The 71,916-nt window shown below is 42.9% G+C and overlaps 1 protein-coding gene across 1 annotated transcript; it reads left to right on the forward strand.

Moving 5' to 3' along the window:
• The first annotated feature begins 21,543 nt into the window (after window positions 1–21,543).
• On the forward strand, window positions 21,544–48,014 carry LOC120058432 (motile sperm domain-containing protein 2-like). The gene is made up of 15 exons (XM_039007085.1): window positions 21,544–21,850; window positions 21,953–22,016; window positions 23,743–23,895; window positions 24,642–24,728; window positions 25,358–25,512; window positions 27,857–27,917; window positions 28,697–28,735; window positions 28,956–29,080; window positions 29,822–29,992; window positions 35,710–35,831; window positions 43,751–43,844; window positions 43,964–44,060; window positions 44,851–44,980; window positions 47,156–47,258; window positions 47,486–48,014. Exons 1-15 carry the CDS (start codon window positions 21,818–21,820, stop codon window positions 47,627–47,629), a joined length of 1,578 nt encoding a protein of 525 aa, XP_038863013.1. The 5' UTR covers window positions 21,544–21,817; the 3' UTR covers window positions 47,630–48,014.
• The last annotated feature ends 23,902 nt before the right edge of the window (window positions 48,015–71,916 follow it).

The raw sequence follows: 71,916 nt of genomic DNA on the forward strand, positions 1-71,916 counted from the left end.
AAACAGCTTGGAAATTCCAGAAAATGATGTCATGGCTTTGGAAGCTTCTTGTTAGGATAACTGACATCATTTGAGTCAATTGGAGGAGTACCTGTGGATGTATTTCAAGGCCTACCTTCAAACTCAGTGGCTCTTTGCTTGACATCATGGGAAATCCAAAGAAATCAGCCAAGACCTCATAATTTTTTTGTAGACCTCCACAAGTCTGGTTCATCCTTGGGAGCAATTTCCAAATGCCTGAAGGTACCACGTTCATCTGTACAAACAATAGTACGCAAGTATAAACACCATGGGACCACGCAGCCGTCATACCGCTCAGGAAGGAGACGCGTTCTGTCTCCTAGAGATGAATGTACTTTGGTGCGAAAAGTGCAAATCAATTCCAGAACAACAGCAAAGGACCTTGTGAAGATGCTGGAAGAAACAGGTACAAAAGTATCTATATCCACAGTAAAACGAGTCTTATATCGACATAACCTGAAAGGCCGCTCAGCAAGGAAGAAGCCACTGATCCAAAACCGCCATAAAAAAGCCAGACTACGGTTTGCAACTGCACATGGAGAAATGTCCTTTGGTCTGATGAAACAAAAATAGAACTGTTTGGCCATAATGACCATCGTTATGTTTGGAGGAAAAAGGGGGAGGCTTGCAAGCCGAAGAACACCATCCCAACCGTGAAGCACGGGGGTGGCAGCATCATGTTGTGGGGGTACTTTGCTGCAGAAGGGACTGGTGCACTTCACACAATAGATGGCATCATGAGGGAGGAAAATTATGTGGATATATTGAAGCAACATCTCAAGACATCAGTCAGAAAGTTAAAGCTTGGTCGCAAATGGGTCTTCCAAATGGACAATGACCCCAAGCATACTTCCAAAGTTTTGGCAAAATGACAACAAAGTCAAGGTATTGGAGTGGCTATCACAAAGCCCTGACCTCAATCCCATAGAATATTTGTGGTCAGAACTGAAAAAGCGTGTGCGAGTAAGGAGGCCTACAAACCAGACTCAGTTACACCAGTTCTGTCAGGAGGAATGGGCCAAAATTCACCCAACTTATTGTGGGAAGCTTGTGGAAGGCTACCCAAAACGTTTGACCCAAGTTAAACAATGTAAAGGCAATGCAACCAAATACTAATTGAGTGTATGTAAACTTCTGACCCACGTGATGAAAGAAGTTAAAGCTGAAATAAATCATTCTCTCTACTATTATTCTGACATTTCACATTCGTAAAATAAAGTGGTGATCCTAAGTGCCCAAAGACAGGGAATTTTTACCAGAATGAAATGTCAGGAATTGTGAAAGACTGAGTCTAAATGTATTTGGCTAAGGTGTATGTAAACTTCTGACTTCAACTGTATATATATTTGGCAGCAGTTGCAACAATTTAGCAGCGGTGGGACACTGCTGCTAAATCAATATAGGGGAAACGCTGCATAGTCCTGCAGTGAGAGTAACCTGTGACCTTAGTCAATACATTTCCTTGCAAAAGTATTCATCCCCCTTGGCGTTTTTCCTATTTTGTTGCTTTACAACCTGTAATTTAAATTGATTATTTGGATTACATGTAATGGACATACACAAAATAGTCCAAATTGGTGAAGTGAAATGAAAAAAATTACTTGTTTAAAAAAATAATAAAATAAAACGGAAAAGTGGTGCGTTCATATGTATTCACCCCCTTTGCTATGAAGCCCCTAAATATGATCTGGTGCATCCACTTACCTTCAGAAGTCACACAATTAGTTAAATGAAGTCCACTTGTGTGCAATCTAAGTGTCACATGATCTCAGTATATATACACCTGTTATGAACGGCCCCAGAGTCTGCAACACCACTAAGCAAGGGGCACCACCAAGCGAGCGGCACCATGAAAAGCTGTGGAGAAGTACAGATGAGGGTTGGGTTATAAAAAATAATCAGAAACTTTGAACATCCCACGGAGCACCATTAAATACGTTATTAAACAATGGAAAGAATATGGCACTACAACAAACCTGCCAAGAGAGGGCCTCCCACCAAAACTCTCGGACCAGGCAAGGAGGGCATTAATCAGAGTGGCAACAAAGAGATCAAAGATAACCCTGAAGGAGCTGCAAAGTTCCACAGCGGAGATTGGATTTTCTGTCCATTGGACCACTTTAAGCCATACACTCCACAGAGCTGGGCTTTACGGAAGAGTGGTCAGAAAAAAGCCATTGCTTAAAGAAAAAAATAAGCAAACACGTTTGGTGTTCGCAAAAAGGCATGTGGGAGACTCCCCTAACATATGGAAGAAGGTACACTGGTCAGATGAGACTAAAATGTAGCTTTTCGGCCATCAAGGAAAACGCTATGTCTGGCGCAAACCCAACACCTCTCATATCACCCCGAGGACACCATCCCCACAGTGAAGCATGGTGGTGGCAGCATCATGCTGTGGGAATGTTTTTCATCGGTAGGGACTGGGAAACTGGTCAGAATTGAAGGAATGATGGATGGCAGGGAAATTATTAAGGGCAAAATGTTTCAATCTTCCAGAGATTTGAGACTGGGATGGAGGTTCACCTTCCAGCAGGACAATGACCCTCAGCATACTGTTTAAGCAACACTCGAGTGGTTTAAGAGGAAACATTTAAATGTCTTGGGATGGCCTAGTCAAAGCCCAGACCTCAATCCAATTGAGAATCTGTGGTATGACTTAAATGTTGCTGTACACCAGCAGAACCCATCCAACTTGAAGGAGCTGGAGCAGTTTTGCTCCAGCTCCTTAAAAACAATCCCGGTGGCTAGATGTGCCAAGCTTAGAGAGACATACCCCAAGAGACTTGCCGCTGTAATTGCTGCAAAAGGTGGCTCTACAAAGTATTGACTTTGGGGGGGTGAATAGTTATGCACACTCGTTCTGTTTTTTTGTCTTATTTCTTGTTCGTTTCACAATAAAATATATTTTGCATCTTCAAAGTGGTAGGCATGTTGTGTAAATCAAATGATACAACCCTCCACAAAAATCCATTTAATTCCAGAATGTAAGGCAACAAAATAGGAAAAATGCCAAGGGGGTGAATACTTTCGCAAGCCACTCTAGCTATAGCAAGCAGACCAGGGGCAGAGCGATCAAGGTTGACATGGAAGACCCCCTGTCACTCAGCATCAACATAAACAATGACTCCACTCCTCTCCACCAACATCACTCATCATTGTTAGTGTCAACATTACAGCAATGATGCCTTTGGAAACAGTCAATCAAGTATCTGGGGCTTGTTTGTCCCTTAAAGACATGCTCCGGAACTTTGGCGACTAATTAGTATTTTTTTACTTCCCGCGTTGGGCTGGATGTGTCAATGTGTAGTTCATACATGCATAATCTAAGACAGAATTACAGTCTTGCCTCAATTAGCCGTGAAATCCCTAGTTTGAATGTACGTTTTTTTTGGAAGCTGTGCTGCGCAATTTTTCCCTACGTGTTCCCCCATGTGGGCCAGCACCCTAGTAAGTTGAGTTCAAGCAATGAGCTTCAGCTCCTCGCCATATGAGTGACAGCTAGCAAAATGCACCCACAGCAGAGCGAGAGCAATGATGTGGTATACGTGATGTATTACACAATTTCAGAGACCACTTTTGGCTGGTGAGCGCTACTGGCTAAAAAGTATACAAAAGTACAGAATAATCCCTTTAATAGACTATTAAATTATTAATGTAACAGTAACATAAGGATTCCAATAAATTGTACAAGATGGAAACTAGACTACAGTGTACATGACTTTGTCTTGTCAACAGATTTAAATCTGTAATGACTGGTCAATTGCCTTCATGTCTTAATAACAACCTACATAAACTATTTTGGCTGTGGAGAAGAAAGATGCAATCCTGCAAGCTTCATGTCTGGTCCTCTTCTACAATGGTGCCTGATGACATCCTCTGTCAGAAACCACATTCTTCATTGTGATGGAAGCACTTCTGCAGATGGAAGGCAGCAGGAGCCCTGCAGTCATCCTTCTCAAACTTAATGAAAGTTAGCATGCAATAATGGGATGACAAAACAAATCCCTATACATTCTCCTCAGCCTGCCAGGCAGTGAGGTTTGAAGAGGGCTCCGGGCAGAAAACCATCCCCAGCTGATACCATAACAAATCGAGCAGGTGCCTCAGTGCAGGCTCTGTATACCTGCCCACAGAGGTAAACCTGAAACCTCTGTCTGTGTGTGTGTGTGATATATATATACAGTGCTCAAAAAAATAAAGGGAACACTTAAACAACACAATGTAACTCCAAGTCAATCACACTTCTGTGAAATCAAACTGTCCACTTAGGAAGCAACACTGATTGACAATACATTTCACATGCTGTTGTGCAAATGGAATAGACAACAGGTTGAAATTATAGGCAATTAGCAAGACACCCCCAATAAAGGAGTGGTTCTGCAGGTGGTGACCACAGACCACTTCTCAGTTCCTATGCTTCCTGGCTGATGTTTTGGTCACTTTTGAATGCTGGCGGTGCTTTCACTCTAGTGGTAGCATGAGACGGAGTCTACAACCCACACAAGTGGCTCAGGTAGTGCAGCTCATCCAGGATGGCACATCAATGCGAGCTGTGGCAAGAAGGTTTGCTGTGTCTGTCAGCGTAGTGTCCAGAGCATGGAGGCGCTACCAGGAGACAGGCCAGTACATCAGGAGACGTGGAGGAGGCCGTAGGAGGGCAACAACCCAACAGCAGGACCGCTACCTCCGCCTTTGTGCAAGGAGGAGCACTGCCAGAGCCCTGCAAAATGACCTCCAGCAGGCCACAAATGTGCATGTGTCAGCATATGGTCTCACAAGGGGTCTGAGGATCTCATCTCGGTACCTAATGGCAGTCAGGCTACCTCTGGCGAGCACATGGAGGGCTGTGCGGCCCCACAAAGAAATGCCACCCACACCATGACTGACCCACCGCCAAACCGGTCATGCTGGAGGATGTTGCAGGCAGCAGAACGTTCTCCACGGCGTCTCCAGACTCTGTCACGTGCTCAGTGTGAACCTGCTTTCATCTGTGAAGAGCACAGGGCGCCAGTGGCGAATTTGCCACTCTTGGTGTTCTCTGGCAAATGCCAAACGTCCTGCACGGTGTTGGGCTGTAAGCACAACCCCCACCTGTGGACGTCGGGACCTCATACCACCCTCATGGAGTCTGTTTCTGACCGTTTGAGCAGACACATGCACATTTGTGGCCTGCTGGAGGTCATTTTGCAGGGCTCTGGCAGTGCTCCTCCTGCTCCTCCTTGCACAAAGGCGGAGGTAGCGGTTCTGCTGCTGGGTTGTTGCCCTCCTACGGCCTCCTCCACGTCTCCTGATGTACTGGCCTGTCTCCTGGTAGCGCCTCCATGCTCTGGACACTACGCTGACAGACACAGCAAACCTTCTTGCCACAGCTCGCATTGATGTGCCATCCTGGATGAGCTGCACTACCTGAGCCACTTGTGTGGGTTGTAGACTCCGTCTCATGCTACCACTAGAGTGAAAGCACCGCCAGCATTCAGAAGTGACCAAAACATCAGCCAGGAAGCATAGGAACTGAGAAGTGGTCTGTGGTCACCACCTGCAGAACCACTCCTTTATTGGGGGTGTCTTGCTAATTGCCTATAATTTCCACCTGTTGTCTATTCCATTTGCACAACAGCATGTGACATTTATTGTCAATCAGTGTTGCTTCCTAAGTGGACAGTTTGATTTCACAGAAGTGTGATTGACTTGGAGTTACATTGTGTTGTTTAAGTGTTCCCTTTATTTTTTTGAGCAGTGTATATGAGAGAGAGAGAAAAAGAGAGGCCAGAGGTGAAGGTGCTAAGCTAGAGTGGAAGTGAGAGTAAAATAGTGTGAGTGTTGTGAAAATGACAGAGAGGAGCAAAATGCAATGGCAGGTATCACCATAGGACACAATTCTCAGAAAACAGGTTTAAAGCTGAATCGTTTTTATTTAAGTATTTTGTAAATAACAGACACCTTTAGTCAGAAATAACTGATCTAACAGCTTGGGATGATGACTCATAAGAGGGCTGCTGTTGATTCCCTTGGAGGAAGGACACAATAGTTACTGTACTACATGTGGTCATTATGAGACAGCATCCAAGATGGGTTTATTTTATAGCATGTCACAGAGAACATAACTGAACCATGAAGGGCAGAATTGCTACGAAAAGGTTTTGCAGCCAAATCCAGCTACCAACCAGGGAGGGAGATTTAGACCTTCCAGTTACCTCCTTTATGCCATCCAGTTACCTCCTAACATTTCATTCTGAACACACACAGCGTTTCCCACTTCAGAACAGAGTAAGAAGCCAGCCTCTCCCAGTGTGCAATGCACAGCAGCACACATTAAAGAATGTTTCACAGCCTGCCGGTCTGAGGGGAGAAGAGTGGGAGAGAGAAGTAGCGATCACACAGAGATGAGGTGTGAAGAGCAGGAGGTGGTCCAAGGGAGACACGCATTCGCACACACTATTGGTAGACAGGTTTACAGTAACAGATATGTAAACCTACCAACTACAGTAGCCTACACGGTGAACCATATCGATCTCTGGTTTGAAACTTCTCATTACCAATGCATTGGGTAGCACTCAGTTCAAAATGAGATAAGAGCGACATCATCTGGACTGAAACTCAACATTTCATTGAATAATGGGCACTTACAGAATATTAGAAAGCAAACGAACGTAACCATACAATCCATTGGTACTCATGAAAGCATATAAATAAAAGGAACTACTATACATGTCAATGCAGTGCAGAGCTGAATGAGAGACTGAGGGCGGCTATATCTCCCTCCAACTGTACCTGGGCCAGGATCTGGGTCAGCCTGCGATAGCGTTCCACGTCCACCAGGGGGCTAAACCTCCTGCTCCTCTCCCTGTCCCTCTGCCACGCCTCCCTGCACCTCTTGAGTCGCTCTGCAGAGCCTGGATCAGGGGGCTCCATCTTTCTCATTCCGCTGCCCTTCCTCCCCTACTTCTCAGTCTCCCCCTTCTCCTCGCCAAGGAGCAGAGACGATCTTTGTACTGGGCGACTTCAACTAGGACGGTCGGGGAGCCAGAAGATCCCTGTCTGTGGACGTAATGGAGCATGACAGCACATTTGACACTGCCAGAGGTCAGCAGTGGGGTCAGGTCAGTCACAGCGGTCACTGCCAGTCTGTGTGTGTCTGTGTCACAGGCTCCACTGGCACCATCTCGCCTGCTTATCTTAGCCGCAGGCTCTGGGTGAGAGCAGGGAGATGGGGTCTTTGTGTGGGGGGGGGCTGGGTTGTGGGGAACCAGGACACTTGGCTGTGGGTCTGAATGACCGCAAGCGCCTGGCACTGGCCTGCCTCTGTCAGGATGGATAAAGTCACACTCTCCGCTAAGTTGGAACAAAAATATATAACACGTCAGGAACAATCACTTGGACACGGTAGGTTGCCGCACAGGGAATCAATTACATTTTGCATTCATGAAGTGAGTGAGCTAGTGAGTGCCAGCCGCATACCACCGTGCATCCCACTGCTGGCTTGCCTCTGAAACTCAGCAGGGTAGGTCCTGGTCAGTCCCTGGACGGGAGACCAGAAGCTGCTGGAAGTGGTGTTGGAGGACCAGTAGGAGGCACTCTTTCCTCTGGTCTAAAAATATATATATATGCCCTGTGTAGGGTGCCGTCTTTTGGATGGGATGTTAAACGGGTGTCCTGACATTGTGGTCACTAGTGATCCCATGGGGTGCTAAATTCCCAATCTGGCCCCCATACTATTATGACCACCTAATCATCCCCAGCTTCCAATCTGGCCCTCATACCATTATGACCACCCTATCATCCCCAGCTTCCAATCTGGCCCTCATACCATTATGACCACCTAATCTTCCCCAGCTTCCAATCTGGCCCTCATACCATTATGACCACCTAATCATCCCCAGCTTTCAATTGTCTCATTCATCCCCTGTAACTATTTTTCAGGTTGTTGCTGTAAATGAGAATGTCTTCTCAGTCAACTTACCTGGTAAAATAAGGGATATGAGTAAAGTAAAGAAGTCTAAAAGTGCCTGGAGAGCCCATGTGCTACTTGAGCTGTACCAGCAATTCCATCATAAGGATGATGCTCTCCAGACAACTGGAGAAACTTGGACTTTTGATTGGTCTGCGCTTCCACAGAAACAGCTCCAGGGCTATTGGAGAGCATGTTGCCATGGTGACCAGACAGGCATGTGGCTGCTGTGGAGTATTTTCTCAGAAAGCCTGTAGTTATCGCCTGAGAGAGACTGGCGCTTAACAGTAGCTCTTCTACACTTTAGGCTGTGGAAGGTGAGATGTTATTGACGTCTTGCTTTGAGAGCACTTCACAGGGATAAACAGAGTTTGATGTTAGGTTTGTTTGCTATATATCCTCATCAATGCAATGATCAAAGTCGTGACGTCGAGACAAATGTCCGGAGGGGAAACATTCTCTATCAGGTGTGATTTAAGTGAATGGTTTTGAAGATTAGTATTCAGGCTTTTGGTTTGGGGAATTGCTCTCGTTTGTAGATAAAGAAATCTGGTCAGACACCAGTTGTGGGATCTAACAGCTGGTAAGTGGCGCTCACCAGGCAGGAACCATGGTTGACTGAACCCCATTAACACATACAATCATTATATTAACACTGCCACTATCATTCCCATAGACATGCCCTCAGCTCCATAACATTAACAAGATATCATGAAGATTTGAAGCGTTACATTTACATTTAAGTCATTTAGCAGACGCTCTTATCCAGACAATTCACTACTATTCGCTACTGGGGGCGGCAGGTAGCCTAGTGGTTAGAGTGTTGAGCCAGTAACCGAAAGGTTGGCAGATCGAATCCCCTGGCTGAAAAAGTACAAATCTGTCATTCTGCCCCTGAGTATGGCAGTTAACCCACTGTTTCTAGGCAATAATTGTAATTAAGAGTTTCTGACTTGTTGTCCTTTCTGACTTAACTGACTTGCCTTGATAAATAAAGGATAAATAAAAATGAAGTGTTACTGAGGAAAAAAAGATATCTCCTGGCTTCCACACATAGCCTACAAACTGATGCAGACCTTTGTAACATCTACATTTTAAAAAGTCTAATAAATACACGTAATATAGCCTACACCTTCACAATAAATCCATTATTTATTTTAGACAGGTCTAAAGAAACGTGATATAAAGAAAATGCAGTCTATTTCAGAAGAATAGCATACTCTGAGTTGTCCTTATGTTAGGTCCTGATGTGGGCTACACTAGTTCATTTAGCAGACAACATTTGCTTAGAATTCCGTGGCATTATTTTATATTATTTTAGAGTATGAAGAATACAATTAAACAAAGCTGAAAAATATGTGCGCACATGCGGCTATTCTGTGTTGAACGGTTAACAAAGAAATAGGTACTCCTTTTTGCTTAATTTAGAGTTATTCATGTAACTTTAGTTGTTCTACAAACATTGGGCTATATGTTTTGATTTTTAATACATTTTATGGCTACATGATGAGACTAAAGATGATTTGAAAAAAGTTGCTTGAAAGGCATGAGCTGGAATTAGTTTGTTTCGCAGGCTGTACACACTTCAATTGCCTCATTCACAATTTGACAAGCACTTGATAATGCCTCAAATTTCATGGCGGCATTCCCTTTGTGGCCGTAATGCACCCTAAAAAAATCCATGCCTTTTGCGGCCCAGAGTGCTGCGTTGTGCCCTTCTCCCTGAGAGCTTCGCAATCCGAAGCGCCTCTCACTCATATGTCTCTCCATCACGCGATAGGGTCTTTCTCAAAGGCTACAAGTGAAGACAGACACATCGGGGACGCAACAGCGCGCGTCCTTATCCAATTTCGAGGTGCATATTGAAGATATTGGAAGAACTGTCCACATTTACTTTTGTCAGCCAACAAGAAGAGTAGGCCTAACGAACATCATTTGAGTCAATTGGAGGTGTACCTGTGTATGTATTTCAAGGCCTACCTTCAAACTCAGTGCCTCTTTGCTTGACGTCATGAGGAAATCAAAAGAAATCAGCCAAGACCTCAGAAAAAAATGTAGACCTCCACAAGTCTGGTTCATCCTTGGAAGCAATTTCCAAATGCATGAATGTACCACGTCCATCTGTACAAACAATAGAACGCAAGTATAAACACCATGGGACCACGCAGCCGTCATACCGCTCAGGAAGGAGACGTGTTCTGTCTCCTAGAGATGAACGTACTTTGGTGCGAAAAGTGCAAATCAATCCTAGAACAACGGCAAAGGACCTTGTGAAGATGCTGGAGGAAACAGGTACAAAGTATCTATATCCACAGTATAATTAGTCCTATATCGACATAACTTGAAAGGCCGCTCAGCAAGGAAGAAGCCACTGCTCCAAAACCGCCATAAAAAAAGCCAGACTATGGTTTGCAACTGCACATGGGGACAAAGATCGTACTTTTTGGAGAAATGTCCTTTGGTCTGATGAAACAAAAATAGAACTGTTTGGCCATAATGACCATCGTTATGTTTGGAGGAAAAAGGGGGAGGCTTGCAAGCCGAAGAACACCATCCCAACCGTGACGCACGTGGGTGACAGCATCATGTTGTGGGGCTGCTTTGCTGCAGGGGGGACAGGTTCACTTCACAAAATAGATGGCATCATGAGGGGGGAAATTATGTGGATATATTGAAGCAACATCTCAAGACATCAGTCAGAAAGTTAAAGCTTGGTCGCAAATGGGTCTTCCAAATGGACAATGACCCCAAGCATACTTCCAAAGTTTTGGAAAAATGGCTTAAGGACAACAAAGTCAAGGTATTGGAGTGGTCATCACAAAGCCCTGACCTCAATCCTATGGAAAATGTGTGGCCAGAACTGAAAAAGTGTGTGCGAGCAAAGAGGCCTACAAACCTGACTCAGTTACACCAGCTCTGTCAGGAGGAATGGGCCAAAATTCACCCAACTTATTGTGGGAAGCTTGTGGAAGGCTACCCGAAACGTTTGACCCAAGTTAAACAATATAATGGCAACGCTACCAAATACTAATTGAGTGTATGTAAACTTCTGACCCACTGGGAATGTGATGAAATAAATAAAAGCTGAAATAAATCATTCTCTCTACTATTATTCTGACATTTCACATTCTTAAAATTAAGTGTTGATCCTAACTGACCTAAGACAGGGAATTGTCACTAGGATTAAATGTTAGGAATTGTGAAAAACTGAGTTAAATGTATTTGGCTAAGGTGTATGTAAAATTCCGACTTCAACTGTAAGTAACTGTTATCATATTGGTGTTGATGGTAGTCTCTGATCCTCTCTAGTAGGAAGGACTTGTTTCTCTATGGGATGAGGATGATAAGTCAGAGGATGAGGCAACAGATGAGAAGATGCAGGTTATACCTTCAATTAGGGCTATTGCGGTGACCGTATTACCGCCACACCCGTGGTCACAAGTCATGAAGTCAGTCAAATTCCAGGTGACTGTTTAGTAATGGGAATTAGGCTTTTCCAATCTCTGATGCTGCTGCTGGTCATTATTAGCCTACCAAACTTGCTAACTGCCTGGTATTCAGCACTCTATTGTCCCTCTAATCACTCTGACATTAATGCGAATGTAATCGAAAATCTAATCAAACACTTCATGAGCTCATATTGTGCAACATTTCTATAGGCAATGCATTTGCGCGAGAAAACGGGGTGATGGCCTCTACTAAAACGAGGAGGATCCCATCAGCTTTCTATAGACTAAACCTACTATATTTATTTCGCAACTTTCCTAATATTAAGCACATTGTTTATCTTTACAACAAGAGTATAGCTTACCTGGCTTGTTTGAAAATGAACCACAGGAAAAGCATCCTCCATTCGCTATTTAAGTGCATAGATGACATGTATTTTTTCCCACTGCCCCTGTTTCGAGACAGGTGCATGAAAATGGTCCATTCTAAAGCAAAACAAATTTCACACATATTATTTAGCTTATGTAAAGACAAGATTAAATCAAGAATAGTCTGATGGGTGACAATATTAGCCTATCACTTGTGAATTATATATTATCACTTGTGAGTTATTATTTTATTTTTTTTCACCTTTATTTAACCAGGTAGGCTAGTTGAGAACAAGTTCTCATTTACTACTGCGACCTGACCAAGATTAAGCAAAGCAGTGCGACACAAACAACAACACAGAGTTATACATGGAATTAACGGAACATACAGTCAATAACACAATAGGGTAAAAAAGGATACATACAGTGTATGCAAATGAGGAAAGATAGGGGAGGTAAGGCAATAAATAGGTCATAGTGGCGAAAATAATTACAATTTAGCAATTAAACGCTGAAGTGATAGAGACTGGAGTGATAGATATGCAGAAGATGAATGTGCAAGTAGAGATACTGGGGTGCAAAGGAGCAAAAATAAATAAATAACACTATGGGGATGAGGTAGTTGGATGGGCTATTTACTGATGGGCTATGTACAGGTGCAGTGATCTGTGAGCTGCTCTGACAGTTGGTGCTTATAGCTAGTTCCAGTCATTGGCAGCAGAGAACTGGAAGGAAAGGCGGCCAAAGTAGGAATTGGCTTTGGGGGTGACCAGTGAAATATACCTGCTGGAGCGCGTGCTACGGGTGGGTGCTACTATGGTGACCAGTGAGCTGAGATAAGGCGGGGCTTTCCCTAGCAAAGACTTATAGATGACCTGGAGCCAGTGGGCTTGGCGACGAATATGAAGCGAGGGCCAGCCAACGAGAGCATACAGATCGCAGTGATGGGTAGTATATGGGGCTTGGGTGACAAAACGGATAGCACTGTGATAGACTGCATCCAATTTGCTGAGTAGAGTGTTGGAGGCTATTTTGTAATTGATATCGCCGAAGTCAAGGATTGGTAGGATAGTCAGTTTTACGAGGGTATGTTTGGCAGCATGAGTGAAGGATGCTTTGTTGTGAAATAGGAAGCCGATTCTAGATTTTATTTTGGATTGGAGATGCTTAATGTGAGTCTGGAAGGAGAGTTTACAGTCTAACCAGACACCTAGGTATTTGTAGATGTCCACATATTCTAAGTCAGAATCGTCCAGAGTAGTGATGCTGGACAGCTGGGCAGGTGCTGGTAGCGATCAGATGAAGAGCATGCATTTACACTGCTCAAAAAAATAAAGGGAACACTTAAACAACACAATGTAACTCCAAGTCAATCACACTTCTGTGAAATCAAACTGTCCACTTAGGAAGCAACACTGATTGACAATAAATTTCACATGCTGTTGTGCAAATGGAATAGACAAAAGGTGGAAATTATAGGCAATTAGTAAGACACCCCCAAAAAAGGAATGGTTCTGCAGGTGGTGACCACAGACCACTTCTCAGTTCCTATGCTTCCTGGCTGATGTTTTGGTCACTTTTGAATGCTGGCGGTGCTTTCACTCTAGTGGTAGCATGAGACGGAGTCTACAACCCACACAAGTGGCTCAGGTAGTGCAGTTCATCCAGGATGGCACATCAATGCGAGCTGTGGCAAAAAGGTTTGCTGTGTCTGTCAGCGTAGTGTCCAGAGCATGGAGGCGCTACCAGGAGACAGGCCAGTACATCAGGAGACGTGGAGGAGGCCGTAGGAGGGCAACAACCCAGCAGCAGGACCGCTACCTCCGCCTTTGTGCAAGGAGGAGCACTGCCAGAGCACTGCAAAATGACCTCCAGCAGGCCACAAATGTGCATGTGTCTGCTCAAACGGTCAGAAACAGACTCCATGAGGGTGGTATGAGGGCCCGACGTCCACAGGTGGGGGTTGTGCTTACAGCCCAACACCGTGCAGGACGTTTGGCATTTGCCAGAGAACACCAAGATTGGCAAATCCGCTACTGGCGCCCTGTGCTCTTCACAGATGAAAGCAGGTTCACACTGAGCACATGAGCACATGTGACAGACGTGACAGAGTCTGGAGACGCCGTGGAGAACGTTCTGCTGCCTGCAACATCCTCCAGCATGACCGGTTTGGCGGTGGGTCAGTCATGGTGTGGGGTGGCATGTCTTTGTGGGGCCGCACAGCCCTCCATGTGCTCGCCAGAGGTAGCCTGACTGCCATTAGGTACCGAGATGAGATCCTCAGACCCCTTGTGAGACCATATGCTGACACATGCACATTTGTGGCCTGCTGGAGGTCATTTTGCAGGGCTCTGGCAGTGCACCTCCTTGCACAAAGGCGGAGGTAGCGGTCCTGCTGCTGGGTTGTTGCCCTCCTACGGCCTCCTCCACGTCTCCTGATGTACTGGCCTGTCTCCTGGTAGCGCCTCCATGCTCTGGACACTACGCTGACAGACACAGCAAACCTTTTTGCCACAGCTCGCATTGATGTGCCATCCTGGATGAACTGCACTACCTGAGCCACTTGTGTGGGTTGTAGACTCCGTCTCATGCTACCACTAGAGTGAAAGCACCGCCAGCATTCAAAAGTGACCAAAACATCAGCCAGGAAGCATAGGAACTGAGAAGTGGTCTGTGGTCACCACCTGCAGAACCATTCCTTTTTTGGGGGTGTCTTACTAATTGCCTATAATTTCCACCTTTTGTCTATTCCATTTGCACAACAGCATGTGAAATTTATTGTCAATCAGTGTTGCTTCCTAAGTGGACAGTTTGATTTCACAGAAGTGTGATTGACTTGGAGTTACATTGTGTTGTTTAAGTGTTCCCTTTATTTTTTTGAGCAGTGTAGTTTTACTTGCATTTAAGAGCAGTTGGAGGCCACAGAAGGAGAGTTGTATGGCAATGAAGCTCGTCTGGAGGTTTGTTAACGGTTTCCAAAGAAGGGCCAGAAGTATACAGAATGGTGTCGTCTGTGTAGAGGTAGATCAGAGAATCACCAGCAGCAAGAGCGACATCATTGATGTATACAGAGAAGAGAGTCGGCCCGAGAACTGAACCCTGTGGCACCCCCATAGAGACTGCCAGAGGTGCAGACAACAGGCCCTCCGATTTGACACACTGAACTCTATCAGAGAAGTAGTTGGTGAACCAGGCGAGGCAGTCATTTGAGAAGCCAAGGCTGTTGAGTCTGCTGATAAGAATGTGGTGATTGACAGAGTCGAAAGCCTTGGCCAGGTCTATGAATACAGCTGCACAGTATTGGAGGTTATGATATCGTTTAGGACCTTGAGCGTGGCTGAGGTGCACCCATGACCAGCTCGGAAACCAGATTGCATAGCGGAAAAGGTATTGTGGGATTCGAAATGGCTGGTGAAGGCTTTAGAAGAAGACCTTAGAAAGGCAGGGTAGGATAGATATAGGTCTGTAGCAGTTTGGGTCTAGAGTGTCTCCCCCTTTTGAAGCGGGGGATGACTGCGGCAGCTTTCCAGTCTTTGGGGATCTCAGACGATACAAAAGACAGGTTGAACAGGCTAGTAATAGGAGTTGCAACAATTTCGTCTGATAATTTTAGAAAGAGAGGGTCCAGATTGTCTAGTCCTGCTGATTTGTAGGGGTCCAGATTTTGCAGCTCTTTCAGAACATCAGCAATCTGGATTTGGGTGAAGGAGAAATCGGGGAGGCTTGGGCAAGTTGCTGTGGGGGGTGCAGGGCTGTAGGGATGGCCAGGTGGAAAGCATGGCCAGCTGTAGAAAAATGCTTATTGAAATTCTCAATTATCGTGGATTTATCGGTGGTGACAGTGTTTCCTAGCCTCAGTGCAGTGGGCAGCTGGGAGGAGGTGCTCTTATTCTCCATGGACTTCAGTGTCCCAGAACTTTTTGGAATTTGTGCTGCAGGCACAATGATGAATGATGCCCAGCATAAGAAACTGCTTTTTTTTTGCGACATTTTCTAATCATAGTCACACACCTCATGTAGCCTAGACCATAGGCCTATATGTTTTGGTAAGGTTTGTATCACAACTAAAGTGGCCAAATAACTTATTAAAATTAAGCACATTAATCCGCTTTACAAGGGTTTTAGATCCTAACTGGCATACAAAAGCCGCGCGTGAGTTTCAAGTTTGGGGAAGATCATTTTCACCATAAAAATGCACCTTTATAATAAAAGCATAATCACATTTGTGGTCACTTTTGATAATGGTGTTTTCCCGCTAATGGAACATGCACGCTTATAGCCTACTGCCATGTGCACATTGCTGCTTGAAGAAATAGCCTAATAGTTTATCAACATTTTAAGCTAAACTTTCTGATCTGCATGATGATCTCACAAAATAGCATTCTAATACCTGAAAAGTATCTTTCCACATTGGGTAAAAACGTTTTTTTTTTATGCTAGTGTTTGTATTAATTTGGGATCTATTGCACCCCACAAGTGTCCCAGACTATGTTTGGAATATTTATTTATTGCACAGAATAGATCGACTTTTGTACTATGGGGGATGGTAGACTGACATAGCCTAATTGACAGCAAAAGCCCTAGCCTATCAGAAGCTTCCAAAGCCATGACATAATTTTCTGGACTTTTCCAAGCTGTTTAAAGGCACAGTCAACTTAGTGGTATCTAAACTTCTGACCCACTGGGATTGTGATACAGTGAATTATCAGTGAAATAATCTGTCTGTAAACAATTGTTGGAAAAATGACTTGTGTCATGCACAAAGTAGATGTCCTAACCGACTTGCCAAAGCTATAGGTTGTTAACAAGAAATTTGTGGAGTGGTTGAAAAACGAGTCTTCAACTGTACATCTAAATGGCATGTATTGAATGGTAAGAAAGATCATGATAATGTAAGAAAGATAAGCGTGACTCTGCGATTGACAATCACCTGCTCTGTCTGGGTGAGAATGTGTTCTCTTCCTGAGACCTCTTCTGTAAGGGCTTGGACTGACTGGCGTAGAACTCTCTCCTTCACCCGTACATCTCTCTGAAGAACCTGGAGCAAGGTCAGGACACTCTATAGAAACACATCGGGGGGGGGGTATCAACAACAACATGTTGGATAAACTGGAATATTGTTGCATCTGGACAATAGACTCCAAACATTACAACCGTTTAATAATTGGCACGTCCTCATTAGTACCCAAATACCAATAACAGCTTTGATGCTGCTCTCTTTAATGTAACAATATACCTGTAGTCTGGCCTGTAGAGTTTTGACAGTTAGGAGGTAGTTCTCCTGAGCTGTGTCAGATGTGTTCCGTCCTTCACTGCTCTCCTGTCCATGCTGAAACATACAACAATCTTCACACATCAGAACTGGGTTATAAGTAGGGTGTTATAAGACTGGTAAAGAACAGCAAAATAGTACAGCGTCTCTCAGAATAGGTTGTCCCACAGAGATCTGTGATGAGGTATTGATCCACTGGGCCCACAGGAGTGCTCTGGCTTCCAAAGACCAGCTGTATCTGATCTGTTCCACAGCCCACAACGTCATCCACATGGAGGGAGCTCACACCTGACCAACATGAGGGAGACAGAGCAGGGCCATGAGAATTATACAGTTTTACACAGTAAGCAATGAGCATGATGATCTCACAAAATAGCATTCTAATACCTGAAAAGTATCTTTCCATACCGCACAGACATGTCCATGGTTGAAAGAGATGGCAAACATTTTATTTATCTGTTATTTTACCAGGTAAGTTGACTGAGAACACGTTCTCATTTGCAGCAACGACCTGGGGAATAGTTACAGGGGAGAGGAGGGGGATGAATGAGCCAATTGTAAACTGGGGATTATTAGGTGACCATGATGGTTTGAGGGCCAGATTGGGAATTTAGCCAGGACACCGGGGTTAACACCCCTACTCTTACGATAAGTGCCATGGGATCTTTAATGACCTCAGAGAGTCAGGACACCCGTGTAACGTCCCATCCGAAAGATGGCACCCTACACAGGGCAGTGTCCTGGGGCATTGGGATATTATTTATTTTTTTAGACCAGAGGAAAGAGTGCCTCCTACTGGCCCTCCAACACCACTTCCAGCAGCATCTGATCTCCCATCCAGGGACTGACCAGGACCAACCCTGCTTAGCTTCAGAAGCAAGCCAGCAGTGGTATGCAGGGTGGTATGCTGCTGGTCACATACCAGCAGCATACCAACATTCATCCATTCCGTCCAGTGTTGACCATCTGAATGTGGTGAGGTTCTTCAAAGGAAACCTGGCATACCTTTCAAATACATCAACTGCTTTTTACTGGTCGCTGCCACCACAGTTGATTTCGACACACTGTTCACCTCTCAGCTGAGATCACAAATATACACGGTGTGATGGAAAAATAGGCATTAGGTAAGATCAGAGCACCGTTAAATACTTGTCCTTCCTCTACAAAATACCCCAGGGTTTTGCTCCTCCCTGGAGAGTCCAACTGATCATTCAGGCATTCTTTGGATAGTGTTTGGGAATCTAGTATGAATATTTTCCTTTTGTTGAGGGGATCCTCACCAATAAAGTTCAGAGACAGCTTGATAGGCATTTGTCTAACTTCACCTGCTTGTAGAGCAATGTAAAAGACAACACCTTCATGGCTCCAAATTACAGTAGGGCCCTGCAAGACAACATTAACATTATCTTTCATCCGGTATGGTAGTTTAAACTCCATATGTGGCTCTTATCTATTTGACCTGCTCAAAGTGAGAAGCCTGTACTTGAAGACATCCCCCTACCTATCAGTAAAATGCATGGTGAAGTCACTGTTTCCCACATGTAGGGCAAAGATGAATGCCACCATATCAACATCTGATTAACTCTTTCTGTTGATAACAGCCAAATTACCAACATTCCCATTTGAGTAAGTGCAGTCATCCGTTGAAATGCCAGTTCTGATCCTCTTCGACTTTCGCCATCTCTGGGAATTTAGCGTTAGTATTGAAATGTGAGAATATCACCGCGGAAGGAAAGTAGTTTCATGTGTTGGCTGGGACAGTCTTGTGTCATTGTGGTATTATTGCCACGTTCAAGTGATAGTCAGAACAAGAAAACTCGGAAATGTTCGACTTGTAAAAGTTGTACCGTCGTGGCCAAAAGTTTTGAGAATGACACAAAAATAGATTTTCACAAAGTTTGCTGCTTCAGTGTCTTTAGATATTTTTGTCAGATGTTACTATGGAATACTGAAGTATAATTACAAGCATTTCATAAGTGTCAAAGGCTTTTATTGACAATTACATGAAGTTGATGCAAAGAGTCAATATTTGCAGTGTTGACCCTTCTTTTCAATAACTCTGCAATCCGCCCTGGCATGCTGTCAATTAACTTCTGGGCCACATCCTGACTAATGGCAGCCCATTCTTGCATAATCAATGCTTGGAGTTTGTCAGAATGTGTGGGTTTTTGTTTGTCCACCCGCCTCTTGAGGATTGACCACAAGTTCTCAATGTGATTAAGGTCTGGGGAGTTTCCTGGCCATGGACCCAAAATATCGATGTTTTGTTCCCCGAGCCACTTAGTTATCACTTTTGCCTTATGGAAAGGTGCTCCATCATGCTGGAAAAGGCCTTGTTCGTCACCAAACTGTTCCTGGATGGTTGGGAGAAGTTGCTCTCGGAGGATGTGTTGGTACCATTCTTTATTCATGGCTGTGTTCTTAGGCAAAATTGTGAATGAGCCCACTCCCTTGGCTGAGAAGCAACCCCACACATGAATGGTCTCAGGATGCTTTACTGTTGGCATGACACAGGACTGATGGTAGTGCTCACCTTGTCTTCTCCGGACAAGCTTTTTTCCCGGATGCCCCAAACAATCGAAAAGGGGATTCATCAGAGAAAATGACTTTACCCCAGTCTTCAGCAGTCCAATCCCTATACCTTTTGCAGAATATCAGTCTGTCCCTGATGTTTTTCCTGGAGAGAAGTGGCTTCTTTGCTGCCCTTCGACACCAGGCCATCCTCCAAAAGTCTTCACCTCACTGTGCATGCAGATAAACTCACACCTGCCTGCTGCCATTCCTGAGCAAGCTCTGTACTGGTGGTGCCCCGATCCCGCAGCTGAATCAACTTTAGGAGACGGTCCTGGAGCGTGCTTGTTACGAATCCCTTTGGCCCGACAGTCTAGGGGGGATGGTAATGGGACCCGTAACACAACTCATGCAAATTATAGTAGTGAAAACGTAACAGTGAGAACAAATAACACAGACAACTTAATTACCGTCAAACACTAAATGTTTATTTATAAACACACGGTAAATGGGGGGGGGGAAGCAGGAAAAGGGGCTGAGCGGGACCCAAGGAATGAAAGAATAATAATTCAAAAACACCCCTAAGCTAGACTAGCCTACTTCACAAACAGCTAACTAACCAAAAATACAGGGGGTGGTCCACCCAGTTCTAACTAGTGTTTTTAACAATGTTTAACTACGGGTAGTGTAGCCCAAGGGCGACTTGTCTGGTTACCCCCTTTTCCCACCATCAAACAAACACTCAAACACCATAACCAAAACAATACTAACAGGTGGGGACAAAGTGACATGTAGCTGCAAAACACACAAGCGATCTACAGACAGAAAGCATGTTACAAAGAGATTGAGCTGGGGAGACAACAACTGACAGGGGTTTTAAACCAAGGGAAAGGGACTGTGATTGGGTAAGGGAAAAGGAGCAGGTGTCTTCCGATTAGCGACTGATTGATGACTGATTGGGGAATGATTATTGTCACCTGTGAGTAGGGGAGCAGGAGAGAAAAGAAATACACAGGATACACACAGAACACTTGTATCCGTAACAGTGCTGGACTTTCTTCTTCTTCTTCACAACCATTGAACCGCTTTCCTTGAAGTTCTTGATGATCCGATAAATGGTTGATTTAGGTGCATTCTTACTGGCAGCAATATCCTTGCCTGTGAAGCCCTTTTTGTGCAAAGCAATGAAGACGGCACGTGTTTCCTTGCAGGTAACCAGGATTGACAGAGGAAGAACAATGATTCCAAGCACCACCCTCCTTTTGAAGCTTCCAGTCTGTTATTCGAACTAGGTCAGCATGACAGAGTGACCCCTAGCCTTGTCCTCGTCAACAGTCACACCTGTGTTGACGAGAGAATCACTGACATGATGTCAGCTGGTCCCTTTGTGGCAGGGCTGAAATGCAGTGGAAATGTTTTTGGGGGATTCAGTGGAAATGTTTTTGGGGGATTCAGTTCAAGCATTTAGCAAGTCGAACATTTCCGAGTTTCCTAGTACAGAGTAGCACGTGAACCCAGGCTGAATTTCGCAGCTGCTGACGTTAACTAACGTTACATGCATACATGATTTAGTTATACAAATTATAACAGATGATGCTTACCTACACAGAGTTATTGGTCAATAGTTTGCCGAATACTTATCTATCAGAGTTATTGGGCAACAGTTTCTCGAATACGTATCTATCAAACATCACTGCTCAAAAGTCAAAACATCGCGCCAGCAAACTGGGTGCGCTCGATTCATGTCGCTCGCGTGGAAGACGTTGAGTTATTTTGATGGGCTACATCCAAAATGGTTCATATACGTTTAAATTGATATGAAGGTATAAATATGATATTATAAAAGTTATACGCTCATATAAGTATCATACAAAGCTTTAAATCCGATATGCAACTACTTTTGCTCAGTATTGGCCGCTCATCCGTGTATCCGGGGCAGCACATAACGCAAATGAAGTAAGAAACTTTGCATTGTGGGTTAGCCAGTATTGTCTCCGGCAACAGACTCTTGTACAATACATTTTGTTGTCATCAATGCTTACGTTGATAAATATTTAAATAGTCTATGCAATGTTCTTTACATTTGATTGAATGGACCTGAGATGTCTTATTTTTTTAGGTATCACTTTGATGATCTAGCCTAGAGCTAAAATGGCAATACAAGGACAACCGTTTCATACGCTAGAACTGATTTATTCCTCAACTTCAATGTACCCACAATAGCCAGAACAGCAGAGTCACTTGAATATGGCGGAAGTTGGGAAGTTCGAACCAGAGCAGGTAGCTTACCAGCGATTTTTTTTTGCAATAATACGTACATTTTGCTAGGCAATTTGTATTGCATTCATTACACATGGCTAACTAATCTCTCTTATACAACAGGACATTGAGAAGAAAATTGAGGAGACGAGACAGAAGTTCAATAATGAGTACGTCCAAGGACAAGGTAAGTTAATGCTAACATGCTAACGTTAGTTAGGTAGCAAAATATCATTTTACAACAACACCCCAATAAACTAAAGGAGTGTAAATTAAAGGAGTGTGTTTTGAATTATTTTTGTTGTATTAATGCTAATTAATCTCTCCTCAGACTAATATTATTCTGTTTGTCCTGTGGGTACCTTTGCCACTGTTCCACCCCTTGTGAGTTGCGCTGTCATGGTGTATTTTATAAAAGCCAGATATCATGGGTTGTTCGATTTCATTCCATCCATCTAGCTATTTTACTTAGCTAGCGCAACAAATTATCGTCATAGCTACTTTACCAGTCAGTTGTCTGACAGATTGTTCTGATATATTAATTAATGGATGAGTAACGTTAATAATTATTAGTTTGGCTACTGGCAGTGACATGACATATGTCTGTATTAACACCATAATTATGATCTAAACTTGTTTTTGTAATAGAAAATACAGTTATATTGACTAGCCTACCTGAGGTGTAGATTTTAAAGCCATACTATATCAAATCAAATTTTATTTGTCACATGTCACAGTGAAATGCTTACTTACAAGCCCATAACCAACAATGCAGTTTTAAGAAAATACCCCCACCCACCCCCTCCCAAAAGTATGAGATAAGAATAACAAATCATTAAAGAGCAGCAGTAAATAACAATAGCAGGGCTATATACAGGGGGTACCGGTACAGAGTCAATGTTAATGTGCTGGGGCACTAAAGTGACTATGCATAGATAATACCAGAGAGTAGCAGCAGTGTTCCAGAGGGGGGGCCATGTAAGTAGTCTGGGTAGCCATTTGATTAGCTGTTCAGGAATCTTATGGCTTCGGGGTAGAAGCTATTTAGGAGCCTCTTGGACCTAAACGTGGTGCTCCGGTACCGCTTGCCATACGGTAGCAGAGAGAACAGTCTATGACTAGGGTGGCTGGAGTTTTTGACAATTTTTAGGGCCTTCCTCTGACACCGCCAGGTATAGAGGTCCTGGATGGCACTGGGCCGTACTCCCTACCCTCTGTAGTGCCTTGCGGTCGGAGGCCGAGCAGTTGCCATACCAGGCAGTGATGCAACCCGTCAGGATGCTCTCGATGGTGCAGCTGTAAGACCTTTTGAGAATCTGAGGACCCGTGCCAAATCTTTTCAGTCTCCTGAGGAGGAATAGGTTTTTGTCGTGCCCTCTTCACGACTGTCTTGGTGTGCTTGGACCATGTTAGTTTGTTGGTGATGTGGACGTCAGGGAACTTGAAGCTCTCAACCTGCTCCACTACAGCCCCGTCGATGAGAAGGGGGGCGTGCTCGGTCCTCCTTTTCCTGTAGTCTACAATCATCTCCTTTGTCTTGATCACGTTGAGGGAGAGGTTGTTGTCCTTGCACCACACGGTCAGGTCTCTGACCTCCTCCCTATCGGCTGTCTCATCGTTGTCGGTATGCCTTTCAGTTCCCTGTTAAGCATTGTTGAGAGACCAATCCATCTTTCAAAGAACACTTGTTTCCTAAACAATCTTTATATTGGTAGATACATGTCAGCATTTTAGTAAATGAGGTAACTGAAGGCAGCCTTGTTTTGTATAGAAGGCTAAGTGCTGTCTTGTTATAAAAGGTTATAAGCAACAAACTCATAGGTGCTGTAGGTGTTATGGTTGTAGGTCAGACGTTGGAGTAGGAATTCAGTTTCATGTCAGTGATGTAAGTTTTTTACTTTACTCCCTCTCAGAATCTGACAAATATGACTCCAGAGATGTGGACAGGCTACAAAAGGATGATGCTCTGGTGGAGGCATACCTGACATGGCGACTATACTCTGTGGACGATGCCCTGAAGATGATTGACGACAGTTTCTTGTGGAGGAAAGAATTTGGTTTGAATGGTGAGCGGTCTGGGCACATATTTAACCTCTTGTAAAACTGCACTGCAGGTGCACTTGTTTTCAGAGAATGAAGAAGGTGTCAGTGTTGGTCATCAATTAATCACTCTTGAAGTGATTCATGACGATCTGAGAAGCCTGTGGCTGTATTTGTACCCTACAACATGTGACTTTGGCCTTGTTTAGGGTTGAGTGTAGAAAACAGGAACAGCACACATTCTCATTCCCTGCTAAACTAGTATATAAGTTATACAGTGCAGTTTTATTTGGGCCTATCAGTATCACCACACTGTGGGATGATTCATCAGTAGCTGTCTTTGTGTGTCAATGTGTTATAGATTCTTGACCTTCTCTCAGATAAAGGCTTATTGTGTGCTGTGTGGTAATATTTCCATCTGTTCCGCATGGAGACAATCCTCTCTATTTTTCTTACGTTTCACTTTTAAATTGCTACATTTTACTCATACAAATACAGGGTTTTCGAGCCAGACAACATTCAGTTTGTTAAATCGGTGTCATGCAGAAATTAGATTTACAAACGTTATCTCTTCCAATTGCCTAACTTCTGATATTGACAATGCCTTATTGTCACTTGTTGACAAGATTTGTCTGTCTTGTATGGTGGCGAGGAGTAAGGAATACTTTGGTTTTTATGATAATTATTTTGGCCAATAAATGTTCTTGTTATAAAACATTCTTATTGAATGCTGTTTTATATTGTTGGCTGATAATGTTTTGTCTTGTTTCAGACCTCACTGAGAGCAGCATTCCAAAGTGGATGTTTGAGACGGGGGCTGTCTTCCTCCACGGCTACGACAAGGAAGGCAACAAGCTCTGTATGTTGATTAATGATGCTCATACTGCACCATATGTATAATTTATTTATCTCTAAAAATTACTCACAGACACCATTACCCCTTACAAAAGGTTACCAAAAATTGTAAGCTATTGTTTTGTAATATGTTTAACACATAAAGTACCAGTCAAAAGTTTGGACACACCTACTCATTCCAGGTTTTATTTTTTATTTTTTGCTATTTCCTACATTGTAGAATAATAGTGAATACATCACAACTATGAATTAACAGATACAGAATCATGTAGTAATGAAAAAAGTGTTAAACAAATTAAAATATATTTTAGTTTCTTCAAAGTAGCCACCCTTTGCCTTGACAGCTTTGCACACTCTTGGCATTCTCTCAACCAGCTTCACTTGGAATGCTTTTCCAACAGTCTTGAAGGAGATCCCACATATGCTGAGCACTTGTTGGCTGCTTTTCCTTCACTGTTCGGTCCAACTCATCCCAGACCATCTCAATTGGGCTGAGGTCGGGTGATTGTGTAAGCCAGGTCATCTGATGTAGAACAATTTATTTTTTATTTTTTTTAACCTTGAATGAGTAGGTGTGTCCAAACTTTTGACTGGTACTGTATGTTGAGGTTATTGAATGCAATGTGTTTTCAGTCTGGTTCAAAGCCAAGCTACATACCAAGGATGCAAAGACCAGCATGGACAAGAAGAAGTATGTTGCCTTCTGGCTGGAGCGCTATGCTAAGAGAGAGCCAGGGATGCCACTGACTGTTGTGTTCGACATGGCCGATTCAGGGATTAGCAATATCGTAAGTGAACACGTACCTTTTTGATTAACATTGTAGTCTTTTCTTGTATTTGTAAATTTAACCTTTATTTGGCTAGGCAAGTCAGTTAAGAACAAATTCTTATTTACAATGACGGCCTACTGGGGGGAAGGGGGTTAACTGCCTTGTTCAGGGGCAGAACGACAGATTTTTACTTTGTCAGCTCGGGGATTCGATCCAGCAACCTTTCAGTTACTGGCCCAACGCTCTAACCACTAGGCTATTTGATAGTGTTTGAAGAATCAAACCAGGGCTACAGTATGTCAATAGCTCTGATTTCTACCAATGTCACTGTTGATCCACTCTACATAGATTTAAGGAGGGCTTTATTGGTCAATTTCTGTCCTCATAATTAAACATGTTTTCCCCATTTTCAAAAAGAAGTAGCCTACGTCTGTCTGTGTGTGGTTATGAGTGTCATTGAAGTCCTGTTGAGCTTTCTAATTTTGTTTACTGTTTGAGCCTAGGACTTGGAGGGATTGATGCTCTTCAATGGTTTAACACATTGAAAGTGACCTTTAAATTAGTTTGGTCATTCCAAGTCGACTGACTTGGAACTGCCTAATTCATAGACTGACTTTGTCTCCATCGGAGCTTCCCAGCAGGCACTCTCCTTTCTGTCAGCCAGCTCGCTTCACAGGCCAAACTCTCTCCTGGAGAAATGTCCTAATTATATACACACGAGCCAGAGAGAGAATAAATAACTTCACGAAACCCTAATATGAAATTAGTGTATTAGTAGATCAGTTTGGGGAGCAGTCTTAATGAAGTTTGCTGAAATAGGCACTGTGTGGGCTGGAACAGGCCTGGCTAGTGTTATCTCTATCTTTCTTAGTGAGTCTAGTGCAGTGGTTCCCAACAAGGGATACTAGGACCCCTGTCAGTACTTGGCCTATCCACAGGGAGTACTTGAGAAATCTCATGAGACCATAGGGCTACTGGTAAAATGCACATGAGAGGGTAAATCAGGGGTACTCTGAGCAGACCAACATTCAGTAGGTGGGACAGTAAACGAAAAAGGTTGGGAACCATTGATCTAGTGCAGTGTTTCTCAACCCTGGTCCTCAAGTGCCCCCAACAGTACACATTTTTATTGTAACCCTGGACAAGCACACCTGTGTACTGTTTGGGGTACTCGAGGACCGAGTTGGGAAACATTGGTCTAGTGCATGGCAATGAGTCTCTGTAGGGCATAGGATGTAGCCAGGCTGATAGGCTCTTCTTCCTAAGGAAGAATATTGAAAGTGTGTGACCATTATACTTGAAAGTGCGCCTAAATATGTTGTGCGACCTGGAATTTTAATTTAGGACCACCAATGCACATAGAAAAATTAAGGATTCTAGCTTTAATATCTCAAACATTTTTTGTTGTGCTCCTACATTTCTTTGTGTGCGTCTGCGTTTTTCTACTTAGGCGCACACATGCTCCTTGTGAAAAAGGTCAGCGTAGAGCCCTGCTGAGTAAATTCTCATGAAGGAGGCATTTCATGGTTAGCTGTAATCCATTAAACTGGCTGTGAAATGTTTTAGATACTGTTAGTCTTGTGGGATTGTATAAAAACCCACCTCTGTCTTTGTTTGAGGTTTCCAACACTCTGTCCTGCCCTCCGGAGCATGTTTAATTTTTTTTACCCTAGCACTACACATCTGATTCAAATAATCAAAGCTTGATGATGAGTTGGTTATTTGAATCACCTGTGTAATGCTCGGGCAAAAACCAAAACTTGCACCCAGAGGGGGACCCAGGACCGAGTTTGGGAAACCCTGGTTTAGAGAACACTTTTGCACAGACAAAAAGGAAACATTTGAGTTTCAAAGCTGTCTGTAGTTATCTCAGCAAAGGCTTGATACTGTATGTAGAGCAAGTTTATTCAACCTTCTATGAAGATCAAGGTTACGCAATCATAAAGTAAACAACCAGACTGTGCAACGTTTCAGCAAATACTGTGAATGGATTACAGTTAATAATCCAATTTGAGCAACGTAAGAGTAAAGTAGTTGTGGTGTTGCATGGGGTGTAGTGGGCACTGCACACACACTACTTTTGTATCACACGTTTTTCCCAGAAATATATTTAATATGATTGAGTTGAGGGAAGGTGTTTGAAAGTATTGACTACAGCTTTGTTCATTTTTGTGACAAAGTTTAAATGGTTATGAGTTGGGTCATTGCACAGCTAGATTGAGGCAGTAAATGTCTCCGGCTGAGCGAACAGGTTCCCTATTGAAAGGCCATAAAACGTCTTTGCTAGTCAAAGCCTGCTTTGAGGCTGTATATAGTACTGTACTTTCTGAGTTCTAATTATACTCCCTTTCATTTTTTTCAGGACATGGATTTTGTGAAGTATGTAATTAATTGCTTCAAAGTGTATTATCCAAAGTTTCTATGTAAGTATATAAAATTTGAAACAATATGGAGTTCATTCACAGGTTGATTGATAAACGTTGTATGACACATATATGTAATTGTTCCTATTATTGACCCACATCCTGTTTTAAAATGAGTTTTATTAAATGTATTATAAGAAACAAAAGTACATGAAATGCCGTCATATGATTCTGTGTTAGGGCCAATGCTACATTAGTACACCGAGCTTTGGGAACACCATCCTAATATTGAGTTGCAACAGCTCCCCTTTTACCCTCAGAACAGCCTGAATTTGTCCGGGCATGGACTCTACAAGGTGTCGAAAGCATTCTACAGGGATGCTGGCCCATGTTGACTCCAATGCTTCCTACAGTTGTGTGAAGTTTGCTGGATGTTCTTTGGGTGGACCATTCTTGATACACTCGGGGAAACTGTTGAGTGTGGAGAAACCCAGCATATCCCGTTCAAAGGCACTTAAATATTTAGTTCACCCTCTGAATGGCACACATACATACACAAGAGTGGCTTACCAAGAAAAACTTCAGAAAGGACTAATTCGAAGTAAAAAGGAGTTGGCACACATACACAATCCATATCTCAATTGTCTCAAGGCGTAAAAGTGCTTCTTTAACCTGTCTCCTCTCCTTCATCTACATTGATTGAAGAGGATTTAACAAGTGACCTCAATATGGGATAATAGCTTTCACCTGGTCAGTCTATGTCATGGAAAGAGCAGGTGTTTTTAATGTTTTGTACACTCAGTGTATTTCACCCCTCAGTCATGGTCTTATCATTTCAGCCAAAATGATCATTGTCGACATGCCATGGATCTTGAATGGTGAGTCATGTAGTTATTAAAACGATTTGCAATAGAAACGTAATCTAATCATCGTAGTTTGAACATCGTAGTTCAAATCAAAGTTTATTCATCACGTACACAGATTTGCAGGTGCAGCGACATGCTTACGTTTCTACGTCCAACAGTGCAGTAATATCTAGCAATACAATAACCAAAAACAACAAATTACAAGTTCGGACATGTGTTTTTGTTTTTTTAGCTGCATGGAAGATTGTGAGGACATGGTTGGGTCCAGAAGCCATCAGCAAGCTCAAGTTTGCATCTAAAAATGAGATCCAAACATTTATTGGCCATGAATACCTGCCTCCTCACATGGGTGGAACGGTATGTACCCGCAGTATTCAACTCACTGAAGATGGCAATGATGCCATCTATCTACCTGGCTACATACATTTTCATCTTACTATCATCTGATAAATTCCCTTTTCAAATGTCAACATTTGACAGGTTGTTGCCTCTATTTCTTCCTTCACTTGTCATGAGAAAATGTGACTAACCTGTGATTAGTCAATATTTTTATTTATTGTTGACTTAACACAATGAGTCCCACTTAACGCCGGTGCGTTTTGGACTTCTAACCCCTTTTAAACATTGTGTTGGATTCATCTATTTCTTTTGCAGACTAATGGTTGGTACCTATGGCTGTGTGATTAACGGGCTGAGCTAGAGCGGTTTTTGTGAGAAGGACGGATCCCGAAAGGGGATTTTTTTATCTTTAGAGTCCAATTCGTCAGTGACAACTCCACACAGTTGTCACTGACGAATTGGATATTCATTTCCAAGTGAGCAAACAAAATCTGTACTTAAAGCATTCATATAAATATTTTTTTTATGAGGTTTTTGTTTCGGCGGACCTTATTTATTTAATTGACGTTCATGAATGCAACTGTTTATGTCAACTTGTTTTGTGTTCTACTTGTAGCCATGGTTCTCCTGAAAAGAAAATGGTAAAACACTTCATTGTGAGACCGAATATAAGGGCTGGACTTGCAGATAAGTGAAAAGCTGATTTTTGCTGGGGTCTCGGCACTGATAGTATTAACCCTATCGCTGACTTCATTCCAGGATCCCTTCAGATACAGCTATCCTCCCCTTCCTGACGATGACTTCCAAACGCCAGTATGTGAGAACGGACCAATCGTCAGCGAGGACGACAACGAGAGCAAGGACTTCGAATCAGACAGCAAGGAGTTAGAGTCGAGCTTCAGCTCTGAGGTCGCCATCAAGCCCAAAAAGGTACAAAACCTCCCCTTTTTGTTTATTTACCAAACTCCTCCCTCTGAATGTAGGTACAGTAACGCATAGAAACGCATGAAATATTCACGCTGGGGCTGCATATAAACTCATACTCCGCCTTGAATAGCCTACTACTTATCCACTTGATTTTCAGAAGTAGTACATGAGTCTTTTGTCATGTTTCTAATGTAACCTATTGTTAAATCTGATGATGGCTGCTGCTATTACTCATTAAAAGTAGAGTCAATACAGTTAGTATCTGCAGTGAGCTGATTACTGACGATTTAACCCTGCATTGGGCTCTCTTAGAAACAGCAGAGACCTTTTCTCTTCGTCATTAGCCTTAATTAACATTAAACACACCCCATTCACACTTGTCAGTCAAATAAGACATTAGAGGTTCAGTCAAGTCCCTCCTCACTTTGATGTGCCGTTTTCCTCCCAGATCCTTTCATTTCCCAGCGTTTATTGTGAGATTACAGCATGTAATCGGGCTCCTCTGTGGAGAGAGCTGTGAATTGTAGAGGCGGTAATGTCCTAATTTGGCAGCTGTTACGCTCCTCCTCATTGTCTCAGTCAAGGTGACTCCACATGTCTCCAGCTGCAGCTTAATCCTTCCTGTCCACTGACTGTACCCACATAACACATCACAGTCCCTTCTTCAGTCTCCCTCACTCACCCCACGGCTCCTCTCATCTCCTGAGCACTTCTCTGGTTACTGAGAATGTGTCAAGTCTTACTGCCGTCACAGAAGCTCTTCCTAGCTGTGCTAGAGACTGCTTTTCCCCCCGCATGCTTCGTTCAGCATACCTAACTTCACAGGAGTTTTTAAAGCACTTCCCAGAATATTTAATTTATTTTGTGTTGCCACTAATGATTTTGGCTCAACCTTGTTGTAGGCTGGGTGATGAGAGTGAGACAGACTTTGGGGTGATGTGGTTTGTCAGAGGCTGTTATTTGTGTGTGTGATGGTCTCAGCTGGTTAGTTGGCAGGCCCACCGGCCCGGACGGCCCCCGTGCAGCCAGGCACCATCACAGAGACCCTGCAGCTCTTGGCTTTAACACACCTCCTCACAGACACCATCTAGCATTCTCTGCTGTCGTCAGGCTGCTGCACCCTAGCAACGGTCAGGGCTTCATTGTCAGCATATGCAGCACAAATTTATGTATCTGTCTCTGTCTTTCTCTTACTGTAGCTAAGGGGCTTCATTTATTTATCCACAGTTGATATTTGGCCTCTTTGTGACACAGAAAACAAACACATTGTAGTGAGTAGCTAATAGATCAATATCAGCCTGGGATGTAGGGTACACCCTATATATACATTTCTGTCATGAAGACTAGCCTGTATGAGTAGGTCTACCTGTTTCAGTAAATATTATTCAGTGTAATGTGAAGTGATTGTGTTAATGTGGCCTCTGGGTGTCGCTGCGCTGGGTGTTGCTGGGTGTCGGTGTCACTGCTCTGGGTGTGTTGTCTCTACCGTGACAGACTCGAAGGAGGGGTGTGTGTGACTGCGCTGTGTCGAAGCAAACTCATCCTGCTCCCTTAAGCCTTCTGGGTAACCTGCACCACTGTCATAGCTCACAGGGGACTCTGTATACACACACACACACACACACACACACACACAAACGAGCTTGCGCTCCAGAGTTGCCCTGTCAGCTACACATCACAAAGCTGCTCACATGAGCCTCTTAAGCCTCTTCATTGTCAATGATGATAAATCAGTTTGGCAAACCAGAATCTAAGCCTGATCAAGTTTGTGTGTGTGGTTTTGTGTGGGTGACCTATGTGCAATTTAGTGGATGAATGTATGTCATCAATACACGTGAGCAATGTTCCCTCTAACTTTTTTTCAGCACTATGCAAATTTCAGGTCTGCTGAGCGAAAACCTTAACATTGTGAAAATTCTGTGCAACTTCCAGCACATGATTACTGTGAACACTGAGGCTGTACCCACTTACAGTTTCAGACAGTGGTCAAGTAGCCTACTTTGGCTGTTTGATCTTATTGTAGGCCTATCAGTGGCCTACCATCAAAAACAATGGAGAAAAATGCATCCCATAAAATGTTTACGTGGAATTAGCTGTTATATCATTCAACCTACAGTACAGCCAATGTGTGGTGTTCAATGTAGGCCAACATTAATGAGACTTTTGGGGAAAAAAACATCTAGGTCTTGACATTAAACCGTTTATCCACTTGTCCTTCAGATGAGGAGATGACTGAAAATGTGTTGTTTGATGCAAGAAGCCACTTTACAAAATACAATATCTGTATATTCCCATACCATTATTCCAGAGAATCAGACAACTTATACTACGCACTGCCTGTGGGCTACTTAAGACAGTCTCAAAACACAACACTGCCCCTTTAAGACAAAAAAAAAGCTTAAACTAACAAAGAATATGAACAAATGTGCACACGTGGCTACAGGCAGCTCTCTTTTATTTAAATTAAAGAGAGGCAAGTCAGTTAACACATTCTTATTTACAATGACAGCCTCGCTTTGATTTTTTTTTTTTTTTTTTTTTAAATGCATCTACTCAAGATCGCTCATACCGTAGCCTATACACAGTCCAGTTCAAAGTGAATTGCACAGATCCATATATGGCAATGGATATTTGCATATAGGCCTACTGCAGCTCTGATTGCTTATGGCACACCGGTCTGTGTAGAGTACGGGCCTGAGTCATGCCTGTCAATGCAATATAATCCTACTCCAATGCTTTCTGCCTACAAGAAATTCTTTCACACTTAATTTTGCGTACTAAGTCTCTTGCATAGTTTGTTTTGTTTTATTACATTGATTTGAAAGTGGCTAATATTGCGGTGACTCAATCACGTTTCTCACAGTAGAGCGAAACGTGATAGTGTTAACTAAAGGGGAAAACTCAAGGAAGGTGAGTGAAGTTCAATCTCATGCTTCTCTGCGTGGGGGAATATTTATTCTGCTTGGCAGTCTGAGGGGAGCTACGCGCCCGCGTGCAGCTTTAAGGGAACGTTGCCTGTGAGCAGAATGTAGTCTTTGGTGCCTCTGATTTAACCAGTCCCTAATGATCTACCTAGGCTATAGGCTAGTCTCTTGGCTTGCTGGCTTTAAAGACATACTTCGGGAATTTGACAATGAGGACCTTTATCTACTTCCCCGGAGTCAGATGAAGTTGTGAATACCATTTTTATGTCTCTGTGTCCAGTATGAAAGAAGTTGGAGGTAGTTTCTCAAGTTAGCATTGGCTCACAACACTACCTCTAAATTCCTTCATATTGGACACAGAGACATAAAAATGTTATCCACAAGTTCATCTGACTCTGGTGAAGTCCCAAAGTATCCCGTTAAGGTCCTAACACCAATCATGATACCCATTGGTTACAGCATGTCTGTCTGCACACATTCTACTGTCATGATCATGTTCTGCTGCTCCTCTCTCTACATAAAGCAAGTCTCAGTACTGAATGAATACCTGTGGCTCTCAACAGTGTGTTGATACAGTAGCTTCCCAGATCAGCTAATTTCCTTTCTCTCTGTTTTGACCCAAGGGCTGGTTTTGGTAAGGCATTGTATGATCTCTGCCTCACCAGCAACACTGATTCCTGGAGAGTTCTGCATTCTGAAAGGGCAGTCTGAGGGTTTTACTCATGTACCAGCCCCGCCATCTAATCACCATCATGGACACGTTCAGCCTTTCATTGAATCCAAAATGGACCTGGACCAAACATTTAAAATATGACCCCCACAATGTGTTGCACTTATCACAATGTGATGATTTTGAAGAGATTCATAGCCAGTCAAGTAGGCTATCAGATACATAACTCACAATAGTCTATCAGAAAAGGAATGTTTGCCCCCTTGATTCCTGTTCCTGTGACCAGCATTATAACATGGTGATATTTTATCCAACTTCAGTATTTTACCTTACTTAATATAACGTTATGGAAATAATGTTTTTGTAGAGAAAGTAAAGCATGTGTGCCAAGTGTATACGTAACATGCCTTATCGAATTGTACTGATCTTTTAACCCAAAAGTATACTTTATTTTATCATTACTGTTGTATTAATATCAACTGTACTGGAATGATGTACTAATGTTTATAATACTAAGAAAAGGTATTCCACTACCACCAGCATGAAATCCTTTATATTTACCACACTCAATGTTAGCACATTTGCACTGACACTGAAGTAATACAATGTATACTCAACTACCTTATGCCATATTATAACTGTAATTGAAAGCACTTCCTCTGTGTATCGATGCCTTTTCACATAACGAGAGAGTACTTATTTAAAAAGAATCTGTGTTGTGCCTTATTGTCAATACTCTCCAGATGATCAGACTGTCACTCCATGGTCTGTTGGGGAAGCTGCCTACAAGTCATATTATCAAAACAAGTATTTCATACAGTCTACATTTCTTAGACACAATTTAGAAATCCATAGATATCTCCTGCTTAGATCAGCCTTATTCATTCCAGTTTGTGTATTTGTTATTGTTGTGATTTTCCCATTTTAGCTAGTAGGATTGGACTGTTTTAGTGTGTTGATATTACATGTTAAGACCTTTTCATTAATGTTAGTTCATGCATGGATTGTAGTTCTAGTGCCAAAGATTATTCTCTATCTCAATACTGAGTATTTTGATCCTGGTTTTGACTAACCAGAATGATAAACTGAAAGTGTTTTACTAATGTTTAATTAAAAATACATTTTGTAATGAGTTTTACTTTTATGTAGTTATTTTATACAGTATATAATCAATAGAAATGCTGTATTTTGTATTTATTTAATCAACCAAACAGTCTATTCAAGTCAATTATGGTCATGTATCTTTCAACAGCAGCTAATGAATCCCCATTCTCCCCATATCTTACTCAGTACTGTATTGCACTTGATTTGAACACTGAATAAAAATAAACATTTCAGAAGCAGCTCAAAGTCTCTTGATGTCTTTATTGTGTCATCTGTGTGTGGTGTGTGTCGCAGCAGCCTGCTGAAGGGGGAGGTGTGTGTGTGTGTGTGCATGTTGCTTATCACAGCAGAAGACACACTCCATCTGACTCATTAGTGCTTGTACGTACATCACAGGCAGACCCCAGTCACCTCTATCAGCTCTCCCATCTTCTCACATCCTCTCTTGCTGTACTCCCCATCTCCCATCTGCCTCACACAAGCTGTGGGACTGGCCTTGGTCAATATGGTATGGAAACCAAATGACGCTCGTCCCACCACAACTTCATCTGTCCTTCCCCAAATTTCTGCTAACATTGCACAAACCATGTGTTTATCAGCTGTTCTGTAGTCTTGTGACATTGTGTAAATGGGTGTATGAGGAAGTCTGTTGGATTTGGGGAAAGTTTACAGTTGAAGTGAAAGAGCTTACTTTTATGTTCTCTGTTCTCACAGGATGTGTTTGTAGTGTTCCTGTTGTCTCACTGTACTGTGAACAAGGATCAGGGATTGTTATGGGGATTGATGTATTGATTGTGAAATTAAGTGAACTGTCATACAAAAGCTCCCTATTTTTAAAATGTTTCATCCCATCATTTGAAATGGGCTATAGTTAGGCGTTTAATAGTTTTATTTCGAAATTAATAAAGATAAGTTGATCATTTGTATCTTTAGAACACCTCTCCAAACAAAGCACCGTAGAATCATTTGATCAGTGTGTTGATGAACATTGTATCACGAAGCCACTGTTGTCCTTGTTTCAGGTGTATTTCTCAGAGGAGAGCCTGAGCAGTCTGAAGCTGGACGACAACGACAAAGGAGACAGCCGGTCGAAGGGAGCCAGGAAGCCACTGACCACATTCAAGGCCACTCTGCTACACGTCAGGTATTCAAGCCAACCTTCTCAGAACTCCCTCTCTTAGCCATCTCTTCCTGAATATCAAATCAATCCCTAGCCCCTACTCGGTAGATACACATGTATCTCTGAAAGGATCAAATAGGGGTAGTTCTTTCACCTTGCCTTCTGGGTGGAATTTTCAACGTATTATTTATCCAGTAGTTGCAGATGTACAAGAGTTTCTAGGAAGTCGGAAGAGACTAGGGTCTGATTTGGAATTCAGCATATCTCTCAGCTGCACTCGGCGCTTAAAGAATAGTCGACTGGTAGCACAGTGACTAGGCTATAGCCAATCCATGTCCACATGCTGGATTTGAAGGTGTTGTAGAGCTTAGAGTGAATGTATTGTTGACACTCAAGCCCAGAGCCAGATATCGATACGTTTGTATCTGGATGGGATCGATTAATCTTGTAGTATCTAAACAGAAATAAAGGATGTCTGCGATTGAGTGGAAATCAGTTGGTGCAGTTAATTTGCAGTAATAATCAATGGAATTAATTGATCACACCGATGAAAACTGCCCATATTAACCATGGAACAGCCTGTAGTCCCATCATTCAAATTGGATGGCCTAATGAATGTTGCAGTAGTAATCAAGCAACACTTTTGTGCAAAACATAGTTCAAGGTCACTCTGTTACCTAATTGTACTCTTTTGTGATGAAGCTGATGTATCCATTTACCCTGATGTTGGTTATAGACAGCATTCTTTCCCCTGATGTTGGTTATAGACCGGCATTCTTCACCCTGATGTTGATTATAGACCGGCATTCTTTCCCCTGATGTTGATTATAGACCGGCATTCTTCACCCTGATGTTGATTATAGACCGGCATTCTTTCCCCTGATGTTGATTATAGACCGGCATTCTTTCCCCTGATGTTGATTATAGACCGGCATTCTTCACCCTGATGTTGATTATAGACCGGCATTCTTTCCCCTGATGTTGATTATAGACCGGCATTCTTCACCCTGATGTTGATTATAGACCGGCAATCTTTCCCCTGATGTTGATTATAGACCGGCATTCTTTCCCCTGATGTTGATTATAGACCGGCATTCTTTCCCCTGATGTTGATTATAGACCGGCATTCTTCACCCTGATGTTGATTATAGACCGGCAATCTTTCCCCTGATGTTGATTATAGACCGGCATTCTTTCCCCTGATGTTGATTATAGACCGGCATTCTTCACCCTGATGTTGATTATAGACCGGCATTCTTTCCCCTGATGTTGATTATAGACCGGCATTCTTCACCCTGATGTTGATTATAGACCGGCAATCTTTCCCCTGATGTTGATTATAGACCGGCATTCTTCACCCTGATGTTGATTATAGACCGGCATTCTTCACCCTGATGTTGATTATAGACCGGCAATCTTTCCCCTGATGTTGATTATAGACCGGCATTCTTCACCCTGATGTTGATTATAGACCGGCAATCTTCACCCTGATGTTGATTATAGACCGGCATTCTTCACCCTGAGGTTGATTATAGACCGGCATTCTTCACCCTGAGGTTGATTATAGACCGGCATTCTTCACCCTGAGGTTGATTTATAGACCGGCAATCTTCACCCTGAGGTTGATTTATAGACCGGCAATCTTCACCCTGAGGTTGATTATAGACCTTCATTCTTCACCCTGAGGTTGATTATAGGCCGGCATTCTTCACCCTGAGGTTGATTATAGACCGGCATTCTTCACCCTGAGGTTGATTATAGACCTTCATTCTTCACCCTGAGGTTGATTATAGGCCGGCAATCTTCACCCTGATGTTGATTATAGACCGGCAATCTTCACCCTGATGTTGATTATAGACCGGCATTCTTCACCCTGATGTTGATTATAGACCGGCAATCTTCACCCTGATGTTGATTATAGACCGGCAATCTTCACCCTGATGTTGATTATAGACCGGCATTCTTCACCCTGAGGTTGATTATAGACCGGCATTCTTCACCCTGAGGTTGATTATAGACCGGCATTCTTCACCCTGATGTTGATTATAGACCGGCATTCTTCACCCTGAGGTTGATTATAGACCGGCATTCTTCACCCTGATGTTGATTATAGACCGGCATTCTTCACCCTGAGGTTGATTATAGACCGGCATTCTTCACCCTGAGGTTGATTTATAGACCGGCAATCTTCACCCTGAGGTTGATTATAGACCGGGAATCTTCACCCTGAGGTTGATTATAGACCGGCATTCTTCACCCTGATGTTGATTATAGACCGGCATTCTTCACCCTGATGTTGATTATAGACCGGCATTCTTCACCCTGATGTTGATTATAGACCGGCATTCTTCACCCTGATGTTGATTATAGACCGGCATTCTTCACCCTGATGTTGATTATAGACCGGCATTCTTCACCCTGAGGTTGATTATAGACCGGCATTCTTCACCCTGAGGTTGATTATAGACCGGCATTCTTCACCCTGAGGTTGATTATAGACCGGCATTCTTCACCCTGATGTTGATTATAGACCGGCAATCTTCACCCTGAGGTTGATTATAGACCGGCATTCTTCACCCTGAGGTTGATTATAGACCGGCATTCTTCACCCTGAGGTTGATTATAGACCGGCATTCTTCACCCTGATGTTGATTATAGACCGGCATTCTTCACCCTGAGGTTGATTATAGACCGGCATTCTTCAGGCCTCTATTTACATTTGAAGAACTTTCTCAATATTAATCATCTTCTAAAAAGAAGAAGCCTGTTGTCAGACATGCTGTAGTTAAGTTGAGTTTGATTTCAGGTTCGTTTCAGATGAGTTGGGTCTGGGAGCCACTTTAAAACACCATAGTTGGGCTGAGTTAGTTGCTGTATTGGTTAATGCATCAGATGAAAGGATAGATGTTGGGGTAATTGTACTCTGGACAACATTCTGGAGGCATCGATGTGAAAGCATATACAGTGCTGAGTTACCTCAAAAGTAGCGTTGATTAGGGCTACGCACTTGCCTATCAGGTGACGTGCCTATCAGGTGGTAATGGAGGAGATGGGAACAAAGTGAAAATGACATGGCTTGGGAACATAGCAGTATTAACAATGTGGTAAGCTATGCATCATTATATATGCATGACAACCCAAAGTTTGATAACATGACAATTCCCTCTTAGCCTGACTATGCCTCCAGGATACTTCTCTGCAGAGTTTGGCAAAAATGTAAGCCCTAAAATGCCTCCTCATGCTTTCGCCCAGTCTTCCCCGTCAGACCACAGGTTTCAAGAGGTGTTCCCAAGCCATGTCATTTTCACATTGTTCCCCCATCTCCTCCACTGCCACCTGATAGGCACGTCACCTGATAGGCAAGTGCGTAGCCCTAATCAACGGCACTCTTGAGTCTATCACTTGAGTTTGAGCTTCTCAACCTAGCACACATCATCACGGCTAGAATGTACATTTATTAACAGAACCTTTTATTTCCGGTAATAACTCTTTTCATTACAATCCCCTTTGTCCCTGTTTTCCTGTCGTGAGTGGCATGGTAATGAAAGATCGGTATCTCAAGGATTTCTTAGTCTAAATTGTTCGCAGTGTGTAAACCTTCCTCAATACCCGGCACTTCCTCCTTCCCAATGACACATATGTAACTCTTGCCTGTCACATTTGATGGCCCTTGGTAATGTCCTGATTTCAATATAAAGTCATCAGCTTTTCCCACGTACACAAGTCTCTCACCTGAGCCGCTACCACCATTCTGTCTGGTCCATTTCTCCCACCAGTACACCAGCAGCATGAGAGAAGTTTAAATGTTATCTCTATCCATGCTCACTCTACATGCACGGTCTCAGAACTCATGGTGGTCTCCTACCGCCCGTACCCAGGTTTGGCTCGGACTCAGATTGGAGTGTTAAAGTCACTGTCACATTGAACGCCTTTATTGCTAATTTCTTCAGCCGGTTAAAGAGGGTTTTGAGGTTCACACACACTGTTCGTGGTCAGATTATTCCTACCGTGCATTTAAGACAACATCTGATGTCACCTTCCATGAGGTGGCAGGTAGCCTAGTGGTTAGAGCATTGGGCCAGTAACTGAAAGGTTGTTAGATCGAATCCCAGAGCTGACAAGTAAAAAATCTGTTATTCTGCCCCTGAACAAGGCAGTTAACCCACTGTTCCTAGGACATCATTCTGAATAGGAATTTGTCCTTAACTGACTTGCCTAGTTAACCTCTCTAGGGTATGTGGGACGGTAGCGTCTCACCTCGTCAACAGCCAGTGAAACTGCAGGGCGCCAAATTCAAAACAACAGAAATCCCATAATTAAAATTACATGTATTTTACACCATTTTAAAGATACACTTGTTGTAAATCCAGCCACAGTGTCCGATTTCAAAAAGGCTTTACGACGAAAGCAAACCAAATGATTATGTTAGGTCAGAGCCAAGTTACAGAAAAACACAGCCATTTTTCCAGCCAAAGAGAGGAGTCACAAAAAGCAGAAATAGAGATAAAATTAATCACTAACCTTTGATGATCTTCATCAGATGACACTCATAGGACTTCATGTTACACAATACATGTAGGTTTTGTTCGGTAAAGTTCATATTTATATCCAAAAATCTGAGTTTGCATTGGCGCGTTATGTTCAGTAGTTCCAAAATATCCGGTGATTTTGCAGAGAGCCACATCAATTTACAGAAATAGACATCATTAATGTTGATGAAAATACAAGTGTTATACATGGAATTTTAGATCCACTTCTCCTTAACCTCTTATGGCTGCAGGTGCAGTATTGAGTAGCTTGGATGAAAGGTGCACAGAGGTGCCCAGAGTAAACTGCCTGCTCCTCAGTCATAGTTGCTAGTATATGCATATTATTATTACTATTGGATATAAAACACTCTGAAGTTTCTAAAACTGTTTGAATTATGTCTGTGAGTATAACAGAACTCATATGGCAGGCAAAAACCTGAGAAAAAATCCAAACAGGAAGTGAGAATTCTGAGACTGGTCAATGTTCAACTCATCGCCTATTCAATTCCCTGTAAGATATGGATCTGTTTGCACTTCCTACGCCTTCCACTAGATGTCAACAGTCTGTAGAACGTGGAATGAAGCCTCTAGTGTGATGTGGGGCCGGATGGGAGGTGTTTCAGTCATTGGTCTGGCAGAATGCCAGTTCCTGGTCACGCGTGTTCCGGTTTGAACGTTATTGGATAGTTATGGTAACAACATCCTGAAGATTGATTCTCTACTTAGTTTGACCAGTTTATTCGACCTGTTGTATAACTTTTTGAAGTTTTCGTCCGAGTTCGCCTGCATCTGCGCGAGCGTTTGAACATGTGCACTAAACATGCTAGCAAAAGTAGCTACTTAGACATAAGTAATGGACATTATCGAACAAAACAACGATTTATTGTGGAACTAGGATTCCTGGGAGTGCATTCTGATGAAGATCATCAAAGGTAAGGGAATATTTATGATGTAATTTCGTATTTCTGTTGACTCCAACATGGCGGAGAAATGTTGTTATTTTTGAGCGCCGTCTCAGATTATTGCATGGTGTGCTTTTTACGTAAGGTTTTTTTGAAATCTGACACAGCGCTTGCATTAAGAACAAGTGTATCTTTAATTCTATGTAAAACATGTATCTTTCATCAAAGTTTATGATGAGTATTCCTGTTATTTGACGTGGCTCTCTGCAATTTCTCCGGATATTTTGGAGACATTTCTGAACATGGCGCCAATGTAAACCGAGATTTGTGGATATAAATATGAACATTATCGAACAAAACATAAATGTATTGTGTAACATGATGTCCTATGAGTGTCATCTGATGAAGATCATCAAAGGTTAGTGATTCATTTTATCTCTATTTCTGCTTTTTGTGACTCCTATCTTTTGCTGGGAAAATGGCTGTGTTTTTCTGTGGCTATGTACTGAGCTAACATAATCGTTTGGTGTGCTTTCGCCGTAAATCCTCTTTGAAATCAGACATGTTGGCTGGATTCACAACACGTGTAGCTTTAATTTGGTGTCTTTCATGTGTGATTTCATGAAAGATAGATTTTATATTTGAATTTGGCGCGCTACATTTTTTCTGGCTTTTGGCCAAGTGGGACGCTACCGTCCCACATATCCCAGAGAAGTTAAACGGTTCCTCTTCCCTTGACGTGACCTGACCTGATCTCGACCCCCTTCATCACTAGTCCACGGCTCTCTCCCCTTATCAATGCTGCCACATGATCGTTTTCCCTACACTCAGTACATTCCAAGCTTAATTGCACACCCCATATACCTTCCTCCTACATATAACCATTAACTTCTGGTGTAGACCCTCTAAACATAAGCACTCAATATTTCAATAGGATACCTGATAATTAACCCTATCCCAAGTTAAGGAGTCAGAACCCAGAATCCATCAAGGTACAGTACTTGAGAGCTGCCTCCATTGATGGGTATTCCTGTGTTAAATTAGATCATTCCTATGTTCCTGAGTCATTTCCGTCCAGTTCAGTTTTTTGGAGAGCAGACTCTTTGATGTGAGATTTTTCAGAGCTACGGGCTACGTATTAGTGATAAAAAGATTTATATGAGCCTTAAATGCAATTATGTCTTTGAGCTGTGTTAGCCCTGATTCCAGTGAGTCCACGAGGAAGGCAGAACCAGAGCTGGAAGGGCAGAAAAGGGGATGCTTTGATCTTCAGAATGTGTTTGTCAAAATGTTTCCTGGAGTCTAGAGAGTCATTCCGGGCTCAGGGGAGCGCTGGGCTCCTCACAATGCTTTACTGGGGCAAAGAACAAAACAATCTGTTGTTTAGAGCTCTGTAGCCTACGGAATGTACAGCTAGACTTTTTATATACGCTACACAGGAATTTTTAGAATGTTGGCCATTTCACTGAGTTTTCAGTAGATACTGAAGCATGCCAGCAGCAGTCCACAGCACAGTGTGAAGAAGTGTTCACTGAGGCTGAATTATCAAATTACAGAATTATCCCTTAAACATGAGCCTGTTGAGGCAGTCGGGGGGGGGTCTGTTAGGGGCTGGGGTCTGTTAGGGGCTGGGATTGGGTGCGCTGAGTGTTGGAGAGCGAATTAGAGCGTCTCGTGGCTACTTTCTCAGGCCATGGATTTTTCCTCTGCTCCTCCAGATTTCACAGCTTTGATGCAAGATCACAGATGTTTTCACCATAGACTTGGGTAATAATGTGGTTTAATTCTCCATTTTCCCCACAAATGGGTTCAGCTACGCCTGCTAGGCTTGAGCCTGCCTTCTACCCAGGGGCCTGACAGACAGCTCCATATAGGTCAGGAGGAGCACAGCACATCAGAGACTGAGGGTTTGGCCCCGGGGAACATAGAGTTAGTCGGGGGCTATTTCTCTGGAATGAACCTCATTGAAAAATATTCTGAAGAACAAATAAAGAACATATTGACATCAATTGAGTCGGATAAATGGCAAATACACATTGTATCGATGTAGTGTACAAGGCTTTTTGTTTATTTAAAGCAGAAAAAAACATGCAAGCACAGGTGGACATAATCTGCCATGTGTTAGCTAGAATATTGAGCTAGATGGTGATCCAGCAGCTGTTTAGTAAATGTGTAATAATGGAAGCTAACAGAATCTACAAGTCCCTGGGTAATCATACTGCAATCACTCTCAGGAAGCAACATCTAAGCTCACAAAGCTTTGCCAAACAGATCGATTAAGCTAAGATATCACGAAGAGGAACAACAAAGCACGTTGTAAAGCAAGACTTCTAACAGATGTATTGGCTTGTTTTGAACACCAGATAGCCATTGTGGCCGATGCCTTCGTAAAGAAAAATACATTCGTTTGTTAAGTTAGTCACAAATTCAATCTTAGCCTCTCCGCCTTGTCTTCATGCCGCCTGTGCTGTTTCTCCTCTAAAATGTAACGTCTTTTCTCTCTTACTTCCAGTCCAGCAGAGGAGCTGAGCTTTGGGTCCAAAGAGTCAGACAGGAAGTGTCTTATCATCCTCGGTAATGTGTCAAAGAATCAAGTGGCCTTCAAGGTATATGCATGCCGCTGTGTGTGCAAGCATGCCACTCTGTTCTTGTGTGTGCCCCTGTGTGTGTATGTGTGTGAAAATTAACAATCTCCAAGCTGACTTGATGGTGTCTCCCTCCACAGGTACGAACCACAGCACCTGAGAAGTACAGAGTGAAGCCCAGCAACAGCTGCTGTGAACCGGGCGCTTCTGTGGATATAGTGGTGTCCTTACATGGAGGTAGAGTACTGCACTTATCTCTCGCTCTCTCTCTCTCTTTCTCCCCACCCACTCCTCTTATCTACTTCCTTCGGATGTTTCCAGATGCACCAGAAGAAACTTCAGAATAATCAAAAGGTCCAGTCTCAGTCTAATAACTTTGGAAAGTGCTGACAGAGTACAGCTTTCTTTTGCCTGACATACATATTTTAAGAGTGATAAAATAATAATCTCTTATCTTCCCCTAAACTGAGCCTTTCAGAAATCTAACGGCGGGTAAATAAACTTTATTGAGCCAGTCTCAGTACTCTGTGGAAGGCTGAAACCCCTAAGGTCAATGTTTTCCTCTTGATCACTTGAGACCAACATTGAGTAGGGATGCAGGGACTTGGCTGATAAGACGTTCAGAGGCCTTCAAGCATGGAAATGTCAGTCATGGCTTCTGATGTGCTAGATATGGGTTTTTTGAAGAATCAAATTCTGGCATTATTCCAAAGTTTGAGGGTTTCCTTCTCTCTCTGGGTTTAAGTTAATTTAGTTTTCGGGAGCCACCGTCTATCACCTATATCTTGTTCATTTGTTCGAGTTTAGTGGATAAGAACCTTCACTTTTTCTGTTCACAGCTGTGACAGAGTTAGTTCTTTCAGATCTATCTTCTGATTATTGGATTCTGACAGCAGTGGGGTTTAAACTGTATACTTTGTACAGATGATCCCATTCAAATGTAGGAATCTAGATGCATAAACTGAACAATATACTGAGATAAAAAAATAATTCAGAGTTCAATGAGTTCATGGATGTGTTTGTGCAGGCTACCAGGCATCTCTGCAGGACCGCTTCCTAGTCATGGCTGCAGAGATGGAGCAGAACGCTGGTGCTGGATCACAAGAGCTCGCTCACTTCTGGAAGGACGTGCCCAAAACCAAGATCATGGAGCACAGGTACATCATCATCAATGCCTCCTCATGGATGGGAATATACTCTGAGTGTACAAAACATTAAGAACACCTGCACTTTCCATGACATAGACTGACCAGATGAATCCAGGTGAAAGCTATGGCCCCTTATTGATGTCCCCAGTTAAATCTACTTCAATCAGTTTAGATGAAGGGGAGGAGACAGGTTAAATAAGGATTTTTAAGCCTTGAGACAATTGAGACATGGATTGTGTACGTGTGCCATTCAGAGGGTGAATGGGCAAGACAACATTTTTAAGTGCCTTTGATATGATAGTAGGTGCCAGGTGCACTGGTTTGTGTCAAAAACTCCAACACTGCTGGGGTTTTAAAGCTCAACTTTTTCCCGTCTGTATGAGGTATTGTCCACCACCTAAAGGACATCCAGCCAACTTGACACAACTGTGGGATGCTTTGGAGTTAACGTGTACAATCCATTCCCCAACGAATTGAGGCTGTTCTGAGGGCAAAAGGGGGTGGTGCAACTCAATATTAGGAAGGTGTTCCTAATGTTTGGTATACTGAGTGTATGTAAATGAGTAAAACAATTTATTTTGAGCCAAATGGCAAGCAGTCATTAATATGCCACCATCAACATCTATAATGACCTCAAGATAACTTTGATTCACTAAACCCATCGTGGTCTTGCAGTGTACAGCACAGATTGCCTCAGCATGGCTGGGGTATGTCAGTGACCTAGCAGGCTGATTATCCCCTCTCCTCAGTCTTCCCTGATGTGACCAATGACGTATAGAAACCCTGGATTGCTGACGCTATGTATTGGCCATTGAGAGGCTTTGAAGCCAGCGGTCGACCATATGGGCAATCCCTAGTAGGAGCAGTCTTCCATAGTAATTCATGGAGTTCTACAGTATTTCAAATGTTTCAAGGGCAAAATTACATGTATTTAAAGCTGCAATATGTAACTTTTTGCGCGACCTGACCAAATTCACATATAAATATTTGTTAAAAATCTGTCATTCTCATTGAAAGCAAGTCTAAGAAGTGGTAGATCAATTCTATGTGCGCTAAGTTTCCTTTTTGTATCTTTTACTTCCAGCTTCAAACAGCTGAAAATACAATATTTTTTACTTTGGAAAGATATTTCACTGCGGTTTAGATGGTACAGTGATTCAATGTAAGGGCTTTATTGGCATGGGAAACATATGTTAACATTGCCAAAGCAAGTGAAGTAGATAATAAACAAAAGTGAAATAAACAATCAAATGAACAGTAAACATTACACTCACAAAAGTTCCAAAAGAATAAAGAAATTTCAAATGTCATGTGCAAATAGTTAAAGTATGAAAGGGGAAATAAATAAACATAAATATGGGATGTATTTAAAGTGGTGTTTGTTCTTCACTGGTTGCCCTTTTCTTGTGGCAACAGGTCACAAATATTGCTGCTGCGATGGCACACTGTGGTATTCCACCCAATAGATATGGGAGTTCAAAATTGGGTTTGTTTTCAAATGATTTGTGGATCTGTGTAATCTGAGGAAAGTATGTGTCTCTAATATGGTCATACATTTGGCAGGAGGTTAGGAAGTACAGGTATTCTGCCACTGTGTACTCTCTGTTTTGAGCCAAATAGCATTCTAGTTTGGTCTGTTTTTTTGTTGCTAATTCTTTCCAATGTGTCAAGTAATTATCTTTTAGTTTTCTCATGATTTGGTTGGGTCTAATTGTGTTGCTGTCCTAGTAATTCTCTACACTATACTTGCTTGTTTTGTCACATAAACTGAAATTGTAGTCGGGACAATAACATTAGTACATTTTTAAATATAATTATTTTTTAAATTATTTTTATGTTTGGCTCACATAATATAATAAAAAATGATGCATTAAGGCAGGGGTGTCAAGCTCATTTCACGGAGGGCCGAGTGCCTGCTGGTTTCGGGTTTTTCCATTCAATTAAGACTTAGGCCCTCTGTGGAATGAGTTTGACACGTGCATTAAGGTGTCTGTAATGGAATAAACGTGTAGATGTAGACATTTAATAAATGCAATGTAGACATTTAATAAATGCAAAATCTTTTTTTATAATTGAGGAGGAGTACCAAGATGGCTGCGCGGTGGCTTCAATACAGCGCCCACGGTCAGTCATCCAGGGTTTATACACATCATTGGACGTGACTGTGTCCTGTCCTTCCTGTAGATTACGATGTCACATCCTGGAGAGCACTAAGCCCATCCTGACCTGTGGAAGTGACAGCCCAATTGAAGGAGGAGCCAATGGCCACCCGGACCTGCACACAACGGTGAGCTCTCCACTCCTATTGGATGATGCTCCACCACCCACAAGAATACAGTAACCTATATAATATTAATCAATGTACAGTATTTGCTGTATTTTAACTTATTTTTACCCCCTTTCTTTTTACACTATTACAATCATTATACATTTTCATGGTGTCATTGATATGGGAAACTGACAAGTGAATACATTAATTAGTAAGATGAAGTTACCAAATGCTCTCCTCTGCAGCTAATGCGTGTGATGGTGTGTAACGCCCGGCTGGAGCAGAAGCTAGACCAGTATCTGTGGGTCCAGCAGGTTCTGATTGGTCTGGTACTTGTTGTCATGATGTTCACCTTCCTGTGTCTCTACAACCTTCCTGGGACTTCCTGACCTGACAACATGGCCTACCTCCTCCTCCCATCTAACATAGAGACTACAGCAGCTGAAAGCTTAACCAACAGGAAGAGGGCTGGTGTTGTACTCAGTGATAAAACAAGAGTAGACTCTCTTCTCTACAAGGGCTGTCATCATGGAGATGGAGGGCTGCTCTGATCCGTAGCAGTGAGCTTGTGGAGTTGCCCAGAGAGATTCCTCATAGTTTCCTGGGTGTTGTGAGAGGTATCGTACCTAAAGAGTCTCGACACTGTGAAATGAAATCAATAATCTATTTTTATTACTGATCATGGAATTATACAGTGCCTTCAGAAAGTATTCATACCCCTCGACTTATTCCACATTTTGTTGTTAAATCCTGAATTAAAAATGGATTAAATCATATATCATTCTCACACATCTACACACAATAGCCCATAATTACAAAGTGAAAACATGTTTTTAGAATTTTTTTGCACATTTATTGTAAATGAAATACAGAAATATATAATTTACGAAAGTATTCACACCCCTGAGTCAATACTTTGTAGATGCACCTTTGGCAGCTATTACAGCTGTGAGTCTTTCTGGGTAAGTCTCGAGCTTTCCATACCTGGATTTTGCAACGTTTGCCCATTTATTCTTTTAAATATCCTTTAAGCAATGTCAACTTGGTTGTTGATCATTGCTAGACAACCATTTTCAGTTCTTGACATTCATTTTGAAGTAGATTTAAGTCATAACTGGAACAACTCAGGAACCTTCACTGTCTTCTTGGTAAGCAACTCCAGTGTAGATTTGGCCTTGTGTTTTAGGTTATTGTCCTGCTGAATGGTGAATTCATATCCCAGTGTCTGGTGGAAACCAGACTGAACCAAGATTTCCTCTAGGATATTACCTGTGGTTAGCTCTATTGCATTTATTTTTTATCCTGAAACTCCCCAGCCCTAACGATTACAAGCGTACCCGTAACATGAAGCAGTCACCACTATGCTTAAAAATATAGAGAGTGGTACTCAGTCATGTGTTGTATTGGATTTGCCCCAAACCAAACACTTTGTATTCAGGACAAAAAGTTCATTGCTTTACCACATTCTTTTGCAGTATTACTTTAGTGCCTTGTTGCAAACAGGATGCATGTTTTGGAATATTTTTATTCTGTACAGGCTTCCTTTTTTTCACTCCGTCAATTAGGTTAGTATTGTATTAGGTTAGTATTGTAACTACAATATTGTTTGATCCATCCTCAGTTTTCTTCTATCACAGCCATTAAACTCTGTAATGGTTTTAAAGTCGCTATTGGCGTCATGGTGAAATTCCTGAGCGGTTTCCTTTCTCTCCGGCAACTGAGTTAGGAAGGACGCCTGTATCTAAGTGCAATTAATAACTTCACCATGCTCAAAGGGATATTAAAAATGTCTGCTTTTTATGTTTTTGGTGCCTTTCTTTGCGAGGCATTGGTAAACCTTCTTGGTCTTTGTGGTTGAATCTGTGTTGGAAATTCACTGCTCGACTGATGGACCTTACAATTTTTTGTATGTGTGGGGTACAGAGAAGAGGTCATCATACAAACATAATGTTAAACACTGTTATTGCACACAGAGTGAGTCCATGCAACTTATTATGTGACTTTTTAAGCACGTGTACTCCTGAACATATTTAGGTTTGCCATACAAAGTGGTTGAATACTTATTGATTCAAGACTTTTCATCTTTACATTTTTTTATTAATTTGTAAAAACACATTTCCACTTTGTCATAATGGGGTATTGTGTGTAGGTCAGTGATAGAATTCATTAAATGTATTTTTTTATTTTTTTATTTACTTCATGTTGTAGTACAACAAAATTTGGAAAAAGTCAAGGGGTGTGAATTCTTTCTGCAGGTATTGTATATGAGGTCTATTTATTTCAATATGTAACATGACGTAGAAGATTTAGTTGTTCATTTTTCTGATCCTAATGTACATTTCATTTGAAATATATGAACATATCATGTTTAAGAATAAACTTTAACAAATAAGTTTTTGTTTGTTTAAACAAATAGCATTTTCCTTTTGTTGAACATGACTGTTGTATTGATGGGTTGTATCTGAAAATGGCTTATAAAAATAGGGTTATTTCTTAATGTGTACAGTGCAATGGGTAGAATATTATGAGGGGGTCATGTAGAGTTATACCAAATAGCTTTGAAAGCCAGTGTGTGCTGGCATGAACAAGGCACCACCAACATGAGCACAGCTCTATCCTGATACAGTAGATAACCATCTCACTCCTGAAGCAGGCCTGAAACCTCTTTTGTCTCTTAGCCCTTATTTTACATTAACAGTCTCACTGTGTCCATGAAGCAGCCTCATCCCCCCCCCCCCCCCCCCTCCCTCCCTCTTCAATAAAAGCCTCATCGGTGCAGTGGTGCCTAATTGAAAACAGCAGCGTGCGTGACCTCTCCCCACTTACCCCTGGAGAGCCCAGGGAGATCTCTGTCTGTGCTATCTCCCTCTATTTGTTTTAATTACCCTATGCTGGCAACCTAAAAATACCAAGCAATTACTGTGGAGGATGAGGAGATGGCAGAACTCACTCACGGGGCTCAGTGGGAAGGCTGGGTATCTATAACAAGATCCAGTGCAGAGCAATCAACCACAGAGCCAATGCACAGAGGGGGATCACACTTTGAATTTTAAATACATGCACCACTTATAATAACACTCTGACTTACACCAAGGCTAGTTTGTTCTGCTGTTGGTGTCTGATTTGCCTTTTGTCCTCTCAAAACAATGTGTTGTCTGGTGGTTATATGTTTGATCTGTCATTGAAATCAAATCAAATCCAATTTTATTTGTCACATGCGCCGAATACAACAGGTGTAGTAGACCTTACCGTGAAATGCTTACTTACAAGCCCTTCACCAACAATGCAGTTTTAAGAAGAAAAAAAATATTTAAGAAAATATTTACTAAATACATTTGTGTAAAAAAAAACAAAAAAAAAAAAAAAACTTTTAAGTCTACAATCATCGCCTTTGTCTTGATCATGTTGAGGGAGAGGTTGTTATCCTGGCACCACACGGCCAGGTCTCTGACCTCCTACCTATAGGCTGTCTCATCGTTGTCGGTGATCAGGCCTACCACTGTTGAATCGTCAACAAACCTAATGATGGTGTTGGAGTCGTGCCTGGCCATGCAGTCATGAGTGAACAGGGAGTACAGGAGGGGACTGAGCACGCACCCCTGAGGGGCCCCTGTGTTGAGGATCAGCGTGGCAGATGTGTTGTTACCTACCCAACCTGGGGGCGGCCCGTCACGAAGTCCAGGATCCAGTTGCAGAGGGAGGTGTTTAGTCCCAGGGTCCTTAGCTTAGTGATGAGCTTTGAAGGCACTATTGTGTTAAACGCTGAGCTGTAGTCAATGAATAGCATTCTCACATAGGAGTTCCTTTTGTCCAGGTGGGAAAGGGCAGTGTGGAGTGCAATAGAGACTGCATCATCTGTGGATCTGTTGGGGCGGTATGCAAATTGGAATGGGTCTAGGGTTTCTGGGATAATGGTGTTGATGTGAACCATGACCAGCCTTTCAAAGCACTTCATGGCTACAGACGTGAGTGCTATGGGTCGGTAGTCATTTAGGCAGGTTGCCTTGGCGTTCTTGGGCACAGGGACTATGGTGATCTGCTTGAAACATGTTGGTATTACGGACTCGGTCAGAGACGGGTTGAAAATATCAGTGAAGACACTTGCTTGTTGGTCAGCGCATGCACTGAGCACATACAGTGGGGCAAAAAAGTATTTAGTCAGCCACCAATTGTGCAAGTTCTCCCACTTAAAAAGATGAGAGGCCTGTAATTTTCATCATAGGTACACTTCAACTATGACAGACAAAATTAGAAAAAGAAATCCAGAAAATCACATTGTAGGATTTTTAATTAATTTATTTGCAAATTATGGTGGAAAATAAACTTTTGTTATTGACCAAATACTTATCTCAATACTTTGTTATATACCCTTTGTTGGCAATGACAGAGGTCAAACGTTTTCTGTAAGTCTTCACAAGGTTTTCACACACTGTTGCTGGTATTTTGGCCCATTCCTCCATGCAGATCTCCTCTAGAGCAGTGATGTTTTGGGGCTGTTGCTGGGCATCCGTCTGGTAATCCGTCTGAATGTTGACCTGTTTAAAGGTCATACATCAGCTACAGAGAGCGTGATGTGGTAGCAATTCTATAGGAAGAGAGAGACTGTAGATTCCTTTAACAACAACTTTATTATAAGATTTGCAAATATGAAGCAAACAACCATTACAAAGAATGGTACAGAGTTGAAAGCTGAACATAGTCTTCTTTTATAGAAAAAGTACAACCTCTTTTGTCTATGTGGCAGTTTAGCAGATGTGTGGAAACAGGGGCGTAAAATAGTGTAAAAGGCGATTGGTTTGTCTGTGCAGATTAAGGTAGCCCAAGGTTGATAGCACAAGGGCTCAACTGTATAACTTTGTTGTGTCACAGTTCACACTATAATGTGTTCCTTTCTGCAAGGTTCCACATAGCTGACTTCCTGCTGATTGTGAACTCACGGGATGCCTCACAGGCTTCTGTCGCACCTAACAGATTTTAGCTACAGTTGAAGTCAGAAGTTTCCATACACTTAGGTTGGAGTCATTAAAACTCGTTTTTCAACCACTCCACAAAGTTCTTGTTAACAAACTATAGTTTTGACAAGTCGGTTAGGACATCAACTTTGTGCATGACATAAGTCACTTTTCCAACAATTGTTTACAGACAGATGCTTTCACTTATAATTCACTGTATCACAATTCCAGTGGGTCAGAAGTTTACATACACTAAGTTGACTGTGCCTTTAAACAGCTTGTAAAATTCCCAAAAAGGATGTCTTGGCTTTAGAAGCTTCCTGTTAGGCTAATTGACATAATTTGAGTCAATTGGAGGTGTACCTGTGGATGTATTTCAAGGCCTACCTTCAAACTCAGTGCCTCTTTGCTTAACATTATGGGAAAATCAAAATAAATCAGCCAAGACTTCAGAAAAAAATTGTAGACCACAAGTCTGGTTCATCCTTGGGAGCAATTTCCAAACGCCTGAAGGTACCACGTTCATCTGTACAAACAATAGTACGCAAGTATAAACACCATGGGACTACGCAGCCATCATACCGCTCAGGAAGGAGACGCGTTCTGTCTCCTAGAGATGATTGTACTTTGGTGCAAAAAGTGCAAATCAATCCCAGAACAACAGCGAAGGACCCTGTGAAGATGCTCGAGGAAACGGGTACCAACGTATCTATATCCACAGTAAAACGAGTCCTATATCAACATAACCTGAAAGGCCGCTCAGCAAGGAAGAAGCCAATGCTCCAAAACCGCCATAAAAAAGCCAGACTACGGTTTTCAACTGCACATGGGGACAAAGATCATACTTTTGGAGAAATTACCTCTGGTCTGATGAAACAAAAATATAACTGTTTGGCTATAATGACCATCGTTATGTTTGGAGGAAAAAGGGGGAGGCTTGCAAGCCGAAGAACACCATCCCAACCGTGAAGCATAGGGATGGCAGCATCATGGTGTGGGTGTGCTTTGCTGCAGGAGGAACAGGTGCACTTCACAAAATAGATGGCATCATGAGGGAGGAATGTGATGTGATGTGGATATATTGAAGCAACATCTCAAGACATCAAGACATCAGTCAGGAAGTTAAAGCTTGGTCGCAAATGGGTCTTCCAAGTGGACAATTACCCCAAGCATACTTCCAAAGTTGTGGCAAAATGGCTTAACTTCACTAGGGTAGGGGGCAGCATTTGGAATTTTGGATGAAAAGCATGCCCAAATTAAACTGCCTGCTACTCAGGCCCAGAAGATAGGATATGCATATAATTAGTCGATTTGGATAGAAAACACTCTAAAGTTTCCAAAACTGTTAAAAAAATGTCTCTGAGTATAGCAGAACTGATTTGGCAGGCGAAAACCCGAGGAAAATCCAACCAGGAAGTACTATTATTTTGAAAGGCTGTTTTTCCATTGAAAGCCTATCCACCATACAAATACTTAGGACCCAGTTCACGAGCTCTGTGGCCTCCTCTACATGTGGCCAGTCTTTAGGCATTGTTTCAGGCTTTTACTCTGAAAAATGAGGGAGATACAGCACTTTCAATGAGAGGCCAGTGGAAATTTCCAGACATCAGCCATGCGCCTGATCGGGAACGCGCCTTTCTTGTTGACGAAGCTTTTGTCTGGTTGAAATATTATTGATTATTTATGAGAAAAACAACCGGAGGATTGATTTTAAACATCGTTTGGCATGTTTCTACTAACTTTTATTGTACTTCTTAAAAACTTTGTCTGGACTTAGTGCACGCGCCTTAAGCATTTGGATTACTGGACAAAACGCGCAAACAAAAAGGAGGTATTTGGTCATAAAGAGGGACATTATCGACACAAAACAAACATTTATTGTCTAACATGGAGACCTGGGATTGCCACCAGATGAAGATCATCAAAGGTAAGTGATTAAATTTAATGCTATTTCTGACTTTTGTGACACTCTCCTTGGCTGGAAAATGGCTGTATGGGTTTCTATGGCTAGGTGCTGACCTAACATAATCGCAAAGTGTGCTTTCGCCGTAAAGCCTTTTTGAAATCTGACACAGCGGTTGCATTAAGGAGGAGTTTATCTTTACTCGTATGTTTAACACTTGTATTGTTTATCAATATTTATGATGAGTATTTCTGTAATTTGATGTGGCTCTCTGCACTTTCACTGGATGTTTGTTTAAGACAATGCATTTCTGAACATAATGCGCCAATGTAAACTGAGATTTTTGGATATAAATATGAACTTTATCAAACAAAACATACATGTATTGTGTAACATGAAGTCCTATGAGTGCCATCTGATGAAGATCATCAAAGGTTAGTGATTAATTTAATCGCCATTTCTGACTTGTGAGCCCTCTCCTTGGCTGGAAAAATGGCTGTATAGTTTTCTGTGACTAGGTGCTGACCTAACATAATCGCATGGTGTGCTTTCGCAGTAAAGCCTTTTTGAAATCGGACACAAGAAGTTTATCTTTAAATTGGTGGATAATACTTGTATGTTTGAGGAATTTTAATTATGGGATTTCTGTTGTTTTGAATTTGGCGCCCTGCAATTTCACTGGCTGTTGTCGAGGTGGGACGCTAGAAAATGTGTGGGCAGAACTGAAAAAGCGTGTGCGAATAAGGAGGCCTACAAACCTGACTCAGTTACACCAGCTCTGTCAGGAGGAATGGACCAAAATTCACCCAGCTTATTGTTGGAAGCTTGTGGAAGGCTACCTGAAACGTTTGACCCAAGTTAAACATTTTAAAGGCAATGTCTACCAAATACTAATTGAGTGTATGTAAACTTCTGACCCACTGTGAATGTGATGAAATAAAAGCTGAAATAAATCATTCTCTCTACTATTATTCTGACATTTCACATTCTTAAAATAAAGTGGTTATTCTAACTGACCTAAGACAGTGAATTTTTACAAGGGTTAAATGTCAGGAATTGTGAAGAACTGAGTTTAAATGTATTTGACTGGGATTGGATTAGAATATGTTCTGGTTGCTGACAAATCACCATTAATCTTGTCAATAGGGGGGCGCCATTTCGACTTTGTAAAAATTCGTTCCCAAATTAAACTGCCTCGTACTCAATTCTTGCTCGTACAATATGCATATTATTATTACTATTGGATAGAAAACACTCTCTAGTTTCTAAAACCGTTTGAATTATTTCTCTGAGTGAAACAGAACTCATTCTGCAGCACACTTCCTGTCAAGGAGTGAGATTTCTGAAATCGAGGTCTCTGTTCTAGGGTCAGTTTAAATTCCCATGTAAGCTATGGGGCTACATGCACTGCATACGCCTTCCTCTAGATGTCAGTAAGCGGTGAGAATTTGAATGGAGTGGATTGCACCATCTGGGGCACTATAAAAGCCCGTGGAACGGAAGGTCCGTTCTTTTCAACGGGGCGCCTGGCGCAGGAGGGACATCACAATGGCGTCCTGAAAAGCTTTCGTTTTAGCAGTTCTATATCTCCGGCTCTGATTTAATTTGATTTTTGTCTTAAAAACTTCATAAGGTAGTTAATTTAAACCGACTTATAGCAGTTTATATCAGTTTATTGCGATTTTCTGGAATTTATTTGTCACGCGCTATCACGAGTTGGACACCTCTCCGGCACATAGCTAGCGTTAGCTGCTAATTCTACAGGAGAAGAGGACATCTTTCAACCAAAAGACGATTGTTCTGGAGAAAGGACACCTTGCCCAAGATTCTGATGGAAGCTCGTCAAATAGTAAGAAGTCTTTATGCTGTTAATTCGTATTTATGTTGAAAAATGTTAAACAATAATTCCGCCATGAATTTCGGTGCGGTCTCGCTTTAGCGCACGCTGTATGTAGTAGTAACGTTAATTTTAAAAATCTAACACAGCGGTTGCATTAAGAACTAATGTATCTTTCATTTGCTGTCCAACCTGTATTTTTTAGTCAAGTTTATGATTAGTTATCGATTAGATTAGGTGCCTCTCCAAGATGGCGCCGGACAGATTGCTTGAAGTTTGCCTACTAATCACATTGTATAACCACGATTTGTGCCGCTACATATGCACATTTTCGAACAAACCCTATATGCATTGTGTAATATGATGTTACAGGACTGTCATCTGAAGAAGTTTATGAAGGTTAGTCAAAGATTATATATCTTTTGCTTGTTTGTTACGATCGCTAACCTTTGCTGCTGGTAAATTGCTTGTGTTTCTGGCTATTGTGGTAAGCTAATATAATGCTATATTGTGTTTTCGCTGTAAAACACTTAAAAAATCTGAAATATTGGCTGGATTCACAAGATCTTGGTCTTTCATTTGCTGTACGCTGTGTATTTTTCAGAAATGTTTTATGATGAGTATTTAGGTAATTCACGTTGCTCTCTGTAGTTATTCTAGTCACTTTGGTGAGAGTTGTGATGGTGGCTGCAATGGTAAACTATGATTTATACCTTAAATATGCACATTTTTCTAACAAAACATATGCTATACAATAAATATGTTATCAGACTGTCATCTGATGAAGTTGTTTCTTGGTTAGTGGCTATTTATATCTTTATTTGGTCGAATTTGTGATAGCTACCTATGCAGGAAAAAAATGGTGGAGTAAAAAAAGTGGTGTCTTTTGCTAACGTGGTTAGCTAATAGATTTACATATTGTGTCTTCCCTGTAAAACATTTTAAAAATCAGAAATGATGGCTGGATTCACAAGATGTGTATCTTTCATCTGGTGTCTTACACTTGTGATTTAATGATATTTAGATGCTAGTATTTACTTGTGACGCTATGCTAGGCTATGCTAGTCAGCTTTTTTACTGATGGGGGTGCTCCCGGATCCGGGATTGGGAGGAATTAGAGGTTAATGCATTTTCCCCTCAAAGTTTTAGCCTTTGAAGGTTTACCCCATGAAGTTTCATTTGATAAGAGCACCTCCAGTGCACATAGTGTCGTTAATGCTGGCCTCTACTGAATACTGTAAGAATTGTGAGATCTCTGAGTGTGGAAAAATACTACATACATAGCATGAGGTGTTTTCTACCATCAGTTCAGGTTTTACTGTATGATTAAGCAGTGACCAAGTGTTTCCCTCGTGATTCCGGCTGGGATGCTCGTCAAGTGGATGCATTGACCTCCTGCTTCTTCTAGTATCGGGGCGGCTTTTGTTTGCTGGACTCCCGTACTGAGCCTGCCGTTGGCTCGAGCTGTTATTTCAGTCCCGCCATGGGACTATGCTGGTGTTGTATACTTCAGTTGCATTGTGGCCACTTCTTGCTCTGGGCTGTTCAACTCCTCCCAGGGCCCATACAACAGCTGCAATGAGAAGACTCACCACGAAAGCAACCAACATGATGCGTAGAGACCGGTCCTGGTTCTCCCATGGCATCTAGGGTTGCCTATGACGGGACATCAGCTGGTACATCCTCGTCTGGGTTGTGGGGCACCTTCCTGCAGTGGCTGGCATGAACCCACGTAGACCTCTCTGCAACTGAGGTTTGAGTCATCAGGAGCACCTGGAATGGACCAGTCCAGCTCTGTTGGTGCCAAGTCCTTCTGCAGAGGTCCTTGATGACCACCCACTCACCTGGTTAAAGTTTGTGGAGTGGTCCTCCCTTTGATTCAGGTAAAGCTGGAAACCTGGGAAAAATTGACTTTACAACATTGTTAAGTGCAGCACAGTAACTTAACATTTGATCCTCGCAACCCATCAATGTCAACCTGTTCTGTGGGAATGGAGTGTTAAGCATTCTCATGGGTTTTCCTGTGAGTATTTCATGAGATGCTAAACCATTGGTACGATGCGCGCATCCACACATGTACATTGGAGGCATTACTGTTACCCATGGCAATCTGGTCTCAGCCATCAGTTCAGTCAATTTAATTTTCAGCGTTTGGTTGGCTCTCTCTACGAGACCACCACTGGATGGATGATAGCTACAATGTGTTCGCAGGTCAATCTGCAAACTTTCAGAGATGTTCTGAATAACATCTGACGTTCATTTGGACGGCAGACCCCACCTAGGGATGATTTCCCTTAGTAGGTTCTTTGTTACAGCCATGGATGTGGCATGCTTACTTGGGACATGCTTCTACACATTTGGAGAAGGCATCAACCACAACCATGCAGTACTTATACCCCTGGCATGGAGTAAGCTCAATGAAGTCCATTATGTGCTCAAAAGGTCCTTCAGGCCTTGGGTGGGCTTTCTACAACTCCCCCCTTTGACACATGGTCTTGGCCATGAGCCAACTTAGCCACATAGGGGAAGCAAGATCTGGGTAAAATGGGAAGGCTGTTTGGCCCCAGCCAGAGGTTCCTCTGTGTGTCAAAGGAACACTTCTTCCTCCACTGTCTCACCTCCCCAGGCCCTGCACCTGATTGCAGATCAGAAACATCCTGTAATGAAAACATATTTGCAGCAGAAACAGGAAGTGAAACCATTTGGAGAGTTTGGGAAACAATCGACATGACAGCTGCTTTTGCAGCCATATCAGCCATAGCATTCCTTTTAGAGACAGTGTCAGATGCGTTAGTGTGAGCTTGACACTTGCAGACAGAAATGGATGTAGGCAAGATAATGGCTTCCACCAGGTTTGCAATCAGTTTAGAATGTGAAATTGTCTTACCAGATGAAGTAAGGAACCCACGATGCTGCCACAATGTTCCAAAATTGTGTACCGCCCCAAGCGCGTATCTACTATCAGTATAAATTGTAACAGTTTTATTCTTAGCTAGAATGCACGCCCTAGTCAGTGCAAACAATTCTGCTGCCTGAGCTGACAGATGTGAAGGCAGTTTTGCGCTCTCTAGAGAATCTATAGCAGTGGTGATTGCGTAGGCCACCAATGGTTCACCCTGTGGTGATTTTTGGGCGGAGCCATCAACAAACAGCTCTTAGTCAGCATTTTGTAGTGAGACGTGAGACGTTAGCGTCCCACCTCTTCAACAGCCAGTGAAACTGCAGGGCGCCAAATTCAAATACAGAAATACTCATTATAAAAATTCAGAAAACAAAACATATTTTACATAGGTTTAAAGATGAACTTCTTGTGAATCTAACCATGGTGTCATATTTTAAAAATGCTTTACGGCGAAAGCATACCTTACGATTATTTGAGAACATAGCCCAGCAGACAAATCATTACAAACAGTAACCAGCCAAGTAGAAGAGTTACACAAGTCAGAAATAGAGATAAAATGAATCCCTTACCTTTGATGATCTTCATATGAGTGCACTCAGAAGACATTAATTTACTCAATAAATGTTCCTTTTGTTCGATAAAGTCTCTTTATATCCAAAAACCTCCGTTTTGTTTGCGCGTTATCTTCAGTAATCCACAGGCTCAAACGCAGTCAAAACAGGCAGACAAAAAATACAAATTGTATCCGTAAAGTTCATAGAAACATGTTGAACGATGTTTATATTCAATCCTCAGGTTGTTATTAGCCTAAATAATCAATAATATTTCAACCGGACAATAACGTCATCAATATAAAAGGTAAACAAGAAATGCACTCTCTCTGTTCGTGCGCATGAAAAATCTCTGACACGGCAGGTCCACTCATTCAGACTGCTCTTATTCCCTCATTATTCAGAATACAAGACTGAAACAATTTCTAAAGACTGTTGACATCTAGTGGAAGGCATAGGAACTGCAATTTGAGTCCTAAGTCAATGGATACTGTAATGGCATTGAATAGAAAACTACAAAACCAACAAAAGAAACTACTTCCTGAATGGATTTGTCTCAGGTTTTCACCTGCCAAATCAGTTCTGTTATACTCACAGACACTATTTTAACAGTTTTGAAAACTTCAGAGTGTTTTCTATCCAAATCCACCAGTTATATGCATATCATATCTTCTGGGCCCGAGTAGCAGGCAGTTTAATTTGGGCATGCTTTCCATCCAAAATTCCGAATGCTGCCCCCTACCCTAGAGAAGTTTTAAGCTGATCCTAACTGTTATAGTCCTGTATGTATTTTGCCCTGTTTATCAAGTGTTGGAAAAACTTGTCAATAATCAACTGACTGTTTTTCTTGATGTCTATAGTATTCTCTCGGCTATGCAATCTGGTTTCTGCTCAGGTTATGGATGTGTCACTGCAACCTATTCTTGTGGTGTATTGGTGTCTCTGAGGAGTCTTTGGCTTGGTTTGCTAACTACGTCTCTCCAAGAGTGCAGTGTATAAAGTTAGAAAATCTGCTGTCTCAGCCACTGCCTGTCACCATGGGAGTGACAACAACGTAGCTCAGGCAGTAGGAAGCTCTCTCATCAATTTGTATGCAGATGATACAGGCTTATACTCAGCTGGACCCTCCCCGGATGTTGTGTTAAATGCTCTACAACAAAGCTTTCTTAGTGTCCAACAAGCTTTCTCTACCCTTAAACTTGTTCCAAACACCTCCAAATCAAAGGTAATGTGGTTTGGTAAAAAGAATGCCATCTCCCCACAGGTGTGATTACTACCTCTGGAGGTTTGGAGCTTGAGGTAGTCACATACAAGTACTTGAGAGTATGGCTAGACAGTACACTGTCCTTCTCTCAGCACATATCAAAGCTGCAGGCTAAAGTTAAATCTAGACTTGGTTTCCTCTATCGTAATCGCTCCTCTTTCACCCCAGCTGCCAAACTAACCCTGATTCAGATGACCATCCTACCCATGCTAGATTACGGATACATAATTTATAGATCGGCAGGTAAGGGTGCTTTCGAGTGGCTGGATGTTCTTTACCATTCGGCTATCAGATTTGTCACCAATGCTCCTTGTAGGACACATCACTGCACTCTATACTCCTCTGTAAACTGGTCATCTCTGTATACCCATCGCAAGACCCACTGGTTGATGCTTATTTATAATCCCTCTTAGGCCTCACTCCCCCTCTGAGATATCTACTGCAGACCTCATCCTGCACTTACAACACCCGTTCTGCCAGTCACATTCTATTAAAGGTCCCCAAAGCGCACACACCCCTGGGTCGCTCCTCTTTTCTGTTCGCTACAGCTAGCGACTGGAACGAACTGCAACAAACACTCAAACTGGACAGTATTATCTCAATCTCTTCATTCAAAGATTCAATCATGGACACTCTTACTGACAGTTGTGGCTGCTTTGTGTGATGTACTGCCCTTTGTGCTGTTGTCTGTGCCCAATAATGTTTGTACCATGTTTTGTGCCGCTACCATGTTTTGTTGCTACCATGTTGTTGTTATGTTGTGTTGCTACCATGCTGTGTTGTCATGTGTTGTCTCTCTTGTCGTGATGTGTGTTTTGTCCTATATTTATATTTGATTTATTTTTTATTTTATTCCCTGCCCCCGTCCCCGCAGGAGCCCTTTTGCCTTTTGGTAGGCCTTCATTGTAAATATGAATTTGTTCTTAACTGACTTGCCTAGTTAAATAAAAAAGGGGAAATCTGCTATTTTGTGCCAAAGCGGTACCTGTTCCAGAATGTCCCTGCCCCATTTATACGCCATTATTTTCACTGGTCCAATCAGCTGATCGGGCAGGCAAGGTTCTCCCTTGCTGCTCTTGCCTCCTTGTGAAACTCCATAATACACAAACACTCAAACACAAACACACAAAACAACAGTGTTTAATGAGGAACGTCTTCCTTTCTTATAATTCTAAAATATTTGTTATATACAGTACCAGTCAAAAGTTTGGATTTACCTACTCATTCCAGGGCTTTTCTTTATTTTTCCTATATTCTACATTGTAGAATAATAGTGAAGACAAACTATGAAATAACACATATATATGTTATATTTGAGATTCTTCAAAGTAGCCACCCTTTGCCTTGATGACAGCTTTGCACACTCTTGGCCTTCTCTCAACCAGCTTCATGAGGTAGTCACCTGGAATGCAGATGTGCCTTGTTAAAAGTTAATTTGTGGAATTTCTTTCAGCCAATCAATTGTGTTGTGACAAGGTAGGGCTGGTATACAGAAGATAGCTCTATTTGGTAAAAGACCAAGTCCATATTAATAGCAAGAACAGCTCAAATAAGCAAAGAGAAATGACAGTCTATCATTACCTTAAGACATGAAGGTCAGTCAATTCTTCAAGTGCAGGTTTTTGCGACTGCAGTTCTTCAAGTGCAGTCGCAAAAACCATCAAGTGCTATGATGAAACTGCCTCTCATGAGGACCGTCACAGGAAAGGAAGACCCAGAGTTACCTTTGCTGCAGAGAATAAGTTCATGAGGGTTAACTGCACCTCAGATTGCAGCCCAAATAAATGCTTCACAGAGTTCAAGTAACAGACACATCTCAACATCAACTGTTCAGAGGAGAGTCTGTGAATCAGGCCTTCATGGTCAAATTGCTGCAAAGAAACCACTACTAAAGAACACCAATAAGAAGAGACTTGCTTGAGCCAAGAAACACAAGCAATGTACATTAGACCGGTGGAAATCTGCCCTCTAATCTAATGAGTCCAAATTTGAGTTGGACCACAGAGTGAAGGAAAAGCAGCCAACAAGTACTCAGCATATGTGGGAACTCCTTCAAGACTGTTGAAAAAGCATTCCAAGTGAAGCTAGTTGAGAGAATGCCAAGAGTGTGCAAAGCTGTCATCAAGGCAAAGGGTGGCTACTTTGAAGAATCTCAAATATATTATATTTAGATTTATTTAATACGTTTTTGGTTACTACATGTGTTATTTCATAGTTGTGATGTCTTCACTATTATTCTACAATGTATAAAATAGTAAATATAAAGAAAAACCATTGAATGATTAGGTTTGACTGGTACTGTATATTCTTAATTATTATATATGTAATTTTCCATGTAGGTTTTAAATGTATAGCTGGTTTCCCAATCATAACCAACTGGTTTACCAGTACACTGATTAATTTAAAAAAATCCTTGCCAAAAAACACGATACCGATAACCGATATTTAACATTTTAGCAGCCTTTTAAGCATTCTAGTACAGTTAAATAGTTGAACCAAAGTGTCATATGTTCATTTGTTCAGTTAGGAACAGATGATTTAATAATTTGTAAATTAGATAAATCCATTGATGTATTTTATCGCACTTGACACAATTATTTTAGCTGCCCCGCATTACAAGGATGGTGAAGTTGTTGGTGGCTCTTCTTACTATCCAATCTTGACTGTATGGTGAAACGTAAATGCTTTGAAAGAAATATTAGTTTAAACTAAAATGCAGTTAATGGTTTCAGCTTTAACTGCTTGAAGAAAGGACTCTCTAGGCTGTCATAAACTGCTTAAACTTTTCAAATGTGCTCAACTGACTTGACTAGTAAAATGAGAGATAATTTACAACACATCATCTCATCTTTCATTTAGGAAATTTAAAAAAAATTAATAAAAAAACACAACTGCTTTGTTTTAAATTAAATGAAAATATTGACCTATACCAGCCATTAATGAACAACAGAAAAGCCGTTGGGCTTAGTAAAAATGTTTCCAGTGACTCTAGATGGCTGGGTTACAATATGACTGCCCATTTACAATTTTAACATTTGGTTAGGTTTTTCTTCACAATGAGGACCTGCTCGGCTTTGTCACGAGAGTCTGTTTCTTTTTTCGTCTACAATGTGTGAAGATGCACTGAAAAGGTGCTCACTGTCCACACTAATAGAGGGAGCACCAAGATACTTGCGCACAGCTTTAGCTAGGATGGGGAAACGGTGCTTGTTACTTCTCCAGTATCCAAGTGCATCTTCATTCCTGGGAATAGTAAGTTCTGTCAGGTATCCTAGTATCTGCTAATAATGGGAAAGGGGGGGGGGGGGGGGGGGGGTTAGAACATTTAATACAACATATTGTATGATTCTTACATTACAAAGGATCATTAGGCCTAGATCAACATTCCCAAATGTTGGCCGATGTAGTAACAGAAAATGAAAATATGAGTCTCTCTCACAGAGATAAACACACACAATGACCAAAAAGTAATTTTGTTGGCATTTACAAATGTCCCCATTACCAGTAAAACATAGTCAAAACCAATTTATTTCACTTGCTGTTTCGTTGTTCATTTGTTTCATTCTCAACCAGGATTTCATCATACATGTCAAGCAGTGAAGTTTCAGCCTTGTCTGTCTGTGGCGGGTACTCTTCTTCGGTGCGCACTGTCACTGTGTCCGTTTCCATCTTGTCCAGCTGTGCCTGTAACATTTCACGTAAACCCTGTTTCTTGTCTGCATCGAAGTAGCGGTCCTTGCATCGAGCATGGTGGCAACACAGTAAAGAGGCTCAGAGAGAATGCCACAGAATTGCTTGTTCACAGCGTCTAGTAGAATACTTTTCCAAGTTAACCCCACGGTCTGTGTCGGCAGTTTTGTTGAGCAGGCATTTCAATTTTTATTTATTTAACTAGCCAAGTCAGTTAAGAACAAATTCTTATGTACAATGACGGCCTAGGAACAGTGGGTTAACTGCTTTGTTCAGGGGCAGAACGACAGATTTTTACCTTGTCAGCTCAGGGATTTGATCTAGCAACCTTTCGGTTACTGGCCCAACGCTCTAACCACTAGGCTACTTGCCGCTGTCAGTGCCATGACAGAGGGTATTATGTCTGCTGCAGATGCAGTTCAAGAGCTTATTTCTCGAGTCAGTTGTTTGAATGGAGCTAGGAGTGTGTTCATGTTTTCAATAAGAGTCCATTGGTCTATACTGATTGTTGCAGGTAACTCATAGTTAGCAAGCACTCGTTTTTGTTCCAGCAGGCTCTCCATCATGTAAAAAGTACTGTTCCATCTGGTGGAAACGTCTTGCTTAAGCCTTTTCATTTTCACTCCAAGCTGCTCCTGTATTAATTGCAGGCGGCTGTATGCTAGCTGTGAGTGTTTTAAATGACCCACTATCTTCTTACCTGTTGCCACTGTGTCAGATATGCTGTGTTGGGCCAAAAAACCTTAATTCACAGCCAATTGCAGGATGTGTGCCATGCATGGCAAACTGGCGACTCCGCATTCTTCCAAAGCCTTTGTCTTGTTACGTGCATTATCATGTAGCACAGCGTGTACTTTGTTCTTGGGGATTTTCCAAGTTTCAAATATTTTCTCAAAAGCCATTGAAATTGCAGCAGCGGTATGAGAACCAGCGCATTCTTGAGCACGCAATATGGCTTTCCTCAGTACGAAATCCTCGTCGACCCACTGTGCTGTCAGACTTGGCATGCTCTTGGTGCTGACGTCGCTGGTCCAAATGTCAGTCGTAAAGCTAATAGCAGCGACTCCCATAGCAAGTAGCTCGTGGATGTGCGATTCAACTATACTGTATAACTCCGGAAGGGCAACATCTGAAAGATAGTGCCTACTTGGTAGATTGTTTCCTGGGGCTCGAGGTGCTCGACCAGTCAGCGAAAGCCAACATCATCCACAATAGAAAACGGTTGATTGTCAAGGCCAATGAACGCCATTATCTTGGCGTTAATGGAATTCGCCTTTGAGGTGTCTCGCTGAAATTTTCTTACACTTTCAAATGACTGCTGGACTTGAACTTGTTTAGTTGTTGGAAGTGCACGCTTATTTTCTTCTGCTTTTGTTCTAAGTAGTCGCTGAACGTCTGGGGGTGATGCACTTTCAAATGAGTAATTAGGATTGTGGTATTGAAAGATTTCAATTTCTCCCCTCCTCGGGAATTAATAGCAGCACAAACGTTGCATATTGTCACGCCCTGACCAAAGAGAGCCCTTGGTTCTCTATGGTGTAGTAGGTCAGGGCGTGACTAGGGCGTGTTCTAGCTCAATATTTCTATGTTGGGGTTTTGTATGGTTCCCAATTAGAGGCAGCTGGTAATCATTGCCTCTAATTGGGGATCATATTTAGGTAGCCATTTTTCCCACCTGTGTTTGTGGGATATTGTTTGTGTTTGTTCTTGTTGCACCACTGAGGTTACGTTTCGTTATTGGTTTATTGTTTTTATTTAAAGTTTCACCGTAATAAAGATGTGGAACTTCAATCACGCTGCGCCATGGTCCGCTCATTACGACGATCGTGACAGAATATCCCAACAAGCAAGGACCAAGCAGCGTGTGACGGAGGTAAAGGAGTTTTGGACCTGGAAAGAAATTATGGGAGGTTGTGAGACCCTTCCTTGGAAGTAGACACCAAGGAAGGTGGAAGGACAGCGACGATGCCAGGGAAACCCCAAGATTTTCTTTGGGGGGGGGGGGGGCATGAGGGGTGGTCGGCGGAGCAGCGGAGAGTGGAAGAGCGGGTCATCAGTCCGGTGCCATCTGTGCCAGCTCCCCGTACACACCCTGAAGAGCCAGAGACCGTCAGGGAGGCGATGAAGAAGTTGGGAGAGAGAGAAATGTTATGTAGGTGTGTTCTGCACAGCATCCGACCTGAGGAGCCTGTCAGCAGTCTGGTGAGTCCTGTGCCAGCTCTCCGCACCCTTCCTGAGGTGCGTGTCACCAGTCCGGTGCCACCTGTGCCGGCTCCACGCACCTGGCCTCCAGTGCGTCTCCCCAGTCCGGTACGTCCTGTGCCAGCTCCCTCACTAGCCCTGAAGTGCGTGTCACCAGTCCGGTGCCACCTGTGCTGGCTCCACGCACCAGGCCTCCAGTGTGCCGCCCCAGTCCGGTACGTCCTGTGCCAGCTCCTCGCACTCGCCCTGAAGTGCGTGTCACCAGTCCGGTGCCACCTGTGCTGGCTCCACGCAACAGGCCTCCAGTGCGCCTCCCCAGTCCCGCTCCAGGGCAGGAGCCTTCTTCTGCGCCGGTGCCCAGTCCAGGCACGGTGTCCAGTCCAGCTCCAAGGCCAGAGCCTTCCTCTGCTCCGATGCCCAGTATGGGTACGGTGTCCAGTCCCGCTCCAGGGCAGGAGCCTTCCTCTGTGCCGGTGCCCAGTCCAGGCACAGTGTCCAGTCCAGCTCCAAGGCAGGAGCCTTTCTCTGCGCCGGTGCCCAGTCCAGGCACGGTGTCCAGTCCAGCTCCAAGGCCGGAGCCTTCCTCTGCACCGATGCCCAGTCCAGGTACGGTGTCCAGTCCCGCTCCAAGGCCGGAGCCTTCCTCTGCGCCGATGCCCAGTCCAGGCACGGCGGCCAACCCAGCTCCATGGCCGGAGCCTTCCTCTGCTCCGATGCCCAGTATGGGTACGGTGTCCAGTCCCGCTCCAGGGCAGGAGCCTTCCTCTGTGCCGGTGCCCAGTCCAGGCACAGTGTCCAGTCCAGCTCCAAGGCCAGAGCCTTTCTCTGCGCCGGTGCCCAGTCCAGGCACGGTGTCCAGTCCAGCTCCAAGGCCGGAGCCTTCCTCTGCACCGATGCCCAGTCCAGGTACGGTGTCCAGTCCCGCTCCAAGGCCGGAGCCTTCCTCTGTGCCGATGCCCAGTCCTGCTCCAGGGCAGGAGCCTTCCTCTGCGCCGGTGCCCGGTCCAGGCACGGCGTCCAGTCCCGCTCCATGGCAGGAGCCTTCCTCTGCGCCGGTGCCCAGTCCAGGCACGGCGTCCAGTCCCGCTCCAGGGCAGGAGCCTTCCTCTGCGCCGATGCCCAGTCCAGGCATGGCGGCCAACCCAGCTCCATGGCCGGAGCCTTCCTCGGCACCGGTGTCCAGTCCGTGCACGGCGTTCAGCCCGGCGCCATGGTCGGATCCGGGGTCTGGGGGGGGGGGGGGGCTACAACCCGCACCGGAGCCGCCACCGACACTAGTCACCCCCCCTACCCCCCCCCCCCCCATTAAGTTTCAGGTTTTGCGGCCGGAGTCCGCACCTTTGGGGGGGGGGGGGTACTGTCACGCCCTGACCATAAAGAGCCCTTGGTTCTCTATGGTGTAGTAGGTCAGGGCGTGACTAGGGGGTGTTCTAGCTCAATATTATTATGTTGGTGTTTTTTATGGTTCCCAATTAGAGGCAGCTGGTAATCGTTGCCTCTAATTGGGGGTCATATTTAGGTAGCCATTTTTCCCACCTGTGTTTGTGGGATAGTGTTTGTGTATAATAAAGATGTGGAACTTCAATCACGCTGCGCCTTGGTCCGCTCATTACGACGATCGTGACACATATGGCCTTTGAAACTTCAAAATAGATCCACACTGCAGACATTGTGGGCTAGGTTAGGAAGGCTGTGTTGCACGTGTAGCGCTGTATTTTTTGTGCCGTCATTACGTCACCTACCTACGTTATACAGGTATGCATGTCAGCTTTGACATCGGTTTTGCACATCGGCGTTAAACTAGACATTGGGCCGATGTTGTCATTTTTGGCTAATATCAGCCGATTCCAATATTCTCACCAATATATTGTGCATCCCTAGAAAAAACACTAGCAAATATAACAAGAGACTGTTCTTTAAGGAGTAAAACACGGGATAGCATGACTAATTATGTAATTTTCCATGACAGTGATCACACATTCGTCCGGATCGGCTGGTGCTCTCATGCATACTTCAGTGTTGCTTGCCTCGAAGGGTGCATAGAAGTAATTTAGCTCCTCTGGTAGGCTTGTGTCACTGGGCAGCTCGTGGCTGGGCTTCCCTTCGTAGTCCGTAATAGTTTGCATGCCCTGCCAGATCCGAAGAGCATCCGAGCCGGTGTAGTACGATTCAATCGTAGTCTAGTATTGAGGCTTTACCTGTTTGATGGTTCGTCGGAGGACATAGCGGGATTTCTTATAAGCGTCCGGGTTAGTGTCCCGCTCCTTGAAAGCGGCAGCTCAGTGCGGATGTTGCCTGTAATTCATGGCTTCTGGTTGGGGTATGTACGTACGGTCACTGTGGGGATGACGTCATCGATGCACTTTGCTTTGGTTGGAGCCTTTCTTTTCTCCTTCTTATTTTAGCACATCACATTCTGCTACCTCATGTTTTGTAACAGTGCTTTTTCCGTGTTTCCCCTTGTTCACATGTTCTGATGTTCGGAACTTTCTTTTTACTCTTAAAGGTTTCTTCTATATGAGTCTACCTCGCGATTGAGAAACCTCTGTCCTTGCATTAATGGACTGTTTATATTAGTCGTTGGATCATTTGAGGAGAATGTGTGTACTGGGTGTAAAACATGCATTATTTGTTGTATTTTCGCTCTCACTGAGAAATGCTTTCGCAGCTGTTTGGAGCAGTAAGTGCCTGTGCATTTAGCAGGACAAGGGTAAATAGAGTGCCAGGCTCTCTAGGGGGCTTTAGGTAAAAGTTTTAACATCAGGTGCAGGTGGGTAATCTCTTAAATGCAGCTATACCTCCTTCAGTACCTGACCAAGTCTTCGTCAAAATCCACTCGAAGCCAGATTGATCCAGTTGGTTACATAAAGTTGTCCAAAACCCAGTATGAGCATCCTTCCATGTTCCCACACACTCCCACCACTAATGCATTACTTTCAGTCATTACAGTTCAGAAAGTTAATTAGATGTTTGAAGGTGTGCAGACACATGACTGTCTTCTCTCCCCCCTGACTGACAGAGGGAAGATCTCAATTACATATTCCTTGTGTCCTCTCTCCTCCTCAAAACCCATTGGATGAGAAAGTCAGACGTCCCTCCCCTCTGACCTTCTCCTCCAATAGGTTTTGAGAAGGAGGCAAGGAGAGAGGTCACGATGAGTATGAAATTGAGATTCTCCCAGACTCATCCTCCTCCCTGATTTCCCAGATGCCACTAATTACACAGGCCTGATAGGTCTGCCCAGAGTCCCAGAAGTCAGGAAGTCCTCCACAATATTGATTTAACATTAAACACCAGTAAATTGAAGTCCGGCTCAATGTGCGCAGCTGGCCCAAGATGCTCATTGTATGCTTGAGGGGACAATGATTTACTGCAAGCAGCAAATTGTGAGGGGATCGATGGAGAGGTAGTGAGAGTAACGAGAGCTCCTGGATCTGTATGTGTCTGAGCAGCTGTTGCTGTATTATCACAAAAGAGGGAAATCTCCACGTTCACGGCAGCACATTACCTCGTGTTTCCTCTTTCAGCCTTTTTGATTATCCGTCAGTTTATAATACAGATAAAGATGTTAGTGTACAGTGGTTTCAATGTGGGTCCCTCAAGCTCTGTTTTTATGCTTTTAATAACTGGGCGATGCAAACATACCATGATCTGTACCTATGTGATATGATGTCAATGATGCTAAACCTCATCAGTCAAGGCTAAGCATAGACAGCTAACTGATGGGGCTATTGTGGTGGAACTATTGTAATCAAAAGGAGAGTCTTAGATTTCTTCAAATCAATCAAACTTTTTATTTAATTACTGCAGTAATGGAGCTGGTCGGTAATCACCCCTGGAGGTGATCACTGAGAACTCAACAAGCTGGTTTGAGCCACAGCATTTTATATCAAAGTCCATCCTCCTTCAGTCTACATGACACACAACAGATGCATGAAATGGGTCACAAGGTTAAGATTTGTATGAAAGATACTTATAATTCACAGCAGACAGTATCTGCTGTAAAATCCGTTTTCATTGTGTAGAGACCAGTGTCTGGCCCCCCAACTCCATACTGGAGCCATCTCCCCCTGGTACACCAGTAGAGAAACATTAACTCATGCTCTGGAATGCGGTATCCCCAAAGACATCATCAATCTCCTGTCAGTGTTATCTCTCAGAGGCCCACTTTCAGTTCACACAGACACAATAGAGAGTTATAAGAATCCTCTATTCTGTTGCATAAAACAACCATTTGATGCAATAAAAGTATTATAACATAAACTTGTAAGTTCCACCATACTATACTCAGACCTACAGCACATGGTACCAAGTCAATGTGCGGGGGTACAGGTTAGTTCAGGTAATTTGTAAAGTGACTATGCGTAGATAATAAACAGTGAGTAGCAGCAGTGATTAATTGTTCAGCAGTCTTATGGCTTTGAGGTAGAATCTGTTAAGGAGCCTTTTGGTCCTTGACTTGGCGCTCTGGTACCGCTTGCCGTGTGGTAGCAGAGAGAACAGTCTATGACTTGGGTGACTGGAGTCTTTAACATTTTTTGGGCCTTCCTCTGGCAACACCTAGTATATATGTCCTGGATATCAGGAAGCTTGGTACCAGTGATGTGCTGGGCCATACGCACTACCCTCTGTAGCGCCTTACTGTCAGATGCCGAGTAGTTGCCATATCAGGTGGTGATGCAAACGGTCACGATGCTCTCGATGGTGCAGCTGTAGAACTTTTTGAGGATGTGGGGACCCATGCCAAATCTTTTCAGTCTTCTGAGAGGGAAAAGGTGTTGTCGTGCCCTCTTCACAACTGGCTTGATGTGTTTGGACCATGATAGTTTGTTGGTGATGTGGACACCAATGAACTTGAAACTCTTGACCTGCTCCACTACAGCCCCATCAATGTGATTGGTAGCGTGTTCAGCCCTCCTTTTCCTGTAGTCCACAATCAGCACCTTTGTCTTGCTCACGTTGAGGGACAGGTTATAGTCCTGGCACCAAACTGCCAGGTGTCTGACCTCCTCCCTATAGGCTGTCTCATTGTTGTCGGTGACCAGGCCTGTCATCAGCAAACTTATTGATGGTGTTGGAGTCATACTTGGCAACGTAGTCGTGCTTGAACAGCGAGTACAGGTGGGGACTAAGCACGCACCCCTGAAGGGCCCCCGTATTGAGGATCAGTGTGGCAGATCTCTTGTTGCCTACCCTTACCACCTGGGGTGGCCCGTCAGGAAGTCCAGGATCCAGTTGAATAGGGACGTGTTTAGTCCCAGGCTAGCTTAAAGATGAGCTTTGTGGGCACTATATGGTGTTGAATGCTGACCTCTAGTCAATGAACAGAATTCTCACATAGGTGTTCCTTTTGTCCAGGTGGGAAAGGGCAGTGT

The sequence above is a fragment of the Salvelinus namaycush genome, chromosome 13 (assembly GCF_016432855.1).
Source record: "Salvelinus namaycush isolate Seneca chromosome 13, SaNama_1.0, whole genome shotgun sequence".
NCBI classification, from domain to species: domain Eukaryota; kingdom Metazoa; phylum Chordata; class Actinopteri; order Salmoniformes; family Salmonidae; genus Salvelinus; species Salvelinus namaycush.

Excerpts from the sequence above, each read along its gene's own strand:
- LOC120058432 (XM_039007085.1), top strand. The coding sequence starts at position 21,818 with ATGGCGGAAGTTGGGAAGTTCGAACCAGAGCAG. Across the intron at positions 22,017-23,742 it reads TGAGTACGTCCAAGGACAAG|AATCTGACAAATATGACTCC; the intron begins GTAAGTTAATGC and ends ACTCCCTCTCAG. Across the intron at positions 43,845-43,963 it reads AGAATCAAGTGGCCTTCAAG|GTACGAACCACAGCACCTGA; the intron begins GTATATGCATGC and ends CTCCCTCCACAG.